This window comes from Vitis riparia, unplaced genomic scaffold (assembly GCF_004353265.1).
Source record: "Vitis riparia cultivar Riparia Gloire de Montpellier isolate 1030 unplaced genomic scaffold, EGFV_Vit.rip_1.0 scaffold510_pilon_pilon, whole genome shotgun sequence".
Lineage (NCBI taxonomy): Eukaryota > Viridiplantae > Streptophyta > Magnoliopsida > Vitales > Vitaceae > Vitis > Vitis riparia.
Window position 1 is genome coordinate 67,719 of NW_023269693.1, and position 72,089 is coordinate 139,807.

A 72,089-nucleotide genomic window follows, 5' to 3' on the forward strand; every position below is an offset into this window, starting at 1 on the left:
ACAAAAGAAATAGAATTCTAGGAAGAGGTTAAGGTTAGCTAAAAACTAAATAAAAGATAAGCTAAAATAGAGACAAAGAAAAAGAATTAGTAAAAGAAAAATCACCAAACTTGTGATAAAGATCACAAGTTTTCACAAAAAGTAATGTCAATGTACTTTGGCACCATCCCCGGCAACGGCGCCATTTGATTCGTCCCTGGCAACGATGCCATTTGATTCATCCCCTGCAATGACACCATTTGATTCTTGCGCCAGCCAGGTGTTATTAACAAAATTTATAAATCCTAAATCATCTTACACTAAGGTAGCATGGCTACTATAGTATAGTGGCTCAAAGATCGTCCACAGGGATGGGTTTTCGTTGTACAAGTGACTTTAGTGAAGGTAATGAAATGGTGCTTTTCCTTATGAAAATTAGCTTTTATAGAAAATGGAATTATGGTTGAAAATTTTGATTTTTAAGTTAAGCAAAAATAGCAATTGAAGTTAACTACAAAGAGAATGTCTCTTCGAGTTTTAGGTCACTAGGATTGGTTTTCTTAGGCAAAGAGGGAAATTCCAAATCTTTTCCTCACATTGGGGACAATAACATAAAGGATGGTTATCTCCTAAACCGATTTTGTATTTAGAAATTAAGATTTGATCCAAAGGGTTCATGAAAAATGGTAGTTGCTTCCCATTAATGGCTTCAAACCCTAAAGACCCTCACCTTGAACCACCTTCCAATGGCTCATACTTGATAACTAATGAAAATCCATGGATCTAGCAATAAGCATCCATAGAATCTGGAAAGCTTACCAAGTATTGGCCATTCAAGGTGATTCTCACCTTGAACCACATTTTTAATGGCTCGTACTTGATAACTAATGGACATCCATGGATATAGCAATAAACATCCATAGAATCCAAAAAGCTTACCAAGTATTGGTCATTCAAGGTGATTCTAAGGGATTTAAAGCTAAACCTTGAAATAAAAACATTAATGGTTAACAACTACCTTCATTTAAAGTAAGGAAAACTCCCACCTTTGCATCCGGGTCCTTCACCTAGTCTCCATCACTCCAAGAAGCGTAAAACTTAGCCACTCATTCCATGAGAAATCATCCTTAGAAGTTGTTTGGCTAGAAAGAAAAATGAAAACAAAATGAGAAGGAAAGGTAGAGCAAGGGCTCTATATATTTCTTCCTCTGGGAATTATAAGTATCGTGTCCCCTCCTTTAAAAGATTATACAAAAAGATCTTATATAGAGAGGGCTTTACAACCCCCTTTATAGTTCCTAACCAAGAAATCCTATCATTGGTTGATTACAAGGAGAAAATAGTAATTTACACAAAAATCTAGAGATAAAAAATCTAACGGAGTCGGTGCACAGGAAGATTTCGTAGACCATGCGAAATTTCGCATGGTATGCGAAATTGTCCTTCACTCAGTCCTACAGCTACTCCTCTTCTCAATTTCGCATGCTATGAGAAATTGCTACATGTTGGATTTTTTTATCTGGTTTTCTTCCTTGCATCTCTGATTGGCTTGGCAACCTATTTCCAATCTTGGCAAAGGGCTATGAAGTGCTCCAAAACTTGGATTCTTCATGTATTTGAGCTTCAACTTGCATTGCCATGGTTTGCACAAAATTCTCACTCATTCTTTGCTTGTTTCAATGATAAAAAAGCTACCAAAAACACCAAAACTAGCCAAAAACTGATTAGTAACCCTTGCTAGGTTCCTTCATGTGCCAATTGAGTTAAAAAAGTATTAACTACTACTCAAAAGTGTTTAAAATAGTTAATTTCAAGCTATAAAAGAGCACTTTTTGAGTAGTAATTGATTTCTACTCAAAAAGTGCTATTTTATAGCTTGTAATTAACTCTTTTAAACACTTTTGAGTAATAGTTATTACCTTTTAACTCAATTGGCATGTTAAGGACCCTTGCAATCGTTTCTAATCAAATTGTGTTAAGTTTTGGTGTTTTTGATAGCTTTTTTATCACCAAAGCAATCTAATATAAGGGAGAGCTTTATATAATCCATGGAAAAGCAAATGAAAGCTCATTTAAATGAAGAATTCAAGCTTTGGAGCTTCATAGTTCTTTGCCAAAGCCAATCAAGAATGCAAGAAGGAAAAAGAGAGAAATCTAACATGAAGAATTCAAGAGGACAGCAACTGTTGGACACATTTTGAGTAATTTATGGAGTCCATTTCATGCATACTATATTTCATTTCGAATCTTGGGAAGTCAGAAGTCCAGCACCTCAAACGGTGCATGAATCGGAGCTGAAACGAAGAAGTTATGGCCGTTTGAAGACAACCACATCAAGCTGCGAAATTTCGCAGCCCAAAGCCCATTTCGCAGCTGCGAAATGAGCTGCGAAACCCACCTTTGACACATGAGTGCCATTTCGCAGCCCATGCCTCCATCTTCGCAGCTGTGAACTACATTGCAAAATCACCTCCAAGCTACGAATAAAGTTGCAGAATCATCTCCAAGTTGTGAAATCACCTCCAAGTTGCAAAACCAAAATTCAAACTTGCAAAATGGATAATTCAACACGTGAATCACCTTGCAAAATCCACATGTGCAATCTCAGATATTTGCAACCGACTCAGTTAGATTTTTTCTCAAGATATTTTGTGTAAATTTCTATTTTCTCCTTGTAATCAGTCAAAGATATTATTGGCATATTTCTTAGAAAATATCTTCTCTATATATATATATCTTTGAACCAATGTAAAGAAATCAATCTTGTAATATATCATATATCTTGTAATATATGTAATCCGATGAGAGGAGAATCATATTAAGAAATATATTTTACAGAGCATTTGCTCTGTTTTTCCTTCATATTTTTGTTTTCTCGTTATTTTTATTTCTAGCCAAACAAACTCTGAGGATGTTTCCTCAGAGGATGAGTGGCTAGGCTCTTTATCTCTTGGAGTGAAGAAAGCCGGGTAAGTTTCTGAATGCAAAATTGGAAGTTTTGTTGTTTCAGTTTTTAATGAAGAGAAAGTGTGACCCGTTAATGGTTTTTATCTTTTTAGTTAACTTACAATGCTTTTAAATCACTTGGGCCAACACTTGGTAAGGCAAGTGATCTCCATCCATTGAGATGCACTAGTTTACCTCTTGCGAGCCTTTGAGAGGTGGTTTAAAGGTAGGATTTTCTAGAATAGCCAACACTTGGTAAGCTTTTGGACTCCAAGGAGACATCCATTAGTTATCTCTTGCGAGCTTTTGACGGGTAATCCAAGGTTAAGGATCACCTTGAATGGCAAATGCTAGGTGAGAGGCACAAGCCATTGCAAGATGAATTAGTGAGAGGGATTTAGTGTTTGAACCCATTAAGGGGAAGCATCTATACCACACCGATTCAGGAAATAACTATATGTTAAATCCCCAATGCGAGGAAAAGAAACAAGTGACCGGAACTCCCTTTTTATATAAGGAATCTGAGCCTAATGATCTGAAACTCCAAGAAACACTTTTCTTTGTAGTTAAAATCAGTTACTATTTTTGGTTAGCTTAAAACCAAACTTTTCAACCAAAGATTATGTTTTCTTTTAAAGCTAACCTTGAAATGAAAAAGCACCAATTCATCTTTGAATTAATATCAATTGTGAAGTGAAAACCCATCCCAGTGAACGACCTTAGAGCCACTATGCTATGCTAGCTGAGGCTATCCTAGTACATGGTGTAATAGGTTATAAATTTTGTTGATTACTCCCGTCTAACGACCAAAATCAAGGGACACTAGCTGTACACGAATCAAATGGCACCATTGTTGGGGACCATTGAGAGGACATGAATCAGCTGATACACCAATTGGGAACGAATCAGTAATCAGCCACTATAGGTCTTGAGCTCAGGGCTTTAAATGCAATGAATAGCTTTAGGTTGTGGTTGACATGAATGACTCTGAGTCATGAGCTCTAGGCTCTAGATGCTATTAATAGCTTAGGGTTGTGGAAGACATGAGGTACTCTAGGTCGTGAGCTCAGGGCTCTTGATGCTATGAATAATTTAGAGTTGTCAATGACATGAAGAACTATGGGTTATGGGGCAAGCATTGTAGATACTATGAGAAACACAGGGTTATGGCTAACATGAACGACTCTCGATTGTCAGCTCAAGGCTCTAGTTGCTATGAACAACTAAGGGTTGTGGATAACATGAGAAACTCTTGGTTGTGAGCTCACGACTCTAATTAATATGAACAACGTTAGGCTGTGGTTGACATGAATGAATCTGTGTTATGAGATCAAGGCTCTAGATGCTATAAACAACTCAGAGTTGTTGATGACATGAACGACTTTGGGTCTGGGCATAGGGCCTTAGATGCAATAAAAAACTCTAGGCTATGGTTGGCATGAAGGACTCCGAGTTGTGAGCTCATGGCTCTATATGCTATGAATAACTTAGGGCTATGGATGACATTAGCCACTCTAGGTCTTAAGCTAAGGGCTTTAAATGCTATGAACAACTCTAGGTTGTGATTGAAATGAACGACTCTGAGTTACGAGCTCTATGCTCTACATACTATTAATAGCACAGGGTTGTGGAAGACATAAGGTACTCTAAGTCATGAGCTTAGGGCTCTAGATGGTATACACATATTTAGGCTATGATTGAGATGAACGACTCTGGGTCATGAACTCAAGGCTCAAGAATCTATGAATAACTCAGAGTTGTGGATGACATGAATGACTCTAAGTCGTGAGCTTAGGGCCCTAGATGCAATGAATAGATGTAGACTATGGTTGGCATGAAAGACTCCGAGTTGTGAGCTCATGGCTCTAGATGCTATGAACAACTCAGGGCTATAGATGACATTAGCCACTCTGGGTCTTAAGCTCAAGGCTCTCAATGCTATAAATAGCTTTGGGTTGTGGTTGACATGAATGACTTTGAGTCATGAGCTCCAAGCTCTAGATGCTATTAATAGCTCAGGGTTGTGAAAGATATGAGATTCTCTAGGTCGTGAGCTCAAGGCTCTAGATGCTATGAACATATTTGGGCTATGGTTGACATGAACGACTCTAGGTCATGAGCTCAAGGCTCTTGATGCTACGAACAACTTAAAGTTTTCAATGACATGAAAGACTATGGGTTATGAGCTCAACATTGTAGATACTATGAACAACTCAGGATTGTGGTTGACATGAATGACTCTTGATCATGAGCTCAAGGCTCTAGTTGCTATGAACAACTAAGGGCTATGGATAACGTGGAATACTCTTGGTTGTGAGCTTAAGGCTCTGGATGCTATGAACAATGTTGGGTTATGGTTGACATGAATGACTCTATGTCATGAGCTTAGGGCTCTAGATGCTATGAAGAGCTCAGAGTTGTAGATGACTTGAACGAATCTAGATCGTGAGCTCAGAGCCCTAGATGCAATGAACAACTCTAGGTTGTGGTTAGTATGAAAGACTCTAAGTTATGAGCTCATGGATCTGGATGCTTTGAACAACTCAAAGATATGGATGACATTAACCACTCTAGGTCTTGAGCCCAGGGCTCTAAATGCTATGAACAACTCTGGGTTATGGTTGACATGAACGACTCTAAGTCATGAGCTCTAGGCTCTAGATGCTATTAATAGCTCAGGGTTGTGGAAGACATGAGGTACTTTAGGTTATGAGCTTAGGGCTCTAAAGGCTATGAACAAATTTGGGCTATGGTTGACACGAACGAGTCTAGTTCGTGAGCTTAGGGCTCTTGAATGCTATGAACAACTTAAAGTTGTCAATGACATGAAAGACTATGGATTGTGAGCTTAGTGCTATAGATAATATGAACAACTCAGGGTTATGGTTGACATGAACGACTCTCGATCATGAGCTCAGGGCTCTAGTTGCTATGAATAGCTAAGGGTTGTGGATAACATGGGATACTCTTGGTTGTTAGCTAAGGGATTTAAATCCTATGAACAACATTGGGTTGTAGTACACATGAATGACTTCATGTTGTGAGGTTAAGGATCTAGATTCTATGAATAGCTTTACACTGTGGTTAAAATGAACGACTACGGGTCGTGAGCTCATGGCTCTAAATGCTACGAACAACATTGGATTGTGAGCTTAGGGTTCTAGATGCTATTAACAACTTAAGGATGTGGATCACATGAGCTACTCTAGTTCATGATCTCAAGGCACAAGATGATATGAATAGCTTTGGGTTGTGGTAGGCATAAACGACTCTTAGCCTTGAGCTCATGGCTTTAAATGCTATGAACAACTCAAGGTTGTCGATGACATGAGCTAATTTGGATCATAAGCTCAAGGCTTTAAATGTTATGAATAGATTTAAGTTGTGGTTGACATGAATGACTCGGGGTCGTGAACTTAGAGCTCTAGTTGTTGTGAACAGCTTAGGGTTGTCAATCACATAAAAGATTCTAGGTCATCAGCTCATAGCTTTAGATGCTATGAGCACTCAGGGTTATTGATGACATCAGTCATTCTGGGTCTTGTGTTCAAGGCTCTAGATGCTATGAGTGGCTCTAGGTTTTGGTTGACATGAATGACTCTAGGTCATGAGCTCAGTGATCTATATGCTATTAACAGCTCAAGGCTAAGGATGAAATGAGATTCTCTTGCTTGTGAGCTCAAGGCTCAAAATGCTATGAACAACTCTAGGTTATGGTTGACATGAACGACTCCGGGTCATGAGCTCAGGACTCTTGATGCTATGAAGAACTTAGGGTTGTCGATGACATGAAAGATTATGGGTCATGAGCTCAAGGCTCTAGATACTATGAATAACTCAAAGTTATAGTTCACATGAACAACTCTTGGTCATGAGCTCAAGGGACTTGTTGTTATAAATAGTTGAGGGCTATGGATAACACGGGTTACTCTGGGTCGTGAGCTTAGGACTCTAGATGCAATGAATAACATTAGGTTGTGGTTGACATGAACGACTCTATGTCATGAACTTAAGTCTCTAAATGTTATGAACAACTCAAGGCTATTGATGGATCGAAAGACTTTAGGTCATGAGGTCAGGGCTCTAGCTGCTATGAATAGCTATGGGTTGTGGTTGACATGAACGACTCCAGGTCATGAGATGAGGACTCCAGATTCAAGGAATGACTCAGAGATGTGGATAACATCAGCTACTCTGATTTATGAGCTTAAGACTCAAAATGTTATGAACAGTGATCGGTTGTGGTTGACATTTATGACTCCTGGTTGTGAGCTTAGGGCTCTAAATGCTATTAACAGCTTAAGATTGTCAATAACATAAAAGACTATAGGTTGTGAGCTTAAGGCTCTAGATACTATGAATAGCTCAGGGTCGTGTTTGACATGAATGACTCTGGATCATGAGCTCAAGGCTTTAGATGCCATGAATTGCTCAGGGTTGTGCATAACATGGGCTACTCTAGGTCGTGAGGTCATGACTCTAAATGCTATAAATAATGTTGGGTTGTGGTTGACATGAACGACTCTGTTTCATGAGTTTAGGGCCCTAGATTTTGTGAACAACTTTGGGTGGTGGTTTACATGACCGACTCTAACTCGTCAGGTCAGGGCTCTATCTGCTATAAGCAGCTCTTAGCAATGGTTGACATGAATGAGTTTGAGTCGTGAGATTTAGACCATAGATGTTAACAACTCAGGGCTGTTAATGACATGAAAGACTCTGAATCATGAGCTTAGGGTTATGGATGACATGAATGACTTAGGGTTTTGAGCTAAGGGCTACAGATACTATAACACATTAAGGTTGTGGTTGATATGAACGAGTTTATGATTCGTGCCCAGCTGGTGTATGTCCTGTTGATTGGTGTTCAATCAAGTGGTGTACCTTGATTTCGGTCCTCAGACGGGAGTAATCAACAAAATTTATAAACCTATTTCACCATGTACTAGGATAGCCTCAGCTAGCATAGCATAGTGGCTCTAGGATCGTTCACTGGGATGGGTCTTCAAATTACAACTGATATTAATTCAAAGCTAAATTGGTGCTTTTTCCTTTCAAGGTTAGCTTTAAAAGAAAACATAAAGATGTTTGAAAAGGTTGGTTTTTAAGTGAAACCAATAATAAAGTAACGGAAATTACTTACAAAGAAAAGTGCTTCTTGGAGCTTTAGATCACTAGGTTCAGGTTCCTTATACAAAAAGGGAGTTCCGGTCACTTGAATCTTTTCCTCGCATTGGGGATTTAACATATAGTTATTTCCTGAATCGGTGTGGTACAGATGCTTCCCTTTTATGGATTCAAACACTAATTCCCTATCATGAAATCATCTTGCAATGGTTCATACCTCTCACCTAGTATTGGCCTTTCAAGGTGATTCTTAACCTTGGATTATCCGTCAAAAGCTCACAAGAGATAACTTATGGATGTCTCCTTGGAGTCTAAAAGCTTACCAAGTGTTGGCTGTTCTAGAAAATCTTACCTTTAAACCACCTCCCAAAGGCTCGCAAGAGATAAACTAGTGTATCTCAATGGACGGAGACCACTTGCCTTGCCAAGTGTTGACCCAAGTGATTTTAAGGCGTTTTAAGTTAACCAAAAACATAGAAACCATTAACGGGTCACACTTTCTCTTCATTAAAAGTCGAAACAATAGAACTTCCAATTTTTGCATTCGACACCTTACCCAGCTTCCTTAACTCTAAGAGACAAAAAGTCTAGCCACTCATTCTCTGAGGAAACATCCTCAGAGCTTGTTTGGCTAATGAGAAAAAAATACAATCAATATCAGTAGGTAAGGCAAAGCAAAGCTCTGTGTATTACTTTCTTCAAAACTATACAAAAGTTGGTTTATGAGAACAAACTCTTGAGATATCTATTACAATAGATTATATAGAAAGGTTTTTCACCCTTTATTCTTGCTTCCTAACTAAGGAATCCTATGATTGGTGGATTACAAGGAGAAAATAGGGATTTAAACAACAAATATCTAAAGAAAAAAATCTAAAAGAGTCGGTCGCAAATATCTGAGAGCACACATGTGGATTTTGCAAGTTGCATCATGACCTGTGAAAATTTTGCAAGCTGAAAGTGTCCATTTCGCAAGAAAAGGTTGATTCTGCAACTTGAATTTTGTGATTTTGTAGCTTGCGAAATTGTCTTTTATCTTGGTGCGGTTTTCTTCCAATGGCTATAACGTCTTCATTTCAGCTCTGATTTACACACCGTTTGAAGTGTTGGACTCTTGACTTCCCAAGCTTTGAAACGACATATCGTATTCATAATATGAACTCTAAGAAGTGCTCAAAATGTGTCCTATAGTTTCTATCCTCTTGGATTTCTTCATGTTAGATTCCTCTCTCTGTTTTTCCTCCTTTCATTCTTGATTTGCTTTTGGAAAAGGACTACAAAGCTCCAAAGCTTGGATTCTTCATGTAAATAAGATTCCATTTGCTTTTCCATGGATTTTATAGAGCTCTCACTCAATCTTGGATTGCTTTGGTGATCAAAAAGTTATCAAAAACACCAAAACTTAACATATTTTGATTAGAAACAATTGCAATAATTGATTAAAAGGTAATAACTACTACTCAAAAGTGTTTAAAAGAGTTAATTACCAACTATAAAATAGCACTTTTTGAGTAGTAATCAGTTTAGGTCGTGCATTCAGGGCTTTAGATGTTATGAACGACTCAAGGCTATTAATGACATGAGCCACTCTGGGTCTTGAGCTTAGGGCTCTAGATGTTATGAATAACACTAGGTTGTGGTTGATATAAACAACTCTAAGTTGTAAGCTCATGACTTTGGATGCTATCAAAAGCTTAGGGCTATGGATGACATGAGCTACTCTTATTCGTGAGCTCAAGGCACTAGATGTTATCAAAAGCTCTTGGCTATGGTTGACATGAACGACTTCGGGTCGTGAGCCGAGGGCTCTTGATGCTATGAAGAGCTCAGGGCTGTCAATGAAATAAATGACTATAGGTCATGAGCTCAGGGATCTTGGTGCTATGAACAACTTAGGGCTATGGATGACATGAGCTACTATAGGTCGTGAACTTAAGGCTTAAAATGCTATGAATAGCTTAGGCCTATGGATGACATGAGCTCCTTTTGGTCTTGAATTGAGGTCCCTAAATGCTATGAACAAGTCAGGATTGTGGATGACATGAATGACTTTGGGTCATGAACTAAAGGCTATATATACTATGAACATCTCAGGGTTGTGGTTGACACGAACAACTCCGGATCATGAGCTTAAGGCTTGAGATGGTATGAACAGCTCAGGGTCATCGATGACATGTGCCACTTTGGGTCGTGGGCTTAGGGCTTTAGTTTCTATGAACTACTTTGGGATGTGGTTGACATGAACGACTCCAGGGGATGAGCTTAGGATTTTAGGTGCTATGAGCAACTCAAGGTTCTTGATGACACAAAAGACTCTAGGTCGTGAGCTCAGGGCTTTAGATTATATTAGCTACATAAGGTTATGGATGACATGAACGACTCTAGGTCAGGAGCTTAGGGCCCTAATGTTATTAACAACTCTAAGTTTTGGTTGACATTAACGACTCCGGGTTTTGAGCTGAGGGCTTTAGATGCTATGAACAGCTCAGGGTTGTCAATGACATAAACCACTCTAGATCGTGAGCTCAGGGCTTTATAGGCTATGAAAAACTTTTGGCTGTGGTTGACATGAATGACTATGGATCATAAGCTCAAGGCTCTAGATGCTTTGAACAACTCAAGGTTGTCAATGACATGAAAGACTATGGGTTGTGAGCTTAAGGCTCTAGATTCTATGAACAGGTTAGGGTTGTGGATGACATGAATGACTCTCGGTTGTCAGCTCTAGGCCTTAGATTTAGTGAACACCTCTAGGTTGTGGTTGACATGAAAGACTCTAAGTCATGAGCTCATGGCTCTAGATGCTATGAATAGCTTAGGGATATCAATGATATGAACCACTTTGGGTGGTGAGCTTAAGGCTTTAGATGCTATGAAAAGCTCTAGGCTATGGTTAACATGAACGACTCCCAGTCATGAGTTCATAGCTCTAGATGCTATGAACAACTCAAGGTTTTATGACATGAAAGACTTAGGGTTGTGAGCACAGGGCTCTAGATTGTATAAACAAGTCAAGGTTGTGAAAGACATAAACAACTCTTAGTCCTAAGCTCTAGGCTCTAGATGCAATGAATAACTCTGGGTTGTGGTTGACATGAAAGACTCTGAGTCATGAGTTCATTGCTTTAAATGTTATGAATAGCTCTAGGCTATGGTTGACATGAATGACTCAGGGTCATGAGCTTAGGGCTTTAGATGCTATTAATAGCTCAAGGTTGTGGATGACATGAGGTACTCTAGGCTGTGAGCTCAAGGCTCTAGATATTATGAACAACTTTGGGCTTTGGTTGACAAGAACTACTCCAGGTTGTGAGCTCAGGTCTTCTGATGCTATGTACAACTCAGAGTTGTCAATGTCATGAAAACTATAGGTCATGAGCTCAGGACTGTAGATACTATGAACTACTTAAGGTTGTGGTTGACACGAACTACTCTAGGTCATGAGCTCAAGGCTCTAGTTGCTATAAACAACTAAGGGCTATGAATAACATGGGATACTCTAGGTCATGAGCTAAGGACTCTAGATGCTATGAACAACACTGGGTTGTGGTTGACATGAGCGACTTCATGTCATGAGGTCAAGGTTCTAGATGCTATGAACAAGTTAGGGCTATGGATGACATGAACGACTTTGGGTCATGAGGTAAGTGCTCTAGATTTAATGAATAGCTATGGGTTATGGTTGAGATGAATGACTTCGGGTTATGAGCTCAAGGCTCTATATGCTTAGAATGGCTCAGAGATATGGATAACATGGGATACTTTGGATCATTAGCTCAAGGCTCTAAATGCTATGAACATCGTTGGGATGTGGTTTACATGAACAATTTCGAGTTATGAGCTTAAAGCTCTAGACGATATGAACAGTTCAGGGATGTCCATGACATGAAAGACTCTAGGTTATGAGCTCAAGCTCTAGATTATATGAATAGGTCACGGGTCTTAAGGACACGTATGACACTGGGTCGTGAGCTTAAAGCCCTAGATGCAATGAACAACTCTAGGTTATGGTTGACATGAAAGACTCCGGATTGGGAGCTCAAAGCTCCAGATCCTATGAATAGCTTAAGGTTGTGGATGACATCAGTCGCTCTAAGTCTTAAACTCAAGGCTATAGGTGCTATGAATAACTCTAGGTTGTGATTAACATAAATGACTCTAGGTCGTGGGCTTAGGGCTCTAGATGCTATTAATAGCTCAAGGCTATCGCTAACATGAGCTACTCTAGGTCGTGAGCTCAGGGCTCTAGATGCTATGAAGAACTTTGGGCGGTGATTGACATGAAAGACTCTAAGTCGTGAGCTTAAGGCTCCTAATGTTAGAAATAAATCAAGGTTATCAATGACATGAAAGACTATGGGATGAGATTAAGGCTCCAGATATTATGAACAACTTAGAGCTATGGTTGACATGAACAACCCTAGGTCATGAGATTAGGGCACTAGTTGCTATGAACAGTTGAGGATTATGGATAACATGGGCTACTTTAGGTCATGAGCTTAGGGCTCTAGATGCCATGAACAACATTGGGTTTTGGTTGACATGAACAACTTTATGTCATGAGCTCTGAGCTCTAGATGCTACGAATAGCTCAGGGATATGGGTGACATGAAAGACTTTAGGTCGTGAGGTCAGGGCTTTAGATGATATGAACAAAACTGGATTGTGGTTGATATGAATGACTCTAGGTCATGAGTTGAGGACTCTATATGCAAAAAATGGCTAAAGGATGTGGATAACATGGGCTACACTGGGTCATGAGCTCAAGGCTCTAAATGCAATGAACAATGCTAGGTTGTGGTTGACATGAACGACTCTGGGTTGTGAGCTTAAGGCTCTAGATACTATGAACAACTCAAGGTTATGGTTGACATGAACAACTCTTGGTCGTGAGCTCAAGGCTCTAGATGCTATGAATAGCTCAGGGCTATCGATGACATAAAATACTATAGGTCGTAAGCTTAGGGTTCTTGATGCTATAAACAGCTTAGGGTTGTGAATGACATGAGCTACTCTAGGTTATGAGCTTAGGGGTTTAAATGTTATGAAAAAATCAATGTTGTGGATGACATGAGCTCCTCCAGTGGTGAGCCCAAGGCTCTAAATGTTCTGAACATGTTATGGTTTTGGATGACATGAATGACTTAAGGTCATGAGCTAAGGGCTATAGATGCTGTAAACATCTTAGGGTTGTGGTTGACATGAACGACTCTAAGTCCTGAGGTCAAGACTTTAGATGCTATGAATAACTTAGGATTGTCAATGAACAGTTCGGTCATGAGCTCAAGGTTTTAGATGCCATGAACAACTCTAGGCTATAGTTGACATGAATGACTCTGAGGTATGAGCTCTTAGCTCCAAGTGCTACAAACAACTTAGGGTTATCGATGACATGAAAGACTCCAGGTCGTGAGCACAGGGCTCTATAATCTATGAGCAGCTCAGGGTTGTGGATGACATGGATGACTCTAGGTCATGAGCTCAAGGCCCTAGATGCAATGAACAACTCTAGGCTATGGTTTACATGAATGACTCTAGGTCATGAGCTTAGTGCTCTAAATGCTATAGACTACTCTGGGTTGTGGTTGATATGAATGACTCTAGGTCATAAGCTCAAGGCTCTAGATGCTATGAATAGCTTTAGGATGTGGTTATTATGAACAACTCCACGTCATGAGCTCATGGCTCTAGATACTATTAATAGCTCAGGGTTGTGGATGACATGAGTTACTTTGGTTTGTTAGATTAGGGCACTAGTTAGTATCAACAGCTTTGGGTTGTGGTTTACATGAACGACTTTGGGTTGTTAGCTTAGGGTTCTTAATGCTAAGAATAACTCAGGGTTGTTGATGACATAAAAGACTACGGGTTCTGAGCTCAAGGCTCTTGATGCTATGAATAGCTTAGGGTTATGGATGACATAAACTACTCTAGATCGTGAGCTCACAATTCTAAATGCTATGAACAACCTAGGGTTATGGATTACATACACTCCTCTGGGTCGTGAGTTCAAGGCTCTATATGTTATATACAGCTTTGGGTTGTAGTGACATCAATGAATTTGGGTCGTGATCTTAAGGCTTTAAATGCTATGAATAACTCAAGGCTATTGATGACATGAAAGTCTCCAAGTTATGAGATCAGGGCTCTAAATGCTTTGAACAACTCAAGGTTGTTGATGACATGAATGACTGTTGGTTGTGAGCTAAAGGCTCCAGATGTTATAAACAGCTCTAGGCTATGGTTCACATGAACGACTCCGATACATGAGTTGAGGGCTCTAGATGCTATAAATAGCTTTGGGTTGGGGTTGACATGAATGACTCCGGGTGGTGAGCTTAGGGCTTTAGATGTTATTAGTAACTCAATGTTATGAATGACATGAGCTACTTTAGATTGTGAGCTCAAGGCACTAGATGCTATGAATAGCTCTAGGTTGTGGTTGACATGAACAACTCCGGGTCATGAGGTTAGGGATCTTAATGCTATGAACAACTCAAGGTTGTGTATGACATGATCTACTCTGAGTCATGAGCTCAAGGCTCTAGATGCTATCTCAGGGTTGTGGATGACATGAGCTCCTCTAGGTTGTGAGCTCAGGGCTTTAGATGTTATGAACAACTTTGAGTTGTGGTTGACATTAACGACTCTGGGTTGTGAGCTCAAGGCCTTAGATGCTATGAACAGATCATGCTTATTGATGATGTGAAAGTCTTTCGGTCATGAGCTTAGGGCTCTAGATGCAATGAATCGATCAAGGTTGTGGATGACATGAAAGATTCTATGTCATAAGCTCAAGCCTCTATATGTTATGAACCACTTAGGTCTGTGGATGACATGAACTACACCGGGTTATGAGCTCAGTGCTCTAGATACTACAAACAATTCAGGGTTTTGGTTGACATGAAAGACTCAGGTTATGAGTTGAAGCTTCTAAATGTTATGAACAACTCAGGGCTCTAGATGACATGAACGACATCGCGTCACGAGCTTAAGGATCTAGATATTACGAATAGCTAAAAGTCATGGTTAACATGAATGACTCTGAGTTGTAAGCTTAGGGCTTTAAATACCATCAAATTATTAGGGGTGTAGATTGGATGAGCTACTCTAGGTCATGAGCTCTGGGCTTTGGATGTCACAAAAAGAGCAATGCTTCGGATTCTATGAACACCTTAGGGTTGTGGATGACATACGCTACTCCAAGTCATCAGCTCGGGCCTCTAGATGCTATGAATAATTTACAGTTTTGAATGATATGAACGACTTATCATCCCATAAGCTTAGGGCCTTAGATTTTATGAACAACTAAGAGTTGTGGATGATAAGAATGACTCAAAATCCCATAAGCTTGGGCCTTTAACTGCTATGAATCCCTCAGGGGGGTAGATGATATTCAAGATTTTGCATCATGAGCTCAAGCCATTGTATGCTATGAGAAACTCAGGGTTGTGGATGACATGAACGACACTAGGAAGTGAGCTTAGGCCTCAAGATAGTTTGAACACCTCAAGGTTATCGTTGACATGTAAGACTCTAGGTCGTGAGCTCACCACTCTAGAAGTTATGAACAACTCAGAGTTGTACATGAATAAATGATTTAGGATCTCATGAGCTCAAGCCTCTAGATGCTATGAACTGCTTTGGGATATAGATGACATGAACAATTCTAAGTCATGAGCTCAACCCACTGGTGCTATGAATAGCTTAAGGTCATGGATGACATGAACGACTCTAGGTCGCGAACATAGGGCTTTAGATTCTATGAACTACTCAGGGGTGTGGATGTGATGAGCTACTCCGGGTTGTGAGCTTAGGGCTTTGGATGCTACGAAGTGCTTAGAGCTCTTAATGCTATGAAAAACTTAGGGTTGTGGATGATATGAACGACTCGGAGAAGTGAACTTAAGGCTCAAAATGCTATGAATAGCTCTAGGTTGTGGTTGGCATGAATGATTGTCGATCATGAGCTAAGGGCTCTAGATCCTATGAAAAACTCAAGGCTCCAAATGACATCAACAACATCGGGTCATGAGATCAGGCCTCTAGATACTATAAACATCTCAACGCTGTGGTTGACATGAAAGACTCCTCATCATGAGTTCAGTGCTCTACAAGCTATGAAAAACTCAGATTTGTAAATGATATGAACAAATCAGGATCCCATGAGCTTAAGCCTTTAAATGTAATGAACCATTCTAGGATGTGGATGATATGAATGATTCTGCATCATAAGCTAAAGCCTCTAGATGCTATGAATAGGTCAGGGTTGTGGATGATTACTACTCAAAAAGTGCTCTTTTATAGCTTGTTATAAACTCTTTTAAACACTTTTTAGTAGTAATTAATACCTTTTAACTCAATTTCCATGTTAAGGACCCTTACAAATGTTTCTAATCAATTTCTGGCTAATTTTGGTGTTTTTTGATAGCTTTTTTATCATTGAAGCAAGCCAAGAATGAGGGAGAAATTTGTGCAACCCTTGGAAATAGGTTTCCAAGACAATCAAGAGGTGCAAGGAAGAAAATCAGAGAGAGAAATCCAACATGAAGCAATTTCGCATGGCATTGCGAAATCTTCGCATGCTATGCGAAATTCAAAAGGACAGCAGCTGCAAGGAAACTTTAGAGCACTTCCTGGAGTCCATTGTATACATACTATATATCATTTCTAAGCTTAGGAAATCAGGAGTCCAATGCTTCAAATGGTGTGCAAATCAGAGCTAAAATGAAGAAGTTATGGCCATTTGAAGGCAACTGCACCAAGCTGAAAATGAATTTCGCATCACCTTTCTGTGATGCGAAAATTTTCGCACCAGCAATTCCAAATGCGAAAATTTTCGCACCAGCCAAATCCACATGCGAAATTTTCGTAACTCCTTATCTGACTTGCAAAATCTTCATGTAATCTTTAGATATTTGCGCACCGACTCAGTTAGATTTTTTCTCAAGATATTTTGTGTAATTACCTATTTCCTCCTTGTAATCAGCTAAAGATATTTATGGGATATTTTGGATATCTAAAGGGAGGATAAAAATATCTCTCTGGATATTTCTTAGAAAATATCTTCTATATATATCTCTGATATCATGTAAAAAAAATGGAATGTAATCGACGGAAGAGGATAGTAAGAAATATATCTACAGAGCACTTGCTCTGCTTTTCCTTCATATTTTTGTTTTCATTTTCGTTTTATCCAAACATCCTCGGAGGCCTCGAGGATGAGTGGCTAGGCTCTTTTTGTTTCTTGGATTAAAGGAAGCTAGGTAAGGGACCCAGATACAAAGGTAGGATTTTTCCTTGTTTCAGTTTTTAATGAAGAGAAGGTTGTGATCCGGTAATGGTTTTTATATTTTTAGTTAACTTAAAATCCCTTATAATCACCTGGGCTAACACTTGGTAAGCTTTTTAGACTCAATCCATAGAGATCCATTAGTTATCTCTTGCGAGCCTCTGGGAGGTGGTTTAAAGGTAGGATTACTTAGAATAACCAACACTTGGTAAGCTTTTGGACTCCCCGGAGACATCCATTAGTTATCTCCTACAAGCTTTTGAAGGGTAATCCAAGGTTAAGGATCACCTTGAATGGTAAATGCTAGGTGAGAGGTACGAGCCATTGCAAGATGTATCAGTGAGAGGGATTTAGTGTTGAAACCATTAATGGGAAGCAACTGTAACACACTGGTTGGGAGGATAACTATAGGTTAAATCCCCACTGCGAGGAAAAAATCTAGAATCTCCTCTTTTGTATAAGGGGCTTGAACCTAGTGACCTGAAACTCCAAGAAACCTTTCCTTTGTAATTAATCTTAGTTACTATTTTTGGTTAGCTTAAAACCAAACCTTTTTCAACCATCATTATGTTTTCTTTTCAGGCTAACTTATAAAAGAAAAAACACCAATCCAATTCTTTAAACTAATATCATGTGTGAAATGAAAACCCATCATAGTGAACGATCCTATAACCACTATGCTCTGCTAGCTATGCTACCCTAGTATATGGTGAAATAGGTTTATAAATTTTGTTGATAACTCCCATCTGACGACTGAATCAAAGGAACACTGATTGGGGATGAATTAAATGGCACCATTGTCAGGGATGGTGCCACTTCATAGTGATATAACTTTTCCAGAACACTTGTGATCTTCATCACAAGTTTGGTGATTTTTATTTTCTTTTACTAACTCTTTTTATTTGTTTCTATTTTTAGTTTATCTTTTATTTAGTTTTTAGTTAACCTTAATTTTTTCTTTCTAGAATTTTTTTTTCTTTTTTTTTCTTTGTTTTTGTTTTAGTTATTACTAGTTGTGCATGCCCTGTTGGATATGAGATAGTAAGGAAAGCCATGAATTTCTTGAGTTATGTAGCTGAAGTTTCAAGAGAATGGGATGAGCCGAATGCCAGAGAAGTGGGCAGAATGAAGTCTCAACCTAATGCTAAGGTTGGGATGTATACTTTGAACGAAGACTTCGATATGAAAGCAGAACCTGCAGCTATGGAAAGAAGGTTAGAGAAGCTAGAAATGAGGGAGATACAAAAAGTGCATGCCATTTTTGAGAAACCAGTGCAAGCTATCCCTTGTTCCATTTGTCTATCTTTTGAGCACTTGGTGGAGGAGTGTCTTATCATTCCAACAACGAGGGAGATGTTTGGTATGCTGTGTGCCATTTGTCTATCTTTTGAGCACTTGGTAGAAGAGTGCCCTATATTTTCAACAACAAGAGAGATATTTGGTGATCACAACACCTACAATTCAAATTGTAGGAATCATCCAAATTTCTCTTGGAAACCACAGCTATATTAGTACATGTAACCTGGCCAAGCACCCCTGCAAGCCTCAAGTCTTGAACAAGCCATTATGAATCTTAACAAGGTCGTGGGAGACTTTGTAGCAGACCAAAAATCCATCAATGATCAATTCATGCAAGAAAATGTTCATATCAAGCAAGAAAATGCTCAGATCAGGCAAGAAATGGCGAATCGAGACAGAAGGATGGATGGGAAGCACAATGATCTATCTCAAAAGACGGCTTATCAACCTCAACACGAAGCAAGAAAAAGGAAACTTTCCTTCTCAACCTTATCAAAATCCCAAGGGTATCCATAAACTGGAGGCTAAAAAGGGAGAAACTTCAATGGTGAGGAAAGTTAAAGTAGTTATGGTTGATCAGCCCACATTCAAGCCAAAGCATGATGAAGGGTTACCTGAACCCTTAGAGAATCTTGCTACTCTGTCCTCTTGGATGAGAAGAAAAGAAATGCAGCCCTTACTCAATGAGGTAGAGATACTGAGACATGATAAGGAGGAGCCCCCAAAGCTTATTCTTAACCTGCTACCTCCAAAGATGAAATATGCATACCGGGTAGAAGACAAGCTGAAACAGGACCAATTTTTTTATGGACTTACTCTTTCTAAAGACTAGCTAGTCCATATCTTTTTGTTTTATTTTTGAATTGCTTTGATTTTGATTTCTTACTTTAATTTCATTTTGGTTTGATTTAACTTAGTTTTTTTTTTATGATCAAATGCAGGGGAATTCCAAAACAGAGGAAAAACAGAGCAATTTGCGGCTTGTGAAAATTTTGCAAAGGTTGCCAAAAATTCACAAACCCGTTTTGCCTTGCAGAATTTGAAAGAGGTTGCGAACTCAGTTCGCAACTCAAAATCCATTTTGCAACCTTGTGAAACCTAAAAGTCATTGTGTGCAAACCCATCTGCTTCTTGAAAATCCCTCTGCCACCTTGCGACGCTCCACCTAAGGGTGCATCATCTCCACCAGAGGCCCCCGCTACTTGATCATAGCTCTTTATCCTATTGTATTTCCATATTATATTATTAGACATTTGTCCTTATTTTGATACTTTATATTCTAGGATTCAATGCATCACCTGATCATATTTCATATTATACTTTCTCATAGTAATATATAGACATCATTTTTAGTTATACTTAGCATTTATCTATTTCCTCTTCTCATGATTGTTTTTTTTTTTTTTTTTTGTAGACTCATGTGGTTTCTCCTATACGACTCATACTCCATGTCACTCAAGAGGTACCACTTCCTCCCTATATTTTCAATCGATCTTGACACATTGAGGACCATGTTGATCTTGGTTGGGGGGAGAATTGAGGAAGTAAGTATTGTTAATAATGCTAAGTTATTTTGTTAATTTAGTACTTTTTGCTTAATTTGAAAAATTTTTACTCTACTTTCCATGGTTATTAAGGAAATTTTCTCAAAATGAAATGTGAGAAATTGAGTTCTTATCTTTTTAATTGAATATTAGAGTCATATTATGCTTATTGAAACTCCTATTGAATTCAACCTTATTTCTTCCACTTTAATCTTACCACACACTGTGCATATTAGATTCCGTTTATAAGATGAAAAACTATCTCACCCCCTGAACTTAGGAAAATTTAGACTTGGTACCTTCGACCTCGTTTTAATAGTGTCGGGACACCTAATAAAAGGCCAATGAGCCTTTGAAAAAAACAAAGGAGAAAAATAACAAAGTGTTGCACTTACCTTAAAACCCGATCAAGGTCCGAGGGGTATATAGTGAAAATCTTTAAAACCCGGTGCCCTAAGCCTTTATTAGTTGGGAGTCACATACCTCAATGCTCGTTACAAGGGTGAATAGGTGGAGAGTAACATATTGTAGGTGCTTGGGTATTAAATTTCAATTTCAAAATTTCGAGGTAAAATCTGAGTTAGTGGTCAAAAGATCCTTAAAGCATGATGCCCTAAACCTTGATTGGTTGGGAGTCATCGATGGATCCCCGCTACATGGACACTTTAGAAAACAATACCTTTAGCATTGCACTCCTACAATGAAAAAAATTGTGAAATAAAATAGGTGCATTCTTAGCCCATTGGAGGTTGATTAGTTTGCTAAGATTTGAGAAAGAACTAGGTTGGGGGGAGTGTATACTTCGACATACTATCTTCGGAAACTAATAAATAACACTTAGATTTTTGTGGAAGAGTAAAGTTTGGCCCTTTGGGAGTGGAAATTCCTTTGATCCTTAAATTTGCATAATGCCTACTCTTTATACATTGTAATTAGGCAAGAGATTTGATGACTATTGTTGAAGGTTGGGTTTTGCTTCTTTGATGTTCCATAAGAGAGTATGCTCTATATCATGCCACTTGAAAATTTTTTGGAGTGATCAACATGATTTTGTAAATTATATTACTGTTTATTTTTCTTTTTCTCTCTTTCATTGCTAAGGGACTAGCAATATGTCGATTGGGGGGAGTGATTACTACTTAAAAAGTGCTCTTTTATAGCTTGTTATAAACTCTTTTAAACAATTTTGAGTGGTAATTAATACTTTTTAGCTCAATTGGCATGTTAAGGACCCTTACAAATGTTTCTAATCAATTTTTAGCTAGTTTTGGTGCTTTTGGTAGCTTTTTGATCATTGAAGCAAGCTAAGAATGAGGGAGAAATTTGTGCAACCCTTGGAAATAGGTTTCCAAGACAATCAAGAGATGCAAGGAAGAAAATCAGAGAGAGAAATCCAACATGAAGCAATTTCGCATGGCATTGCGAATTCTTCGCATGCTGTGCGAAATTCAAAAGGATAGTAGCTGTAAGGAAAATTTAGAGCACTTCCTAGAGTCCATTGTATACATACTATATATCATTTCGAAGGTTGGGAAGTCAGGAGTCCAACACTTCAAACAGTGTGCAAATTAGAGTTGAAATGAAGAAGTTATGGCCATTTGAAGGCAATTGCACCAAGCTGAAAATGAATTTCGCATCACCTTTCTCTGATGCAAAAATTTTCACACCAGTAATTCCAAATGAGAAAATTTTCGCACCAGCAATTCCAAATGGGAAAATTTTCGCATCAGCCAAATCCTCATGTGAAATTTTCACAACTCCATATCTAACTTGCGAAATCTTCATGTAATCTTTAGATATTTGCGCACCGAGTCAGTTAGATTTTTTCTCAAGATATTTTGTGTAATTACCTATTTCCTCCTTGTAACCAGCTAAAGATATTTATGGGATATTTAGGATATCTAAAGGGAGGATAAAAATATCTCTCTGGATATTTCTTAGAAAATATCTTCTATACATATCTCTGATATCATGTAAAGAAAAATGGAATGTAATCGACGGAAGAGGATAGTAAGAAATATATCTACAAAGCACTTGCTCTACTTTTCCTTCACATTTTTGTTTTCATTTTATTTTTATCCAAACATCCTTGGAGGCCTCGAGGATGAGTGGCTAGGCTCTTTTTTTTTCTTGGATTGAAGGAAGCTAGGTAAGGGACCCGAATACAAAGGTAGGAGTTTTCCTTGTTTCAGTTTTTAATGAAGAGAAGGTTGTGACCCGGTAATGGTTTTTATATTTTTAGTTAACTTAAAATCCCTTATAATCACCTGGGCCAACACTTGGTAAGCTTTTTGGACTCAATCCATAAAGATCCATTAGTTATCTCTTGCGAGCCTCTGGGAGGTGGTTTAAAGGTAGGATTACTTAGAATAGCCAACACTTGGTAAGCTTTTGGACTCCCTAGAGACATCCAGTAGTTATCTCCTGCGAGCTTTTGAAGGGTAATCCAAGGTTAAGGATCACCTTGAATGGTAAATGCTAGGTGAGAGGTACGAGCCATTGCAAGATGTATCAGTGAGAGGGATTTAGCATTGAAACCATTAATGAGAAGCAACTATAACACATCGATTGGGAGGATAACTATAGGTTAAATCCTCAATGCGAGGAAAAAATCCGGAATCTCCTCTTTTGTATAAGGGGCCTGAACCTAGTGATCTGAAACTCTAAGAAACCTTTTCTTTATAACTAATAATTCATTATTATTTTTTGTTAGCTTAAAACCAAACCTTTTTTAACCGTCATTATGTTTTCTTTTAAAGCTAACTCATAAAAGAAAAACCACCATTTCAGTGTTGTAACTAATATCATGTGTGAAATGAAAACCCATCACAGTGAACGATCTTAGAACCACTATGCTATGGTAGATATGCTACCCTAGTATATGGTGAAATAAGTTTATAAATTTTGTTGATAACTCCCGTCTGAGGACTGAATCAACGGAACACCAATTGGGGACGAATCAGTGGATGACATGAATAACTTTGAGTCGTAAGCTAATGGCTCTAAAAAATCACATGAAGGACTCTAGGTCGTAAGCTTAGGGCTCTAGATGTTGTGAACAACTCAGAGTGTGGATGAGATGAGCTACTCTAGGTCATGAGCTCATGGCTCTCGATGTTATGAACAACACAGAGCTCTGGACAATATGAACAACTCAAGGCTCTAGATGACATGAGCTACTTTGGGTTGGGAGCTTAAGGCTCTAGATGCTATGAACAACCTAGAGTTATGAATGACATGAAAGACTCGAGATCACGTGAGCTCAGGCCTTTAGATGTTATGAATGGCTCAGGGATTTAGTTGACATGAATGACTATGGGCCATGAGCACAAGGCTCTAGATGGTAAAAAAATGCTCAGAGTTGCAGATGATAAGAATGATTGATGATCCTATAAGCTTAGGCCTTTAGATTTTATGAATTTCTTAGGGCGATGGATGATATTAACGATTCTGCGTCATGAGCTCAAGCCTCTAAATGCTATGAATAGCTCAGGGTTGTAGATGACATGAACTCCAGGTCATGACCTCAAGGCTCTAGATGCCATGAATAGTTCCAGGTTATGGTTGATCTGAATGAATTGGGTCATGAGCCTAGAGCTCTAAATGCTATGAACAACCCAAGGCTGTTGATGGCATTAACAACTCTAGGTCATGTGCTCAAGCCATTGGATATGAAAGACTTTAGGTTGTGAACTCAAGCCTCTAGATGCTATGCAGAACTTAAGGTTATCGAATATATAAGAGACTCTGAGTGAGCTTAGGGTTTTAGATACTATAAGCAGCTCTAGGCTATAGTTGACATGAATGACTACTAGTCGTGAGCTCAAGGCTCTAGATGTTAGGAACAACTCAGAGCTATAATTAACATGAACAACTCTAAGTCATGAGTTGAAGGCTCTGATTTGTGCCCAGTCGGGTCTTTTAATCAAAAACATTTATAAATCCTATGACCTCATACTAGCATAGCAAAGCTACTATAGCATAGTGGCTCTAGGGTCTAACTCTGGGATGGGTTTTCATTCTACCAGTGATATTAATTCAAGAGTTGAATTGGTGCCTTTTCATTTCAAGGTTAGCTTTAAAAGAAGACATAAGTTTGAATGAAAACGGATGGTATTAAGCTAACCTAACATAAAGTAACTAAAATTAACTAGAAAGAAATTAGAAAGAAAGGTGTTTCTTAGGATTTCAGGTTACTAGGATTAGGTGCCAACTGTAAAGTGGGAAATTCCGGATTTTTCTCCTCGCATTGGGGATTTAACCTATAGTTATTTCCCGAACCGGTGTAGGTTTAACAATGAAGATTTAATCCATAAAAAGTCAATAGAAATAGTAGTCAAGTTCCATTAATGGCTTTAGACACTGTGGGTCTTCACCTTGAACCACTTTCCAATGGTTCGTATATGATAACTAATGGACTGATATGGATCTAGCAATAAGCATCCACAGAGACCTGAAGCTTACCATGTATTGGCCATTCAAAGTGATTCTAAGGGATTTAAAGCAAAACTTTAGATTTAGAAGCCATTTATGAACTCCAACTACCTGTATTTAACGCACGAGAGTTTTCCACTTTTGCATCTAAACTTTTCACCTAGCTTCCTTTACTCCAAGAAACCAAAAGTTTAGCCTCCCATCCTCTGGGAAAATATCCTCAGAGGATGTTTGGCTAGCAAGAAAATGAAAATGAAAATGAAAGAGAAGGAAAAACAGAGCAAGGCTCTGTACGTCGATTCTATATAATTATATATCTATATATTTCTGTATATTTTACAATGGATGCACGGGAATATATATAGAGAAGTTTTTCCAACCTTCCTAGCTAAGAAATCTTATGGTTGGTGGATTACAAGGAGAAGAATGGAAATTTATACAAAAATATCTAAAAGAAAAGATCTAAAGTGGAGTCGGCAGAACAGAGGAGAATTCGCACCACGCATGGGCTGGTGTGCGAAATTTCACACAAGGAGATGTGTTGTGCGAATTTCGCACAAGCTCGCACAAGCTGAAGGTGTTGTGCGAATTTCAAGGTGTTGTGCGAATTTCACACAAGCCTGGAGCAGTTGTCTTCCGAAGGCCATATCTTCCTCATTTCAGCTCCAAATCATACACAGTTTGAAGCATTGGATTCTTGACTTCCTGAGCTTTGAAATGGTATATAGAATGTAAAAAAATGGACTTCGTAAAGTACTCCAAAAGTGCGAAGGAAGACTGCAGCTGTTGTCCTTTGTTTTCTTCACTTTGCTTGTTTTTCCTTTTTGCTTCTCTCCTTTACTTGGCTTGTCTTAATGATCCAAAAAGCTGTCAAAACACTAAAACTAGCCACAAATATGATTAGAAGTCATTGCTAGGTCCTTAACATGCCAGTTGGAATAAAAATGGAGAACTACTGATGCGACTTATGGTAGCTTAGCTTTAAAGGTGTATCAACAAAATTTATACCTTAAATACTATTACTAAAGTAGCCAAGCTACTATAGCATAGTGGTTCTAGGATCGTTCACTAGGAAGGGTTTTCGCAAACACAAGTGATATTCAAATTAGGAAAATAGGTGATTTTCTTATGGATGTTAGCTTTAAAAGAAGATGTAAATGTTTTAGAGAGATTTAAACTAATTTAAGCTAACATTAAAGACTAAAATGAAAGGGTGTAAAAACAAGTTTCTCAAAGATAGGATAGCTATGCTCTGGCTCTTATGCAAATTGGAAATCTCAGGATAGGCTCCTCGCATTGGGGTTGCAATTATGGTGATGCTTGCTTCCCGAACCAGTATGGATTTAGCAAATCAAGTTTTAATCCTTTAAAATGGCAAAACAGATGGTAGTGAATTTCATCAATGGTTATTCACCTTAGACTTCCTTTGAATGGCTCATAAAAGATAACTAATGGTCTAAAGCTAAAAGCTTACCAAATATTGGCAACTCAAAGTCATTCTAGGTGATAAACTCACCTTTCAATGGCCATTGAAATTGGTTCTAACGGATTAATGCAAAACTTGGAATTGAAAACCTCACCTTCCAATAGCTCATAGGAGATAACTAATGGATAGAAATCCAAAAGCTTATCAAGTATTGGCCGTTGGAAGTTGTCCAGAGGAAATAAAAACCAAACTTTGCATTAATGAACCATTAATGAAAAACGACTACCTTACCTTCCAGGTGCGAGAAATTTCCATGGGATTGCATCCAAGCCATCACATAACATCCATACTTTGAGAAACTTAAAAGTTTTAGCCAATCATCCTTGGGGATTTCATCCTCCAAGGATGTTTGGCTACTAAGAAAATGAGAAAGAAAAGAGAAAAGAAGCGTATGAACAAAAGTGCTCTTATAACTTATAAGGTTACAGGTTACAAGATTTTTTTGTCTGAGGCTCTTCACCTCTATTTAAAGACAATAACAAGCTAAATTACAAGAGCTATTACAAAATCAACCTTTTCATTGGTTGATTACAAGGGTAAAATAGGTATTTACAAAGCTAAAAATCAAGCAAAATATCTTGGAGAACCGGCAGTGGAATATCATCAACAGCGTCTCAAAACAGGGGATTTCAAAGGCATTTTCGCAAGGTGCCTAAATCCACCTTGCGAAATTTCGCAAGGTGGTTCTTCATGGTGCAAAATGGCCAAATTTCGTACCATGAAGAAAATCTCCTTGTGAAATTTTCGCAAGGTGAAATTCACCTTGCGAAATGGTGTTCCCATGGCTTGATGCAGTTGTCTTCCAAAGGCCATATCTTCCTCATTTCAGCTCCAAATCGTACACGGTTTGAAGAGTTGGATTCTTGACTTCCTGAGATTTGAAATGATATATAGCATATAGAAAATGGACTTTGGGAAGTGCTCCAAAAGTGCAAAAGAAGACTGCAGCTGTTGTCCTCTATTTTCTTCACTCTGTTTTCCTCTTCTCCATTGTTCTTTCCTTGCATACTTTGAACGACTTTGGCAAAGGGATATGGAGCTCCAAAGCTTGGTTCTTCATGAATTTGAGCTTCCAAAAGCTTTGCCATGAACTATATACAGCTCTCCCTCATTCTTGGATTGCTTTGGTGTAGCTAAAAGCTATCAAAAACACCAAAACTTAACACAAAATGGTTAAAACCAATTACTAAGGACCTTAATGAATTAATTGAGTTAAATGAATATGATTACTACTCAAAGGTGCTTAAAACCATTATAATTAGGTCTACAAAATAGCACTTTTTGGTAGTAATCAACTACTACACAAAAGTGCTTAAAACATAATGAATTAAAGGCGCAAAATAACACTTTTTGGGTAGTAATCACTCCCCCCAACTAACACATTGCTAGTCCCTGAGCAATGAAGGAGAGAAAAAGAAAGAAAAATAGATAATATAATAATTTACAAAATCATGCTGATCACTCCAAAAAATAATCAAGTGGCACGATTGGATTAAACTCTCACATGGCAAGTCAAGGATATAAAACTCAATCATCAACAAGAGTCATCAAATAGCTTACCTATCGCAACATACAAAGAGCGGGCATTATGAAAATTTGAGTATCAAAATAATTTCCACTTCCAAAGGACCAACCCTTACTCTTCCACAAAAATCTATGTGTTATTTATTAGTTTCCGGATATAGTATGTCAAACTAATCTCTCCCCCAAACCTAGTTCTTTTTCAAAGGTTAGCAAACTAATCAACCTCCAATAGGCTAAGAACGCACCTCTTTTCTTTCACAATTTTTTCTTGTAGGAGTGCAAAGCTTAAAGGCATTCTTTTCTAAATTGTCCATGTAATGGGGGTCCATCGATGACTCCCAACCAATCAAGGTTTAGGGCATCAAGCTTTAAGGATCTTTCAACCACTAACTCCTCGGATTTTACCCCAGACTTTTGAGAATGAATTTTAATACCCAAGCACCTACAGTATGTTAAACTCTACCTATCCACCCTTGTAACGAGCATTGAGGTCGGTGACTCCCAACCAATTAAGGCTTAGGGCACCAGGTTTTAAAGATTTTCACCATATACCCCTCAGACTTTGCTCAGGTTTCAAGGCAAGCAAACATTTTTCTTTCTTTCTTTATTTTCTTCAAAGACTCATTGGCTTTTTACAAGGTGTCCCAACACTATTAAATGAGGTCGAAGGTACCAAGTCTAAAATTTTCCTAAGTCAAGAGGGAAATAGTTTTTCATCTTATAATCAGAATCTAATGTGTTTAGTGTGTGAAAAGATTAGAGTGGAAGAACTAAGCTTGAATTCAATAGAAGTTTCAACAATTCATCAACTTTAGTAAGCATAATACAAACTTTAAGACTATGGCAATAAGATAAGAATTTAATTTCTCCCATTTACCTTTGAAATTTTTTCCTTAATAACCATGGAGAGTAGAATAAAAACTAAAAAAATTTTAAAATAAGCAAAAAGCAACTAAATTGCCAAAATAACTTAGCATTATTAACAATACTTACTTCCTCAACTCTCCCCCCAACCAAGTTGAACATTGTCCTCAATGTGACAAAAGCAATTGAAAAATAGGGAGGAAGTGGTACCTCCTGAGTGACATGGAGTCTAAGTCGTATTGGAGAAACCACATGTTTCAAAGAAAACATAAGAGTTAGTGAGTAGAGGAAATAGAAAAATGCCAAGTTTAAACAAAAATGATGTCTATATATGATGTATCATCAGTAATACATCCAATCTCAGAATATAAGACATCAAAACATGGAATATAATAAGTAGAGACAAAAATTAAAGAGATGATCAAGTAATGGAAGGGTCCTGTGGAGCTGATGCATTTGTGGTGGCCTCTTGAGTAGGTTGGATCAAGACTTTGGCCTCTATTCTGATAGTCTTCTTAGATGGCATAGTCTCCTCAACTAGATCTCTCAGTTGGATCCATGGGCTTTGATGGTTTAAGGAGGTAAAAAATGGAGTGAGAGGCTTCATGTGTGTGATCCCAGGGTGCGCGGGGCTCTTTGACTGCTCTGGGGAGCTGAGGCATAGCCTCCTCGGGTCTTAGGCATAATGGAGCAAAGAAATGAGGCTCAGAGGCTTAGGATCGGGGACGGTAGGGATGAAGAAGCTGAAAAATTCGCACAAGGGGGGTGTTGTGCGAAAATTTCGCACAAGGGAGGGTGTTGTGCGAAAATTTCGCACAAGACACTATTCACCCGCCCAAATGCAAAATTGTGGTGCTTTGCGCGATCGTCTTCAAACTGCCATAACTTCTTCGTTTCAACTCCAAATCATGCACCGTTTGAAGTATTGGACTCCTGACTTCCCAAGATTTGAAACGAAATATGATATGCATGAAATGGACTTCAGGAAGTGCTCCAAAATTGGCTGAAATGACTATCATCAAGAATGCTTCATGGTAGATTTCTTTTTGCTTCCCCTCCTTGCTTTTTGAGCTCCTCTTGATTTTGATCATCCAAAAACTTGAGACTTGGTTTGTATGATTTTGCCATACAAAGCTTGGGGGAAAGGCGGATGCATGTATTTCTTCATCAATTCTTCCTTGATGACTATCCTCTATGGTTCTTCATCTATATAGTCATCTTTCTCTATGCTTTTCCCCTTTCTCTTTCCTTTGATCTCCTCCCTATTTTCTTTCTCTACTTCACTCTCTTCATCATGCTTTAGCTTGGATGTGGGCAGATCAACCCCTTTATCTCTCTCCTTAGCCTCTATTTCATGGATACCCTTTTGATTTTGATGAGGTTGAGAAGGAGAGTTGTCTTTCTCTTGCACTGTGTTAAGGTTGGCAAACCTTGAGATTGAATCTTGGAGATTATCTATCTTTTGAGATAGATCACTTTGCATTCCATCCATCTTTTTGTTCAGTGAACTCTCTACACTGTCAATTCTTTGACTGAGTTGAGCATTGATGGATTTTTGAGCTCCAACAAAGTCTTCCATGACCTTGCTAAGATTCACCATAGCTGGTTCAAGGTTCGAGGCTTGCGGAAGTGCTTGAACATGTTGCCTGTATTGAGGCGGTTGTGGTTTCCAAGAGAATTTTGGATGGTCCCTCCAATTGGAATTGTAGGTGTTGCAATCACCAAACATTTCCCTCACGGCTGGAATGGTAGGACACTCTTCCCCCAAGTGCTCATAAGATAGACAAATGGCATAAGGCATAGCTTGCAATGGTGTTTGAAAGATGGCTTGCACTTCTTGCATGTTCTTCATTTCTAGCTCATCCAATCTCCTTTCCATAGTTTCAATCTTTGCCTTCATGTCCATGCCTTCATTCAAAATATACATCTCACCCTTAGCATTAGGTTGAGACATCATTCTTCCCATATCTCTAGCATTTGGTTCATCCCATCCTCTTGAAACTTTAGCCACATAACTCATGAAGTTCATGGCTTCCTCTACTATCTCGTATTCAACATGGCATGCACAACTAGCAATTTGTGAATTAAAAAATAGAGAAAACAAAAGAAAATAAAAGAAAAAAAATTCTAAAAAAAATTATTAAGATTAACAAAAAACTAGATAAAAGATATACTAAAACATGAACAAAGGAAAATAAACAAATAAAAAGAGTTAGTAAAAGGAAAAGAAAAGTCACCAAACTTGTGATGAAGATCACAAGTACTCTAAAAATGTCATATCATTGTAAAGTGGCACCATCCCCGGCAACGACGCCATTTGATTCGTGCCCAGTCGGGCCTTTTAATAAAAAACATTTATAAATCCTATGACCTCATACTAGCGTAGCAAAGCTACTATAGCATAGTGGCTCTAGTGTCGAACTCTAGGATGGGTTTTCATTCTACCAGTGATATTAATTCAAGAGTTGAATTGGTGCCTTTTCATTTCAAGGTTAGCTTTAAAAGAAGACATAAGTTTGAATGAAAACGGATGGTATTAAGCTAACCTAACATAAAGTAACTAGAAAGAAATTAGAAAGAAAGGTGTTTCTTAGGATTTCAGGTTACTAGGATCAGGTGCCAACTGTAAAGTGGGAAATTCCGGATTTTTCTCCTCGCATTGGGGATTTAACCTATAGTTATTTCCCGAACCGGTGTAGGTTTAACAATGAAGATTTAATCCATAAAAAGTCAATAGAAATAGTAGTCAAGTTCCATTAATGGCTTTAGACACTGTGGGTCTTCACCTTGAACCACTTTCCAATGGTTCGTATATGATAACTAATGGACTGATATGGATCTAGCAATAAGCATCCACAGAGACCTGAAGCTTACCATGTATTGGCCATTCAAAGTGATTCTAAGGGATTTAAAGCAAACTTTAGATTTAGAAGCCATTTATGAACTCCAACTACCTGTATTTAACGCACGAGAGTTTTCCACTTTTGCATCTGAACTTTTCACCTAGCTTCCTTTACTCCAAGAAACCAAAAGTTTAGCCTCCCATCCTCTGGGAAAATATCCTCAGAGGATGTTTGGCTAGCAAGAAAATGAAATGAAAATGAAGAGAAGGAAAAACAGAGCAAGGCTTTGTACGTCGATTCTATATAATTATATATCTATATATTTCTATATATTTTACAATGGATGCACGGGAATATATATAGAGAAGTTTTTCCAACCTTCCTAGCTAAGAAATCTTATGGTTGGTGGATTACAAGGAGAAGAATGGAAATTTATACAAAAATATCTAAAAGAAAAGATCTAAAGTGGAGTCGGCAGAACAGAGGAGAATTCGCACCACGCATGGGCTGGTGTGTGAAATTTCGCACAAGGAGATGTGTTGTGCGAATTTCGCACAAGCTCGCACAAGCTGAAGGTGTTGTGCGAATTTCAAGGTGTTGTGCGAATTTCACACAAGCCTGGAGCAGTTTTCTTACAAAGGCCATATCTTCCTCATTTCAACTCCAAATCATACACGGTTTGAAGCGTTGGATTCTTGACTTCCTGAGCTTTGAAATGGTATATAGCATGTAAAAAATGGACTTCGGAAAGTACTCCAAAAGTGCGAAGGAAGACTGCAGCTGCTGTCCTCTGTTTTCTTCACTTTGCTTGTTTTTCCTCTTTGCTTCTCTCCTTTACTTGGCTTGTCTTAATGATCCAAAAAACTGTCAAAACACTAAAACTAGCCACAAATATGATTAGAAATCATTGCTAGGTCCTTAACATGCCAATTGGAATAAAAATGGAGAACTACTACACAAAAGTGCTTAAAACATAATGAATTAAAGGCGCAAAATAGCACTTTTTGGGTAGTAATCAGGCTCTAGATGTTATGAACAACTTAGGGCTATGGATGATGTGAAAGACTCCAAATGATGAGCTCAGGCCTCTATATACTATAAATAGATCAAGGCTGATGTTGACTTGAAAGACTCTAAGTCTTGAGCTTAAGGCTCTAAATGTTTTGAGTAGCTTAGGGTTGTGATTGACATGAATGGCTCTTGGTTTTGAGCTCAAGGCTCTAGATCCTATGAATAATTAAGGGTTATAGATGACATGAATGACTCGACATCATGAGCTTAGGCCTCTAGATACTATGAACAACTCAGGGTTGTGGTTGACATGAAAAACTCCAGCCCATTATCTTAAGGCTGTAAATGCTATGAATAACTGTTGATGAAATGAATGACTCTAACTCTTGAGCTCAGGCCTCTCGATACTATTCCTAGCTCAAGGTTGTTATTTATTTGAAAGACTCTGGATCATCAGCTCAAGGCTCTAGATGCTATGAACAACTCAGGGTTAAGGGTTGAAATGAACTACTCGGGGTCATGAGCTAAGGGCTCTAGATTCTATGAAAAATTTTGGGTTGTGGATGACATGAATGACACTGGGTCATGAGCTCAGGCCTTTAGAGACTATGAATAGCTCAAGCCTATGGTTGACATGAAACACTCTAGTCATGAACTTAGGGATTTAGATGCTATGCATAACTCAGGACTATGGTTGATATGATCGGCTCTAGATCCTAAACTCAAGGTTCTAGATGCTATGAGTAACTTTGGGATGTGGTTGACATGAACGACTATAGGTTATGAGCTCAAGGATCTAGATGCATAACTTAGGCCTATGGTTGACATGAACAACTCCTGGTCATGAACTCAAGGCTCTGGATGCTACAACTAACTCAGGGTTGTGGATGACATGAATGACTTTGGCTCAAGAGCTCAGGCCTCTAGATACTATGAACTTAAGGTTGTTATTGACTTGAAAGGCTCGGAGTCGTGATCTAATGGCTCTAGATGATATGAACAACTTAGGGTTGTCGTTGAAATGAATGACTCGGGGTCATGAGCTCAAGGCTCTAGATCTATGATTAATTCAGGGATGTGGATATCATGAACTACTGTGGGTCATGAGCTTAGGCCTCTAGATACTATGAACAACTCAGTGTTGTGATTGACATGAACGACACTAGGATGTGAACTCAAGGCTTTAGATTCTATGAACAACTTTAGGTTGTGGATTACATGAATGACTCTGGCTCATGAGCTTAGACCTCTAGATACTAGGAACAGCTCAGGGCTATTATTTACTTAAAAGAATCTGGGTTGTAAGCTCAAGGCTCTAAATGCTTTGAATAGCTCAAAGCTGTCATTAACATGAAGAATTTTGGGTCGTGAGCTCAAGAATCTTGATGGTACGAATAATTCAGGGTTCTAAGTGACATGAACGACTTTGGGACATGACCTCAGGCCTCTAAATACTATGAAAAGCTTAGGGTTGTGGTTAACATGAACAAATCCCAGCCGTGAGCTCAGAGTCCTATATCCTATAAATAGCTCTAGGTTGTGGTTGACATGAACAACTATAGGTGATGAGCTCAAGACTCTAGATGTTATCGACAACTCAGAGTTATGGTTGACATGAATAACTCTAAGACATGAGCTCAGGTCTTTAGATGGTATGAATAGCTTTGGGGTACGGTTGACATGAATGACTATGGGTGATGAGCTCAAGGCACTAGATGGTATGAACAATTGAAGGCTATAATTGACATAAAAAACTCTAACCCATTATCTCAAGGGTCTAAATGTTGTGAACAACTCAAGGTAGTGGATGACATGAATGACTTTGGCTCATGAACTCAAGCCTCTAGATACTATGACCAACTTAGGGCTATTATTGACTTAAATGACTTTGGGTCATGAGCTCAAGGCTTTAGATGCTATGAATAGGTCAAGGCTACAGTTGACATGAATGACTCCTATTCGTGAGCTCGGGGTTCTAGATGATATGGGCAGCTCTGGGTTGTGGTTGACATGAATGACCACGGGTCATGAGCTTAGGGCTCTAGAGGCTATGACCAGCTTAGAGCTATGGTTGACATCAACAACTCTAGGTCATGAGCTCTGGGGTCTAGATACTATGAACAACTCAAGGTTGTGGATGACATGAATGACATTAGCTTAAGAGCTCAGGTCTTTAGATACTATGAAATGCTCCAAGCCTTTATTGACTTGAAAGACTTTGAGTCATGATCTAATGGCTCTAGATGAAATGAACAATTTAGTGTTTTCATTGAAATGAATGACTCAAGGTCGCGAGCTTAGGGCTCTAGCTCTTATGATTAATTCAAGGATGTGGATAACATGAACTACTCCAGGTCATAAGCTCAAGCCTATAGATATCCTGAACACCTCAAGGTTGTGGTTGACATGAACAACACCAAGTCATGAGCTTAAGGCTCTAGATTCTATGAACAACTCTGGGTTGTGGATAGCATGAAAGACTCTGGCTCATGAGCTAAGGTCTTTAGACACTATGAACAACTTAGTGTTATTGTTTACTTGAAAGACTTTGGGTCATGAGCTCAAGGCTCTAGATGCTTTGAATAGCTCAAGGCTATGGTTGACATGAACAACTCCAAGTCATGATCTCAAGGATCTTAATTCTATGAATAATTCAGGGTTACAGATGACATGAACGACTCTGGGTCATGAGCTCAGGCCTTTAGATACTATGAAGAGCTTAGGGTTGTGGTTGACATCAACGAATCTAGGTCGTTAGCTCAGAGTTCTAAATGTCATGAACAACTCTGAGCTATGGTTGACATGAACAACTATAGGTCGTGAGCTCAAAACTCTAAATGCTATGAACAACTCAAAGTTGTGGTTGATTGATTCATGCCCAGCTGGTGTATGTCCTATTGATTGGTGCTCAATCAATTGGTGTACCTTGATTTCAGTCCTCAGATGGGAGTAATCAACAAAATTTATAACCTATTTCACCATATACTAGGATAGCCTCAACTAGCATAGCATAGTGGCTTTAGGATTGTTCACTGGGAAGGGTTTTCAACTTACTACTGATATTAAGTCAAAGTTGAATTGGTGCTTTATCATTTCAAGGTTAGCTTTAAGAGAAAACATAATCTTTGGTTGAAAAAGGATTGTTTTTAAGCTAACCAAAAATAATAGTAACTGAAATTACTAATAAAGAAAAATGTTTCTTGGAGTTTTAGGATCAATGGGGTCAGGCTCTTAATACAAAAATAGAGTTCTGGTCAGTTGAATCTTTTCCTCGCATTGGAGAATTAACATATAGTTATTTCTCTAACCGATGTGGTACAGGTGCTTCCTTTTTATGGATTCAAACACTAACTCCCTCTCACTGATTCATCTTGCAATGGCTCGTGCCTCTCACCTAACATTTGCCATTCAAGGTGATCCTTAACCTTGGATTTCCTTTCACAAGCTCGCAAGAGATAACTAATGGATGTCTCCTTAGAGTCCAAAAGCTTACCAAGTGTTGGCTATTCTAGAAAATCCTACCTTCAAACCACCTCCCAAAGGCTCGCAAGAGATAAACTAGTGCATCTCAATGGACGGAGATCACTTGCCTTACCAAGTGTTGGCCTAGGTGATTTAAAGGCGTTTTAAGTTAACTAAAAACATAAAAACCGTTAACGGGTCATACTTTCTCTTCATTAAAAGCTTAAACAACAAAACTTCCAATTTTTGCATTCGGCACCTTACCCAACTTCCTTAGCTCTAAGAGAGAAAAAGTGTAGCCACTCATTCTCTGAGGAAACATCCTCAGAGCTTATTTGGTTAGTAAGAAAAATACAATCAAAGTTAGTAGGTAAGGTAGAGCAAAGCTCTGTATATTACTTCCTTCAAAACTATACAAAAAGTTGTCTATGAGAACAAGCTCCCGACATGTCTCTGTAAAGAAAATTACAGACTATATATATGAGGTTATTCACCCCTTTGTTCTTACTTATTGACTAAGGAATCCTATGATTGGTGGATTACAAGGAGATAATGAGGATTTAAACAACAAATATCTAAAGAAAAAAATATAAAAGAGTAGATCACAAATATCTAAAAGCACTCAAGTGGATTTTACAGGCATACAAGATGGGCTGTGAAATTTCGCAAGCTAAAAGTCTCCATTTCGTAACCAGAGGCTGATTTCGCAACTACGAAATTGGCCTTCAACTTAGTGTGATTTCCTTCTGATGGCTATAACTTCTTTATTTCAACTCCAATTTGCACATCGTTTAAAGCATTAGATTCTTGACTTCCCAAGCTTCGAAACGACATATAGTATGCATGAAATAGACTCCAAAAAGTGCTCTAAATGTGTCCAACAGTTTCTTTCCTCTTGAATTCTTCATGTTAGAATTCTCTCTTTGCTTTCCCTCCTTGCATTCATGATTTTGTTTTGGCAAAGGACTATAAAGCTTCAAAGGTTGGGTTCTTCATATAAATGAGCTTCCAATTGCTTTGCCATGGATTCTATATAACTCTCCTCAATCTTGGATTGTTTTAGTGATAAAAAAGCTATCAAAAGCACCAAAACTTACACAATTTGATTAGAAACGATTGCAAGGGTCCTTAACATGTTAATTGAGTTAAAAGGTAATAACTACTACTCAAAAGTGTTTAAAAGAGTTAATTAAAAACTATAAAATAGCACTTTTAGAGTAGTAATCACTCCCCCCAACCGACATATTGCTAGTCCCTTAGCAATGAAGGAGAAAAAAAAAGAAAAAAAAACAGTAATATAATTTACAAAATCATGCTGATCACTTCAAAAAATTTTAAGTGACATGATGATTAAACTCTCACATGGGACATTAAAGATATAAAATTCAAAATTTCAATAAGAGTTATCAAATACCTTGCCTAATCACAATTCATAAAGAGAAGGCATTATGCAAATTGAAGCTTTAAAATCGTTTCCACTTCCAAAGAGCCAAACCTTTCTCTTCCACAAAAATCTAAGTGTTACTTGATAGTTTTCGAATATAGTATGCTAAACTAATCTCTCCCCCTAACCTCTTCCCCCAACCTAGTTCTTTTTCAACACTTAGCAAATTGACAAAATTTAATAGGCTAAGAACGCACCCTTTTGTTTCACATTTTTTTTTCATTGTAGGAGTACGAGGCTTAAAGGTATTCTTTTCTAAATTGTCCATGTAATGGGGGTCCATCGATGACTCCCAACCAATTAAGGTTTAGGGCATCAAGCTTTAAGGATTTTTCAACCACTAACTCCTCAGATTTTATCCCAGACTTTTGAGAATGAATTTAATACCCAAGCACCTACAATATGTTAAACTCCACCTATTCATCCTTGTAACGAGCATTGAGGTCGGTGACTCCCAACCAATGAAGGCTTAGGGCACCAAGTTTTAAAGATTTTCACCATATACCCCTCAAACCTTGCTCGAGTTTCAAGGCAAGTAAAACATTTTTTTTCTTTCTTTCTTTCTTTTCCAAAGGCTCATTGGCCTTTTATAAGGTGTCCCAACACTATTAAAACAAGGTCAAAGGTACCAAGTCTAAATTTTCCTAAGTTCAGGGGGTGAAATAGTTTTTCATCTTATAATCGGAACCTATTGTGCACAGTGTGTGAATAGCTTAAAGTGGAAGACATAAGGTTGAATTCAATAGAAGTTTCAACAATTCATCAACTTTAGTAAGCATAATACAAAATATAAGTGAAATAAAAAGACAAAAATTCAAATTTTCCCATTTCATTTTGAAAATTTTTCCTTAATAACCATGGAGAGTAGAATAAAAACTTAAATTTTTTTAAAAAATTAAGCAAAAATTGACTAAATTACCAAAATAACTTAGCATTAATAATTAAAACTTCCTTCCTCAACTCTCTTCCCCCCAACCAAGCTAAACATTGTCCTCAATGTGGCAAGGGCAATTGAAATTATAGGGGAGGAAGTGGTACCTCCTGAGTGACATGGAGTTTGAGTAGAATAGGAGAAACCGCATGTTTCAAAAACAACAAAAGATATGAGTAGAGGAATTAAAATAAAATTATGCTAAGAATACTAAAAAAATGATAGATATGTATTACTTTAAGAAAGTACACTATGGAGCAAAACAAATAATACATCCAATCCCAATATATAAAACATAAAAAACATAGGATTATGAGGTCTACTACAGTAAAGAAATACATAAAAAAAAAGTTAAGTAAATGATCAGATGATGAAGGGAGGATCATGTGGAGATGATGGCTCGGCTGTAGAGGTCGAAATGCTCGGGACGGATGTCTCTATCTCTTCTGTAGTCGTCTCCTTAGGGGGCATAGTCTACTCTGCTAGAGGAGGGTCATGTGATGAATTTATAGGCTCTGATGGGATAGGAATAGCATGCTCAGGAGGCGATGGAATACCCAGATGCTGCTGTATCTACCTAAGGATGGCAGTATGCTGGGTCTAGGTGGTGATAACCTGATCCTGATGGGCACGTATGGCCGCTATCTGTTGGGTTAGGATGCCCTATGAAGTGGTCAATGTCTGCAAAGTATGACATAGGCTCTGAACTCTGAAATGAATATGACAATCCTAAACTCAGATGGAAGAGGAGGCTTGGACGTAGCTGGTACAACAAGCGAAGTCCCTGGTGTGGCGGGAGGAGCAGAAGGTGCAACCTCAGGCATAGGTCCTGTAGAGGGCACTGTAGGGGCAGGTACTCTCATGTCTACAAGTATATCAACCGGCTGTGGCTCCTCTGGATGCTCTGGCTGTGGAATCTCTGGAAGCTCTGGTCCAGTTGGGGCTCCTGGCTTTGCATCATAAGTTGTCATACTCGTCCATTTGTCGAGAGTGAATATCTCTCGGCAAATGCGTCTGCACTCAAGCTGAGGCTCAGATGGATATCCCAAGTGCTCCAAAATCTGATAGAGCAATCTCGGGAATAAAAGTGGTATGGCATCCGCTCTCAACAGCTTCTTCCTATGGATCTTCTCTTCAAAGTAAAGAAGAGCGGCCATGGTGAGATGATGAAGGCCAAAGAAGAATCCCTCTGATATTTAGAATAATGTCTCTAGCAAAGCTCCTCTCCTCTGCACCATATGCTGAAGTGGATAGATGTTGTGGCGCAGAAGTGCATCTATAAAGAACATGCTAGGAGGGAGCTCCTTCCTCAACAGATATGGGCGTGTGGATCTCCCTCTGGATAGTATATGAGCCATGTCACTCTGAGAAGGATAAGCCCACACTCGATAATCCTCAGGACGTGCTGGCTCATAGGCAATGCGTAGGGCCTCTGCTATATGTCTGGCTCTTAGAATACCATGGCGTCCATCAATGGTGAAGTGGATGACAGTAGGATCCCGGACGCGATGTGTAATCATAGACTGATAAAAGTCTAATGCTACACGAGGATAGAAGAAATCCCTAGGAGTCATCAAGTGCTCCAAATGATACCTCTGCAGCAGATGGAATGAATCTCTAAGCTCTGGATGAAGCCTGAAGGTAGCTCTGTTAAAACAAAGCTCGGAGTGGAATGTCCTAGCCTAGTAATCCAAGTTACCCTCTATGGGTGGCTGAGTGACCATGGGCCGCCTGATAATTACCTCATGGGTCATCCCAGAGGGAATCTGAGACTCTGCGGCTGAGGCTCTGATGGCTCTGATGGCTCAACTGGAGCTGATATCCTTGCTTTCTTCTTAGGAGGGCGGCTAACTGATTTCTTAGCATGAGAGGAGCTTGCCCCAGGTGCAGTGGGTGGTCTCCTCGTCTCATATTGTCTCAGAGAAGGACTCAAGAGGGAGGGAGGGGGGGGGGGGGGGGGGGGGGGCGCCCTCTATTGAAGGTGGGATGACAAGTGGCTGTGAAGGCTCAGTCGTGGGGTCTTGCACAGGGGCCACTCTCGGTGCTCTATGGCGACCTGAGGGAGATGAGGTCTTAGCTTTTCGGGTTTTGGCCATGGCTGACTCAGAGAAGCTTGAGAGAGGGTGGTCGGAGGTGGGTGTGGGACTTCTTTTCAGATGGAGGTCCTCTAGAAATGGTGCTCTGGCTTGGCTCCTATTTCGCACCAAAGGAAGGATTTCGCAGGGCAAATGACCGGTGTAAAATGGAAAATTGGAATTTAAAAGGTTAAATTAGAAGCTATGTGACGATTGAAATTTTTCGTAGGAAATGGGTCATTTCGCAGCCAAGGGCCATTTTCGCAGCCAAGGGCCACTTTTGCAGCCCATTTCGCAACTGCGAAATGAGAAGGTGGGGATGCAAAATGGCACTTGTTTGCTAAGGGTGCGTTTCGCAGCTGTAAAATAGAGCTTTTGGGGGCCTTGGATGGTTTCGTAGAGGGTTTCGCAACTGCGAAATGGAGGCTTAGGCTGCGAAATGCCATTGTTAGAAATGCCATTGGAATTCAATAATTCCACTACTCCATGATTAAGTACTTGATGGATAATGAATGGACCAATCCACCTAGACTTGAGCTTTCCAGGAAAGATATGGAGTCTTGTGTCATAGAGTAAAACTCTTTGTCCTTTTTGGAATTCCTTGTTAGAAATCAGTTGATCATGCCACTTCTTCATCCTCTGTTTTGCAACTTTGGAGTTGATATAAGCATCATTTCTCAATTCCTCCATCTCATTAAGGTCTAAGCACCTTTTTGCCCCGGCCCTAATCAAGTCCATATTCAGCTTTTTGATTGCCCACCAAGCTTTGTATTCAACTTCCACAGGGAGATGACATGCTTTACCATAGACAAGACGATAGGGGACATGCCAAGAATAGTCTTATAAGCTGTTCTGTATGCCCATAATGAGTCGTGAAGCTTAACAGACCAATCTTTCCTGCTTGTACTCACCACTTTCATCAGTATGTTCTTTATCTCCCTGTTTGCTAGCTCAACTTGCCCGGAAGTCTGTGGATGATAAGGTGTAGCTACCTTATTCTTTACTCCATACTTGGCTAACAAACTTTCAAAAGGCTTGTTGCAAAAATGAGAACCTCCATCACTGATTATAGCTTTGGGCACCCCAAATCTTGCAAAAATGTTCTCTTTCAGAAACTTGAGAACCACTCTATGATCATTTTGTTTACAGGGGACTGCCTCAACCCATTTAGAAACATAATCTACCCCCACCAAGATGTAAGAATTACCAAAAGACATAGGAAAAGGTCCCATAAAGTCAATGCCTCATACATCAAATAGCTCAACTATTAGTATAGGGTTCATGGGCATTTGATTTCTTTTTGTCAGCTTGCCAAGCCTTTGGCATCTATCACAACTTCTACACATGATGTGGGCATCTTTGAAAAGAGATGGCCAAGTAAACCCTGATTGCAACACCTTCATAGCTGTTTTCTGAGAGGCAAAGTGGCCTCCACATGTATTCTCATGACAATGGTTTAGAATTCCCTGTTGCTCTTCCTCAGGCACACACTTCCTTATGATCTGATCTGCACAATACTTAAAAAGGAAAGGTTCTTCCCATAATAAGCATGGATTTTTGCAAAGAAATGCTTCCTGTCCTGTGCATTCCACTCACTTGGAATTTCACCAGTGACTAAATAATTAGCAATATGAGCATACCAAGGAGTTTTGACTAGGAACATAAGTGATTCCTCAGGAAAATCGTCATTAATAGGCAAGACATGAGAATTATGTGCTATAGCTAACCTTGAGAGGTGGTCAGCTACCACATTCTCCACTCCTCTCTTATCTCTGATTTGGAGATTGAATTCTTGTAACAAAAGAATCCATCTTATCAACCTTGGTTTAGCATCTTGCTTTGTCAATAAATACTTCAAGGCTGAATGGTCAGTAAAAACAATAATGAAAGACCCTACCAAATAAGCACGAAATTTGTCCAAGGCAAATACCACAACTAGCAATTCTTTCTCTATAGTTGTGTAGTTCCTTTGGGCTTCGTTCAATGTTTCGCTTGCATAATAGATCACATAGGGCTTCCCATCTTCTCTTTGACCAAGCATAGCTCCTATAGCAAAGTCACTGGCATCACACATTAGTTCAAAAGGTAATTGCCAGTTAGGGGCCCTCACTATTGGAGTTGTTGTTAAAAATTTCTTCAATTGATCAAAGCTATTTTGACGTCTTTCATCCCATACAAACTTAGCATCCTTAGCTAACAGCTCACAAAGAGGTTTTGAAAGCTTTGAAAAGTCTTTGATCAACCTCCTATAGAAACCAGCATGGCCAAGGAACTGCCTTACTCCTTTTACAGTTGTTGGGGATGGCAATTTGGAAATGAGCTCCACCTTTGCTTTATCAACTTCAATGCCCTTTTCGGAGATGATATGACCAAGGACAATTCCTTGACGTACCATAAAATGGCACTTCTCTCAATTGAGCACCAAGTCTTTTTCAATGCATCTGTGAAAAACCGCTTCCAAATTGACTAAACATTCCTCAAATGTACCTCCATATACGGTGATGTCATCCATGAAAACCTCCATAATTCGCTCCACCATATCACTGAAGATACTCAACATACACCTTTGAAATGTTACAGGTGCATTGCATAAACCAAAAGGCATTCTTCTATAAGCATATGTTCCAAATGGACATGTAAAAGTGGTATTTTCCTGATCTTCCACAACAATCTCAATCTGAAAATACCCTGAATACCCATCCAAAAAATAGTAGAACGGATGGCCAGAGACTCTCTCCAACACTTGATCGATAAATGGCAATGGAAAATGATCTTTCCTGGTTACTGCATTCAACTTTCTATAATCAATACACACCCTCCACCCTGAAGTGAGACGCGTAGTGATTTCTTCTCCATCATTCTGAACTACAGTGATCCCTAATTTCTTTGGTACCACTTGAGTAGGACTCACCCAAGAGCTGTCAGATATAGGGTAGATAATACCTGCTTGAAGTAGCTTCAGCACCTCAGCTCGCACAACCTCTTGTAAATGAGGATTCAATCTCCTTTGAAATTGATGAATTGGCTTAGCTTCCTCCTCCATATATATATGATGCGTGCAAACTAAAGGACTAATGCCTTTTAAATCAGATATTTGCCATCCTATAGCTTTCTTACACCTCTGAAGAACTTCCAGTAAACACTTCTCTTGATGATTGGTCAGAGATGAAGATATTACAACAGGACATTGATTATTTTCTTCAAGGTATGTGTATTTCAGCTCTGCAGGTAGAGGCTTCAAATTGAGTTTTGGGATCTCTTTTTCAGCATCTGCTCCTCCTTCTTTATTGAACAAAGGTAGAATCTCTTCTATCCTCCTCCAACTTTGTAAAATAGCAAGCTCATTAGGAGGTTCAGACAAACCTTCCTCACAATCCACAAAACTTTCATTCAGCTTGTCTTGCACATTCTGATTACAGTGCTCCTCTACCAGAGTATCAATAATACACACTTCTTCTGGACCCTCTTCTTATTCTGGAATGATTTGCTTTTTAGACATATAAAAAATGTTGAGATCAAGTGTCATATTGCCAAAAGTGAGTTGCATGAGCCCATTCCTACAGTTGATGATTGCATTTGAGGTAGCTAGGAATGGCCTTCCCAGGATGATAGGAACTAAATTAGCTTCATTAACATTAGGATCCGTGTCAAGAACAATAAAATCCACTGGATAGTAGAAATTATCAACTTGAACCAAGACATCCTCAATTACTCCTCTGGGAATTTTTACTGATCTATCTGCTAGAGATAGAGTGATTGCTGTTGGCTTCAACTCACCAAGCCCCAATTGCTTATAGACAGTATATGGAAGCAAATTCACACTTGCTCCCAAGTCCAATAAAGCTTTCTCTACTACCTTTCCTCCAATCATGACTGAAATGGTAGGACTTCCCGGATCTTTGTACTTCAAAGGAGATTTACACTGTAAGATTGCACTTACTTGCTCAGTCAAGAAGGCTTTCTTATTTACAGTCAACCCTCTTTTGATTGTACACAAGTCCTTTAGGAATTTTGCATATGTTGGAACTTGCTTAATCATATCCAACAGTGGGATATTGACTTTAACTTGTCTCAATACTTCAAGAATTTCAGCTGCATTTCTAATCCCCTTCTTCCCATGCAATGCTTGAGGAAAAGGTGGAGAAGTTGATTTCTTCAGTCTTTCTTCCTTCAGAAGTTCCTTCTCTGGATTTGCATTCATTGTTGATTCAGAGTCCTCTTTCTTCTCACTGATCTCTCCTTCTTTGTCTTTCATTTCCTCCTCTTTCATTGCCTCTTCTTCTTCAACAGGTGGCTTAGGTGGTGGCTGCTCAATTTTCTTACCACTCCTTAGAGTGATCAAGGCTTTGACATCTTTCATCTGTGATGATTCCCCCTCATGGCTTTCCACTTCTTGGACACCCTTGGGATTTTGGTGGGGTTGGGAAGGAAATCTTCCCTTTTCTTGTAGTGTATTCAAATTTGTGAGCCTTGATATTGAGTACTGGAGATTATCTATCCTTTGGGTTATATCATTTTGCATTCCATCCATCCTTTTGTTCAGAGTATTTTCTACTCTGTCAATTCTTTGATTAAGTTGAGTATTGATGGCTTTTTGTTCTCCAACAAAATCTCCCACTACCTTGCTGAGATTCAAAATGGCTTGTTCAAGACTTGAAGATTGCTGAGATGGTTGATCTGGCTGTTGGTACTGAGGTGCTCTAGGCTTCCATGAAAAAATTGGATGATTCCTCCAACTTGAGTTGTAAGTATTTCCATAGGGCGCATTGTTATTGGGCTTGAATTGTCCAACAACTTTTGCTTGCTCTCCAAACATTTCCCTTTCAGCTGAAACTGTAGGGCATTCCTCCACCAAGTGTTCATAGGATTGACAATTAGGACAAAGCTTCACTTGCACTGGTGATTCAGCAACAGCTTGCACTTCATGCATTTTTTTCAGTTCCAGCTCCTCCAATCTTCTTGTCACAGCTGCAAACTTTGCTTTCGTATCATCCTCTTCTTTCAAGGTATACATCCCAGCCTTAGCATTGTAAGCATTCAGTTGAGACTTCATCCTTCCCACTTCTCCTTTGGTTAGTTTATCCCATCCCCTTGAAACTTCAGCTACATAATTCAAGAAATCCATAGCTTCCTCCGGATTTTTGCTCATGAAATCTCCTCCACACATTGTCTCCAGGAGTTGCTTCATTGGGGATGACATCCCATCATAAAAATAGCTCACCAATAGCCAAGTATCAAAACCATGGTGAGGACAAGCATTTATAGCTTCCATATATCTTTCCCAACACTCATAGAATTTCTCATTCTCTTTAGCTGAGAAGTTTGAAATTTGCCTTTTCAAGCCATTTGTTCTATGAGTGGGAAAAAAATTCTTAAGGAATTCAGCTTGTAAGTCAGTCCAAGTACGGATACTCCTTGGCCTTAAAGAATTAAGCCAAATTTTGGCTTTATCCTTTAAAGTAAAAGGAAATAGCTTAAGCCTCATCAAATCAATTGAAGCTCCTCCCTCTTGGAATGTATTACAAACATCTTCAAATTCCTTAATATGTGCATAGGGATTCTCACTTTCCATTCCATGGAAAGTTGGTAGAAGTGGAACAATATATGGTCTGATCACTAGCTGCTCTATAGGAGGTATTATACATGATGGTGCACTCATACGAGGTGGATGCATACGGTCCCTCATTGATCTAAATTCATTAAGATTGTCTTGACGAACTTGGTGACTATGCTGATCTTCAGGTGTAGTTTCCATGATATTCAAGCTCAACCTTAGTATGAGGTGAATCACTTCTAACAAGCCTTCCTCTACTGCCTCATATCCACTTTGGCATATACAACTAGTAACTATCTGAAACTAAAATGAAAATACAGGACAACAAAAGAAAACAAGGCTATAAAAACAAAATAAAACTAAGCTGAATTTAAAAGCTAACTTAGATTATGAATAAGTAGAAAAGAAAGAAAAAGAATTAATAAATCAAAAGAAACGTTACCAAACTTGTGATGAAAATCACAAGTACACTGAAATAGTATCACTAGTTCTTGACACCTTCCTCGGCAACGGCGCCATTTGATTCATGCCTAATTAGTGTCTCAGCTGATTCATGTCCAGCTGGTGCTCCTTGATTGAGGGAGTAATCAACAAAATTTATAACCTAAAACACCATGAACTAGGGTAGCAAATAAAAAGCTACTATAGCATAGTGGCTCTAGGATCGTTCCACTGGGAAGGGTACTCAAGTTGAAAATGATACCAATTCAAAGTGAATTGGTGTTGTTTCATTTCAAGATTAGCTTAAGAAATAAAACACAAACTTTGGTTGAAAAAGGGTTAAGCTTAGGTTAACAACACAACAAGTGATGAAAATTACTTAAGAAGAAAAGCATTCCTTGGAGATTCAGGTTTACAGGGGAGGTTCCTCATGCAAAAGCATAGCTCCGGTCAGTTGGTTCATTTCCTCACATTAGAGAATTAACATAAAGTCAATTCTCTAACAGGTGCTGCACAAATGCATCCCTCAATTGGATTTCAGCTTTAATTCTCTCACTGATGCAACTTGCAATGGTTCGAGCCTCTCAATTAGCCTTTACCATTCAAGGTGATCTTTAACCTTGGATTACCCGTCAAAAGCTCGCAAGAGGTAACTAATGGATGTCTCCTTAGAGTCCAAAAGCTTACCAAGTGTTGGCTATTCTAGAAAATCCTACCTTCAAGTCACCTACCAAAGGCTCGCAAGGGGTAAACTAGTGCATCTCCATGGTTAGAGACCACTTGCCTTACCAAGTGTTGGCCCAGGTGACTCCAAGGTGTTTTAAGTTAACTAAAAACATTAGAAACCATTCATGGAACACACTTTCTCTTCATTCTTAGCTGAAACCACAAAGCTTTTGATTCTTGCACTTGGAACCTTTCCTGGCAACCTTAACTCCAAGAAACTAAAAGGTTTAGTTACTCATTCTCTGGGGAAAGCTCCTCCGAGAGTGCATAACTTAGTAAAATAAATAAAAAACACAATCAAAGTGAGAAGGTAAAGCAGAGCTCAAGCTCTGTTTATTTCTTCCTTTGAAATTTTTACAAAAGGTTCCTCTCCCTCAGAACAGGCTCCTCGGGCTCTATAAATACCAAAATTACATTTACAGCTATTACAAGGATATTTTAGCCAAATTCCTAACTTAAAAGCTAAGGAATTCTATAACTGGTGGCTTACAAGGAGAATTTGGGCATTTAGGCAACAAAAATCTAATGAAAAATATCTCCAAGTGTCGGTTACAAATATCGGGAAGTACTAAGGACCATTTCGCAGGTGCATAAGAAGGGCTGCGAAATTTCTTTGCAGTAAAAGGCTGATTCAACACCTCTGCGAAGTTGACTTCCATCTGGTGGTGTTTGGCTTCCATCGCGGCGTGAAGCTTCAGGGGAAATCTATAGCACTATACAAAAGTGTTGCGAAATCATTCCGCAACAAAAGGCTGATTCCGCAGCACTTTTCTGAATCCTTCCTTCAGCTTGGAGCAATCATCTTCCAAAGGCTGTAACTTCCTCATTTCAACTCCGAATTGTACACGGTTTGAAGCATTGGATTGTTGACTTCCTAAGATTTCAAATGACATATAGCATGCATAATTTGGACTTCAGGAAGTGCTCCAAAAGTGGCTGCAGTGACTGTCATCAAGAGTGCTTCATGGCTGGATTCTCTTTGCTTTGCCTCCTTGCATTTCCACTTTGCTATGGCAAAAGTGCTTCAAAGCTTTGATTCTTCATGCCTTTAAGCTTCCCATTCTTTTCCAAGGATTCCATATAACTCTCCTCAATCTCATAATGCTTTGGTGATCAAAATACTAACAAAAACATCAAAACTTACACAATTTGATTAGAATTGATTGAAAGGGGCCTTAACATGCTAATTGGGTTAAAAGGCACTAACTACTACTCAAAAGTGTTTAAAAGGATTATTTAAAAGCTATCAAATAGCACTTTTTGAGTAGTAATCACCTTCATGGCTATTTTCTGGGAGGCAAAGTAGCCTCCACATGCACTCTCATGGCAATGACTGAGGATTCCTTATTGCTCTTCTTTAGGGACACACTTTCTTATTATTTGATTTGTACAATACTTGAAAAGGAAAGGTTCTTCCCAATAATAAGCATGAATCTTTGCAAAGAAGTGCTTCCTGTCTTGTGCTTTCCACTCACTTGGAACTTCACCAATAACTAGATAGTTAGCAATATGAGCATACCAAGGAGTTTTTTCTAGCAACATAAGTGATTCATCTGGAAAGTCATCATTAATAGGTAAGACATGGGAATTGTGTGCTATAGCCAACGTTGAAAGGTGGTCAGCTACCACATTCTCCACTCCTTTCTTATCTCTGATTTGGAGATCGAACTCTCGTAGTAAGAGAATCCATCTAATCAACCTTGCTTTTGCATCTTGCTTTGTCAATAAATACTTCAAGGCTAAATGGTCAGTGAAAACAATGATGAAAGACCCTACTAGATAAGCACGAAACTTGTTTAAGGCAAACACTACAGCTAACAATTCTTTCTCTGTAGTTGTGTAATTCCTTGGAGCAGTTGTTAAGAATTGCTTCAGTTGATCGAAACTCCTTTGACATCTTTCATCCCATACAAATTTAGCATCCTTAGCTAAAAGTTCACAAAGAGGCACTACTACAAAAATAGTTTATGGTGTCACTATTTACGTGTCACTTTTAAAATAATGACACCATAGGATTTATAATTAATAAAGGTGACACATCATATAAAAAATCTTCAATTGAGGTAGTTAGATGATATTAATTTTATATTTATAGTGTCATTTTTTGGGAAGTGACATCATATAAAATAATTTTTTTTAAGTATTATAACCCATTTTTAGAATTAATAATGATGGATACTATATAAAAATCTCATTGTTACCATATCTCACCCACAATCCAAAAAATCTCAATATATAAATCCTATATATAAAATCGTGATCTTCTTCAACCTTTTCTCTCACCCATAGTCAACACGCTCACAACCGACATTCTTCACTTTGTGGACTCCCAAGTAACCCAAAATCTCTTGGATCTATCATTTTTTTTTCTTTTATTAATGTCATTATATTAATTGTTTCAACATCTTTGTATTATGGTTTTTGTGAATTGTGTATTCTTGAGTTGTAGGGAAGAAAAATTTAGGTTTAATCTTCTAGCATAGAAGAAAAAACTGTAGATTAATTGATTTTTTAATCTAAACCAAACACATGATCAAATCCTTAAAAAAAGTGAAAAAATAGGAAAAAAAATGAATAATTTTTAATATCTATTTGTGTGAGAATGACAGGTACAAAATTTTTTTGAGATATACTATCACATAATCTTCATCCTTTCTAAAAAACGAGAAAGGAAAAAAAAATGATTTTTCTGTTTGTATCTAAGTGAGAATGAGATATAGAATTTCATTGAGAGTATCCAACCCCAAAAGGACCAATTCGGGAAGGCATGTGTGGTATTGATGGGAGATGATAAGATGGAAATCATAACCATAGCCATGTTCGATCTCTCTATGTCTTTCTATCCTCTTCAATTAATTCATGGGCATAGACATTTTATTTAGTTTTTATATTTAGTTTATTTATAGTTTATTTAGTTTCTAATATCCAATTAGCTAGATATTTTATTTGATTTTATTTTTATATTTAAGTAGTTGAGTTTTGGAAAGTTTTTATATTTTGTTAATAAAAATAGATATGAGGACTTAAAGGGTTTATATTCAGGTAGTGCTTGAGCCAAGGAAAATGATAGTCCACTATCTTGACCCTATGCATCACAAACCATGTGAGGACTTAAAGGATATCGTAAACATGTAAGTTCTTCCTATTATTTTTCATAGTATTATTTTTAAATAAAAAAAATACATTCACCTCAAACACATTTTTTTATTATTTATATATATTAAAACATATAACATTTACTTATTTTTAAAATGTACCCATTGAACTTATTTACATAGGACTCTTCGAATATCTACAAAGAAAACATCTAAGAGGGAGTCATCTTAGCAACTAGTGCAAGTGACATCCAAAAATTTTTCTTTACACATTAGCTTATGCATTTGCACCATTTATATATGTGAGTACTAATGTTATTTTATAATTGATCGATTAGTGTCCAAGACAAGAAGGAGGGTTCGAATGTGGCTACTTTGTTATGAGATTCATTAAAGAGATAATTTTTTATCCTACAATTATTGCTTCAAAGGTATTACTTATTTAATGAATTGTACATAGTTTTAGGCTTCCAAATGTTATGCATTTTAATGTTATTTTCTTATTTGATTTCAGTTTTGTGATAAAAAAAAACATATTCTCAAGTAGAATTATATTTCCATTTATTCATCAGAAGAAGCGCCCTTCGATGAAATTAGAGGAGAATGGGCTACTTTTGTGCTACAACTAATCATGAATCATGTTAATGCATCATGATCACCATGCATGGTGAGTCCCTTAGCTACTACATGAATTTTTCCATAGGTATTGTATAGTAATGCTTATTCTTTGAATAATGTTTCTATTTGAAAAAAAAAATAGTTCTTAGATTTGTTCATTTATGATAACATCGATCCATGTTTATTTTCTTCAATAAAAATCTCTAAAACTCATTAAATTTTGAAATGCAGGTATACACTCTTGGGATGGTGAAATGGAGAATAAAAAGAAAGAAGAAGGCAACAAGATTTTGGGTTTTTAAATGCAACTCTTATGTTATACGTCGTAGGACATAAACGTTACTTTAATTGCAACTGAGAAATTTAGATTTTTAGATGGGACTTTTATGTCATTTTATGGTTGGCCGGTTTTATGCTTAGGAAATGGAGGTATACATGAATCTTGGGATCTTTAACATTTCTAAATCATGTTTTGGTATGTATTCACTCTTCTTTTTTAGTTTTGATGGGTTTGATATGTTGGACGTACTATCCTTTTGTGAACATTTGATATACAAATATTATTAGATGATCAATGTATTATGAGTTATTCCAGAAACATTACAGAAAAATGAGTTAAATATAATATGATTGTTATATTTATGGACAAAATATAAATAGGTTAATCTTATTAATTCATAAGCATTACAAAAATCAACAACTAAAACCAATCATATCTTCCACAATAATTTACAATGATGTGATACCATAACTTAAAGGTGATGCATTTAATGTGACATCATTACTCAAAGATGATGTATTTAATGTGACACCCTATCATCACTAGAAATATATGGTGTCACTTCCGAATGGGTCACCATTTATCTACTTTGGTGTCACTTCCAAATACGTCACCAATTGGTACCCTCTATGGTGTCAGTGGAGAAGGTGACGCTATGTTGTAGTGACATCCTATGTTTATGGTGACTCGTTATAAATGTCACCATATACCTTTTTCCTTGTAGTGAGGCTTTGAAAGCTTAGAGAAATCTTTTATAAACCTCCTGTAGAACCCTACATGGCCAAGAAATTGCCTTACTCCTTTTATAGTTGTTGGGGATGCCAATTTCACAATAAGTTCCACCTTTGCTTTATCAACTTCAATGCCTCTCTCTGAGATGATATGGCCAAGGACAATTCCTTGTTGTACCAAAAAATGGCATTTCTCCCAATTAAGCACCAAGTCCTTTTCAATGCAATTGTTCAGAACCGTTTCCAAGTTGACTAAGAATTCTTCAAATGTAATTCCGTATATGGTGATGTCATCCATGAAAACCTCCATAATTCGCTCCACCATATCATTGAAGATACTTAGCATACATCGTTGGAATGTTGCAGGTGCATTACATAAACCAAAAGGCATTCTTCCATAGGCATATGTTCCCAATGGACATGTGAAAGTGGTATTCTCCTGGTCTTCAACATCAATTTCAATTTGAAAATACCCGGAGTAGCCGTCCAAGAAACAATAGAAAGGATGGCCAGAGACTCTCTCTAACCCTTGATCAATAAATGGCAATGGAAAATGATCCTTCCTTGTCACAACATTCAATTTTCTATAATCAATACACACCCTCCAACCTAAAGTGAGGCGTGTAGTAACTTCTTCTCCCTTTTCATTTTGGACCACCGTAATCCCTGAATTATTTGGTACCACTTGAGTAGGACTTACCCAAGGGTTATCGGATATGGGGTAGATAATACCTGGTTGAAGTAGCTTCAGAACCTCAGCTAGCGCCACCTCTTGTAAATGAGGATTCAATCTTCTTTGAGGTTGACGAATTGGTTTAGCTTCTTCTTCCATGTATATATAATGTGTACAAACCAAAGGACTGATGCCTTTCAAGTCATATATTTGCCATCCTATTACTTTCTTACACCTCTTGAGAACTTCAAGTAAACACATCTCCTAAGAAGTAGTAAGAGATGAAGATATAACAATAGGGCATTGTTTATTCTCTTCTAAGTATGTATATTTCAACTCCATGGGCAGAGGCTTTAGATTGAGCTTTGGGGTCTCTTCTTTAGCAGCTTCTTGTGCCTCCTCTTTATTGAACAAAGGTAGAATCTCTTCTCTCCTCCTCCAACCTTGTAGAGTAGTAAGCACATTTGAGGGTTTAGGCAACCCTTCTTCAAGATCCCCAAGACTTTCATTCAACTTGTCTTGCATCTTCTGATTATAGTGCTCCTCCACTAGAGTATCAATAATGCACACCTCTTCTGGACTTCTTCTTCTTCTTTCGAAGTGATTGGCTTTTTGGACATATAGAAGATATTGAGCTCCAATGTCATGTTGCCAAACGTGAGTTGCATGAGTCCATTCCTACAATTTATGATTGCATTTGATGTAGCAAGGAATGGCCTTCCAAGGATGATAGGAACATAATTAGTTTCCTTGACAATTGGGTCTATGTCAAGAACAACAAAGTCTAATGGATAGTAGAAATTATCAACTTGAACTAAGACATCTTCAATTACCCTCCTTGGAATTTTCACTAATCTATCTGCTAGAGATAGGGTGATTGATATTGGCTTCAATTCACCAAGTCCCAATTGCTTGTAGACAGAGTATGGTAGCAAATTCACACTTTCTCCCAAGTCTAACAAAGCTTTCTCCACTACTGTTCCTCCAATCATGACTAAAATGGTAAGGCAACCCAGATCTTTGTACTTCAAAGGAGACTTGCATTGTATGATAGCACTTACTTGCTCAGTCAAGAAGACTTTCTTATTCACATTCAACCCTCTTTTGATAGTACACAAGTCCTTTAGGAATTTTGCATAAGTTGGAACCTGTTTAATCATATCTAGCAATAGGATATTGACTTTCACTTGTCTCAATACTTCAAGAATTTCTGATGCATTTCTGATTCCCTTTTTCCCATGCAAAGGTTGAGGAAAAGGTGGAGGCGTGTGTTTCTTCATCACATCTCCCTTAATATGTACTTTCTTCAGATTTGCATTCATTTTTGAATCATGGTCCTTTTTCCCTTCACTGGTATCTTTCTTCTTTCCTTTTATTTCCTCCCTCTTCTCTGTCTTTTCTTCTTCTTCTTTAACATGTGGCTTGGGTGTTGGCAGCTCAACCTTTTTACCACTCCTTAGAGTGATCAAGGCTTTAACATCTCTCACCTGTGAAGACTCTCCTTCATGAGTTTCCACTTCATGGATACCCTTGGGGTTTTGGTGAGGTTGAGAAGGAAACCTACCCTTCTCTTGCACTGTGTTCAGGTTAGTGAGCCTTGAGATTGAGTATTGGAGATTATCTATCTTCTGAGATAAATCATTTTGCATCCCATCCATCCTTTTATTCAATGTATTCTCTAAACTGTCAATTCTTTGATTGAGTTAAGGATTGATGGATTTTTTATCTCCAACAAAATCTCCCACAACCTTGCTTATATTCACTATTGCTTGTTCAAGTTTTGAAGCTTGTTGAGATGGTTGAGCTAGCTGTGTATACAGAGGTGCTCTTGGTTTCTAGGAGAAATTTGGATGGTTCCTCCAATTTGAGTTGTAAGTATTTCCATACGAAGCATTGTTGTTGGGCTTGAATTGTCCAATGACATTTGCTTGATCTCCAAACATTTACCTAGTAGCTGGAATTGTAGGGTGATTACTACTCAAAAAGTGCTATTTCATAGCTTGTAATTAACTCTTTTAAACACTTTTGAGTAGTAATTATTACCTTTTAACTCAATTGACATGTTAAGGACCCTTGCAATCGTTTCTAATCAAATTGTGTTAAGTTTTGGTGTTTTTGATAGCTTTTAGCTACACCAAAGCAATCCAAGAATGAGGGAGATCTGTATATAGTTCATGGCAAAGCTTTTGGAAGCTCAAATTCATGAAGAACCAAGCGTTGGAGCTCCATAGCCTTTTGCCAAAGTCGTTCAAAGTATGCAAAGAGGAGAAAATGAGAGAGGAAAAACAGAGTGAGGAAAACAGAGGACAGCATCTGCAGTCTTCTTTCGCACTTTTGAAGCACTTCTCGAAGTCCATTTTCTACATTCTATATACCATTTCAAATCTTGGGAAGTCAATAATCCAATGCTTCAAAAGGTGTGCAATTCGGAGTTGAAATGAAGGAGTTACAGCCATTGGAAGCCAATCACTCCAAGCTGAAGGAAGAATTTTGCACAGCTGCGAAATCACCCTTTTGCTGCGAAATGATTTCGCAGCCATTTTGCACAGTGCTGTGGAATTCCTCCTGAAGTTTCCCGATATTTGTGCACCGACTCTTTTAGATCTTTTCTTCAGATATTTTTGTATAAATTTCCATTTTCTCTTTGTATTCAGCCACTCATGTAATTCCTTAGCTAGGAAGTATCCAAGGAAGGGTAAATTACCTTCCTATATAAACTCTCTTGTAAACACTAGAAAGAGGACTTTTGGAGGAGCTTGTTCCAGGGGGACTCTCGGGGAGCTTTTTCCAGGAGATCCATCATATATAGATATATAATATATGTGAAATCGACGAACAGAGCACTTACTCTGTTTCTTCTTTATGTTTATGTTTTATCGTTATTTTTCTTTCTAGCCAATCAAACTCTGAGGATTTTTCCTCAGAGGATGAGAGGCTAGGCTCTTCGTCTCTTGGAGTGAAGAAAGCCGGGTAAGTTTCCTCATGCATAAATTGGAAGTTTTGTTGTTTTAGTTTTTAATGAAGAGAAAGTGTGACCCGTTAAAGGTTTTTATCTTTTTAGTTAACTTAAAACGCCTTTAAATCACCTAGGCTAACACTTGGTAAGGCAAGTGATCTCCGTCCATGGAGATTCACTAGTTTACCCCTTGCGAGCCTCTGGGAGGTGACTTGAAGGTAGGATTTTCTAGAATTGCCAACACTTGGTAAGCTTTTGGACTCCAAGGAGACATCAATTAGTTATCTCCTGCGAGCTTTTAACGAGTAATCCAAGGTTAAAGATCACCTTGAATGGCAAATGCTCGGTGAGAGGCACGAGCCATTGCAAGTTGCATCAGTGAGAGGGATTAGTGTTTGAACCCATTTAAGGGAAGCATCTGTACAACACCGGTTGGAGAAGGAACTATATGTTAATTCTCTAATGAGAGGAAAAGAAACAAGTGATCAGAACTCCCTTTTTGTATGAGGAATCTGAGCCTAGTGATCTAAACTCCAAGAAACACTTTTCTTTGTAAGTAAAATCAGTTACTATTTTTGGTTAGCTTAAAACCAATCCTTTTTCCACCAAAGTTTATGTTTTCTTTTAAAGTTAACCTTGAAATGAAAAGGCACCAATTCATCTTTGAATTAATATCATTTGTGAAGTGAAAACCCATCCCAGTGAACGATCCTAAAGCCACTATACTATAGTAGCTTTGTCTTTGCTACCCTAGTTCATGGTGTAATAGGTTATAAATTTTGTTGATTACTCCCTCAATCAAGGAGCACCAGCTGGACACGAATCAGCTGAGACACCAATTAGGCATGAATCATAGGGCACTCCTCCACCTAGCGCTCATAAGATTGACAAATAGGACATGGCTTGACTTGCACTGGTGTTTCAGCAACAACTTGCACTTCATGTATTTTTTTCAGTTCTAGCTCCTCCAATCTTCTCATTATAGCTGCAACCTTTGCTTTCATATCAACATATTCATTCAAGGTGTACATCCCAGCCTTAGCATTAAAGGCATTTGGTTGAGACTTCATCTTCCCCACTTCTCCTTTGTTCGGTTCATCCCATCATCTTGAAACTTCAGCCACATAACTCAAGAAATCCATGGCTTCCTCTAGATTCTTACTCATGAAATCTCCTCCACACATTGTCTCGAGGAGTTGTTTCATTGTGGAAGACATCCCATCATAAAAGTAACTCACCAATAGCCATGTATAAAAACCACGATGAGGACAAGCATTGATGGCTTCCATGTATCTTTCCCAACACTCATAGAATTTCTCATTCTCTTTAGCTGAGAAGTTTGAAATTTGCCTTTTCAATCCATTTGTTTTATGAGTAGGAAAAAAAATCTTGACGAATTCAGCTTGCAAATATGTCCAAGTGCAAATACTCATTGGCCTTAAAGAATTAAGCCAAATCTTGGCCTTATCCTTTAAAGTAAAAGGAAATAGCTTCAGCCTCATCAAGTCGATTGAAGCTCCTCCTTCTTGAAATGTATTACAAACATCTTCAAATTCCTTGATATGGGCATAGGGATTCTCACTTTCCATCCCATGGAAAGTTGGTAGAAGTGGAATAATATGCGGTCTAATTACTAGCTGCTCTGTAGGGCGCACTATACATGATGTGCACTCATACGAGGTGGATGCATGCGGTCCCTCATTGATCTGAATGTATTGGGATTGTCCTGGTGACTATGATGACTATGCTGATCTTCAGGTGTAGCTTCCAAGATGTTCAAGCTCAATTCCAATTCCTTGTTATGAGGTGTTTCAAGTTTCACAAGCCTTCCTCCACTATCTCATATCCAATTTGGCATACACAACTATTATCAACTGTATCAAAAACAAAGAAACAAAAGAAAACAAGACTACAAAAAGACTAAGATTAACTAAAACTAAATTAAAAGATATGTTAGAATATGAACAAGTAAAAGAAACGATTAAAAGAGTTAGTAAAATGAAAAGAAAAATCACCAAACTTGTGATAAAGATCACAAGTACTCTGAAAAGATAATATAATTGTGAAGTTGGCACCTTCCCCGGCAACGACGCCATTTGATTTGTGCCTAACTGGTGTATGTCCTGTTGATTGGCACTCAATCAACTGGTGTACCTTGATTTCGGTCCTTAGAAGGGAGTAATCAACAAAATTTATAACCTATTTCACCATATACTAGGATAGCCTCAGCTAGCATAGCAAAGTGGCTCTAGGATCATTCACTGGGAAGGGTTTTCAACTTACTACTGATATTAATTCAAAGTTGAATTGGTGTTTTTTCATTTCAAGGTTAGCTTTAAGAGAAAACATAATCTTTGGTTGAAAAAGGATTGGTTTTAAGCTAATGAAAAATAATAGTAATTGAAATTACTAATAAAGAAAAGCATTTTTTGGAGTTTTAGGATCACTGGGGTCAAGCTCATAATACAAAAACAAAGTTATGGTCACTTGAATCTTTTCCTCGTATTAGAGAATTAACATATAGTTATTTCTCTAACTGGTGTGGTACAGGTGTTTCCCTTTTATGGATTCAAACACTAACTCTCTCTCACTAATTCATCTTGCAATGGCTCGTGCCTCTCACCTAACATTTGCCATTCAAGGTGATCCTTAACCTTGGATTTCCCTTCACAAGCTCGCAAGAGATAACAGATGGATGTCTCCTTAGAGTCCAAAAGCTTACCAAGTGTTGGCTATTCTAAAAAATCCTACCTTCAAACCACCTCCCAAAGGCTCGCAAGAGATAAACTAGTGCATCTCAATGGACGGAGATAACTTGCCTTACCAAGTGTTGGCCCAGGTGATTTAAAGGCATTTTAAGTTAATTAAAAACATAGAAGCCATTAACGGGTCACACTTTCTCTTCATTAAAAGCTGAAACACAAAACTTCTAATTTTTGCATTCGGCACCTTACCCAGCTTCCTTAGCTCCAATAGATAAAAATTCTAGCCACTCATTCTCTGAGGAAACATCATCAGAGCTTGTTTGACTAGTAAGAAAAATACAATCAAAGTGAGTAGGTAAGGCAGAGCAAAGCTCTGTATATTACTTCCTTCAAAACTGTACAAAAACTAGTCTTTGAGAACAAGCTCCCGAGATGTATGTGTAAAGAAAATTACAAACTATATATATGAGGTTATTCACCCTTTGTTCTTACTTATTAACTAAGGAATCCTATGATTGGTGGATTACAAGGAGAGAATGAGGATTTAAACAACAAATATCTGAAGAAAAAAATTTAAAAGAGTCAGTCGCAAATATCTAAAAGCACTCAGGTGGATTTCATAGGCATCCAAGATGGGCTGCGAAATTTCGCATGCTGAAAGTCTCCATTTCACAGCCAAAGGCTAATTTTGCAGCTAGCACCTTGTGATTTCGCAGCTGCGAAATTGGCCTTCAGCTTGGTGTGATTGGCTTCCTATGGCTATAACTTCTTCATTTCAACTCTGATTTGTGCACCATTTAAAGCGTTGGATTTCTGATTTCCCAAGCTTCGAAATGAAAAATAGTATGCATGAAATGGACTCTAGAAAGTGCTCTAAATGTGTCCAACAGTTGCTGTCCTTTTGAATTCTTCATGTTAGATTTCTCTCTTTGCTTTCCTTCCTTGCATTCATGATTTGCTTTTGGTAAAGGACTATAGAGCTTCAAAGCTTGGGTTCTTTATATAAATGAGCTTCCAATTGCTTTGCCATGGATTCTATAGAAATATCCTCAATCTTGGATTGTTTTGGTGATAAAAAAACTATCAAAAACACCAAAACTTAACACAATTTGATTAGAATTGATTGCAAAGGTACTTAATATGCTAATTGAGTTAAAACGTAATAAGTACTACTCAAAAGTGTTTCAAAAAGTTAATTACAAGCTACAAAATAACACTTTTTGAGTAGTAATCATTGATATGAATGACTTCAGGTCATGAGCTTAGGTCTCTAGATGGTATGAATAGCTCTAGAGTGTGGTTGACATGAATAACGATGGGTCGTGAGCTTAGGGCACTAGATGCTATGAATAATTAAGGGCTTTGGTTAAAATGAACAACTCCAACTCGTTATCTCAAGGCTCTTGATGTTGTGAACAACTTAGGATTATGGATGGAATAAATAACTATGACTCATGAGCTCAGGCCTATTGTTGACTTGAATGAATTTAGGTCATGGGCTCAAGTCTCTAGATGCAATGAACGGGTCAGGGTTGTGGTTGACATGAATGACTCTAGCTTGTGAGTCAAGGGTTCTAGATGCAATGAATAACTCTAGGTTGTGGTTGACATGAATGACTATGGGTCATGAACTTAGGCTCTAGATGCTCTGAACAACTTAGAACTATGGTTGACATGAACAACTTTAGGTCGTGAGCTAAGGACTCTAGATTAGTATGAACAACTTAGGGTTATAGATGATGTGAACGATTTCGACTCATGAGCTAAGGCCTCTACATACTATGAGTAGCTTAATTTTGATATTGACTTGAAGGACTCTGGGTCGTGAGCTTAAGGCTTTAGATGTTATGAGTAGCTCAAGGCTAGGGTTGACATAAATGACTATGGGTTGTGAGCTAAAGGCTCTAAATCCTATTAATAATTCAAGGTTGTGAATGACATAAACAACTCTAGGTCATGAGCACAAGCATCTTGATAGTATGAACAACTTAAGGTTGTGGTTGAGATGAACGACTCCAGGTCGTGAGCTCAAGGATCTAGATGCTATTAACAACTCTGATTTTTGGATCACATGAACGGCTATGGCTCATGAGCTCAAGCCTCTAGATACTATGAACAACTCAGGGTTGTTATTAACTTGAGAGACTCCAGGTCATGAGCTTAAGGCTCCAGATGTTAGGAATAACTTGGGGCTATGGTTGACATGAACGACTTTGAGTCGTGATCTCAAGGCTTTAGATCCTAAGAATAATTTAGGCTTGTAGATGACTTGAACAACTCCAGTTCTTGAGCTCATGCAGTTAGATACTAGGAAGAGCTTGGGGTTGTGGTTGACAAGAACGACTACATGTCATGAAGTCAGGGCTTTTGATGTTATAAACCACTAAGGGTTGTGGTTGACATGAATGACTCTAGGTCATGACCTCAGGGCTCTAGATGCTATAAACCGCTTTAGGCTGTGATTGACATGAGTGACTACAAGTCATGAGCTCAAGGCTTTAGATACTATGAATAACTAAGGGTTGTGGTTCACATGAACGACTCTAAGTCATGAGCTTAGGGCTTTAAATGTTATGAATAACTCTGAGCTGTGCTTGACATGAACTGCTACGGGTCTTGAGCTCTAAGCTTGAGATACTATGCATAGCTCAAGGCTATAATTGACATGAACGACTCCAAGTTATGAGGATAGGTCTGTAGATGCTATGAATAACTCTAGGCTACGATTGACATGAACGAATATGGGTCATGAGCTAAAGGCTCTAGATGCTATGAAAAGCTCAGGGCTAAGATTGACATGAACAACTCCAGCTCATAATCTCAAGGCTTTAGATGTTGTGAACAACTCAGGGTTGTGGATGACATGAATGACTCAAGCTCTTGAGCTCAAGCCTCTAGATACTATGACCAACTCTAGGTTGTTGTTGACTTGAAAGTCTTTGGGTCTTGAGGTTAAGGATCTAGATGCTATGAACAACTTAGAGTTGGGATTGAAATGAACGACTCAAGGTTGTGAGGTATAGGCTCTAGATCCTATGAACAATTCAGGGTTATGGATGACATGAATGACTCTAGGTCATGAGATAAGGCCATTAGATACTTTCAATAACATAAGGCTATTATTGACTTGAAAGACTACGGGTTTGGAGCTCTAGGCTCTACATCTATGAACAACTCAGGGTTATTATTAATATGAATGGCTCCAGGTCATGAGCTTAGGGCTTTAGATGCTATGAACAAATCAGGGCTATTAATGACATGAACAACTTCAGGTCATGAGCTCAAGGCTCTAGATGCAATGGATAGAGTTGTGGTCAACATGAAAGACTCTGGGTCTTAAGCTCAGTGCTTTAAAAATAATGAATAACATAGAGTTGTGGATGATATGAATGACTCAGTATCCTATAAGCTCACACTTCAAGATGCTATGAACCACTAAAGGTTATGGATGATATGAACGATTCTTCATTACGAGCTCAAACCTTTAGATACTATGAATAACTTAGGGCTATGGATGACATGAACAATTCCTAGTCATGAGCTCAAAGCTCAAAATATTAAGAATAGCTCAAGACTGTGGTTGACTAAATAACTCTGAGTCATGAGCTCAGGGCTTTTGATGTTATGAACTGCTCAAATTTGTGGTTGAGATGGGCCATTTTGGGTCATGAGCTTAGGGCTTTGGATGCTACAAACCGCTCAGGGCAGTGGATGACATGAGTTACTCCAGATCATGAGGTAAAGGTTATGGATGCTATGAACAACCTAGAGTTGTGAATGATATGAACGACTCATAATCCATAAGCTCGAGCCTATAGATGCTATGAATTGCTAAGGGCTTTGGTTAACATGAACGACTCTGGGTTGTAAGCTCAAGGCTTTAGATAATGTGAATAGCTTAGAGGTATGGATGATATGAACGACTTTGGATTCTGTCAGCTTAGGCCTCTAAATACTATGAACCGCTTAGGGCTGTGGATGATATAAATGATTCTACATCATTAGCTCACACCTTTAAGTGCTATGAATACCTTAGTGTTATGGATGACTTGAACAACTTTTGGTCATGAGCTTAAAGCTCTAGATATAATCAATAACTCTTTGCTTTAGTTGAGATGAACAACTCTGAGTTATGAGCTTAAGGCTCTAGATGCTATGAATAGCTCAAGGTTGTCGTTGACAGCTTAGGGCTATGAGCTCAGGGCTTTAGATGTTATGAATAGCTCAGGCCTATGGTTGACATGAATGACTCTAAGTTGTGATCTCAGGGCTCTAAATGCTATGAACAACTCAAGGTTATGGAAGACAAGAATGACTCCAGGTGATGAGCTTTGGCCTCTAGATACTATGAACAACTCAGGGTTGTGATTGACATGACAGACTCTAGGACATGAGCTCAGGTCTCTAGATGCTATGACCAACTTAGGGTTTTCGATGACATGAAAGACTCTAGGTCATGAGCTCAGAGGTCTAAATGTTATGCACAACTTAGGTTTGTTGATGTCATGAAAGACTCTAGGTGAGGAGCTCAGGGATTTAGATGCTATGCACAGCTCAGGGTTGTGAGTGACATGAACGACTATGGAGAAGCTTAGGGCTCTAGATTCTATGGACAACTGAGTGTTGTGGTTGACGTGACTGACTCCTGGTCATGAGCTTAGGGCTCAAGATGTTATGAATAGCTCAAGACTATGGATGATAAGAGATACTTCAGGTTGGGAGCTCAAGGCTCTGGATGCTATAAACAACTCAGAATTATGGATGAAATGAAGGACTCGGGATCCCATGAGCGTAGGTGTAGACCCTCAATTTTGTCCCTCGACACTGGCATTTATCCTTTGGGTGTCACATCCACCCATCGTTCGCATATGGCACCACTAGGGCCCCTTTTGGGCTTAGTCGGTGTCCGAGCCTCGTGTGGGTTTGTCTGTGGTCCATTGTGGTGCATATGTGGTTCATTTTGGAGGGTCACCATGGCCATTTTCCTAGTCATTCACATCACGCTATAGGAAGGAAGTGGGGTCATCCCAATGTTTTAGCTTAGTTGGAGTTTATAGGGGCATGTTGAGGTTCGGAGCACTTGGGCTTGTTTTGATCGTATCTCCCTCATCCAAACTCGGAATCAAGAACCATTTCTTTTTATGGATTCCTTATTCTTCCAGAAACATTCTGTAAAATTTTCAAATTTTTTTGCAACCGGTCAGCTGGTTGGCAGCCGGTTCAGCCGGTTCAGCCAGTTCATCGAGTCAGTCGGTGTAGAACACTGATTTTTGGTAATTGTTTTGATCATATCTCCCTCTTCCGAACTCGGAATCATGCACCGTTTTTTTTCATGGATTCCTTACTCTTCTAGAAACATTCTGTCAAATTTTCAAAAATTTTTTCCATCGGTTCGACCGGTGGGCATCCGGTTCGTCCGGTTCAGCTGGTTCATTGAGTCAGCTGAGGTAAAACACTAATTCTAGTAATTTTGGGGCCCAAATCCTACATGGCTCAGGCCCGTAACCTCCAGATTGGTTTTGGGCAATGTTGTGGGTCCATTTTGGGCCTTGGTTTGGGTTCCTTGCAGCCCACCACGAATCCATATGGATTCTTGGTGGTGAAGCAAGTTGAAAGCTGAAGGGAGTGAGCTGGCCTTGTAAGTTTAAGAGAGGTAATGAGGGGTGTGGTTCCCATGCTGATGAAGGGGATTTTGGTGCTGAAGGGGAAGGAACCCAGGAGGCTCAAATGCTGAGAGGGGTATGAGTATAAAAGGTGGGAAGAGAGGAGAGCAAAGGACCTTTTGGCATTTTCTGAGAGAGGGGAAATTTTGCTGGTGAGAGAAACAAAAAGGTCAGGAGCATCTTCTGAGTTGAGGGTGTGGGGAAAGCTTCAGCATTGTGGTTTCTTTGAAGAGGAGAATGACAACATCTTAGTTTTGGGAGTCATCATTGGCATACACGGATCATATTTGGTGGAGATTCTGAGGTAAGCATGCTGAATTTTCTTTGCTGACAGTTTATCTTCCTCGTCTTCATATGTTTTTCTCCTTCCTCATCATCTTTTCTTCCCTTTGATATGAATATTGTATTTGCTTGGGTGTGGATAACAAAGGCCACACATAATTTTTGTTGATTGGTTATGAATCACTTAGGAACTTTTTGACCAAATTTGGGATTTTTTATCAACCGGATGAACCAGTTGGGAACCGGTTCAACCGGTTCAGCCCCATAACTGGCTGCCTCTATCAGCCATGGGGAACACCTGCCTTTCTTGGTCTGGTTCTCACTCATCCGGGCTCGGAATTGAGAACCATTTCTTTTTTTTACTTCCTTAATCCCTTAGGAACTTTCTGACCGAATTTGGGATTTTTTATCAACCAGCTGAACCAATTGGGAACAGGTTCAACCGGTTCAGCCCCATAAGTGGCTGCCTCTGTCAGCCATGAGGAACACCTGCCTTTCTTGGTCTGGTTCTCACTCATCCGGGCTCGGAATTGAGAACCATTTCTTTCTTTTGCTTCCTTAATCACTTAGGAACTTTCTGACCAAATTTGAGATTTTTTATCAACCGCATGAACCAGTTGGGAACCGGTTCAACACCATAATTGGCTGCCTCTATCAGCCATGAGGAACACCTACCTTTCTTGGTCCAGTTCTCACTCATCCGGGCTCGGAATTGAGAACCGTTTCTTTTGTTTGAATCCTCACTCATTTAGGAGTTTTCTAGAAAAATTTTGGGAATTTTTCTCAATAGGTTGTACCAAATGAGAACTAGTTCAACCTGTTCTGCTGAAGGACTTTAGGTAGCCCTCGATTTTGGCATTTTTCGAGCCCTTATCCATTGGGGCTCGAACCCATTTTCTATAGGGCGCTTGTGAGCCATCTTGAAGGTTTAATTCAGTGTTTGATTTCAGTTAGTATGGGCAATTTTGAAGTTATGGTTGGTGTGGTCTAGGTAAGTCTAGTTTGATTTGTATGACATTTGGGGAGTCCATTACCTGATCTCAACTAGCCTTCTTCCTGTTTGGCATAAAATTTGATGCTTGATTCTGAATACATGTTGCATGGCTGACTCACCCTCTGCTGTAGCACATGGCTAGGGACCACAGGTACGCATCGTTGGTTTTGATTGTTGAATCATATGCATGCATGGTGCCAAATCCTGAATTTTTGTTACATGTTTATCTGTGTTTGGCTGACCTTTTATGCAGCGTATGGCTGGGGACCACAGGTACGCACCCATTGTTTTAGGTTCGTTGAATTCATATGCATGCCAAATACCAATTAGGATTGTGTGATTCATGACATCTATTTAGCCTAGGGTTTCATCTTTGACCCATATGCTCCCACATACCCCAATTCATTAGTAGAGACCGAGTTTCGGGCCTAGAGGGGTGCTACCTCACATGAGGTACCTTCCCAATGGGTAACCTGATCCCCGGACCCAGAATCTAGTTTTCCCAGACCGCTTTTTTTCCATACTAGGGTCATTAGGGGTTTTGGTTCTTACTTAATTTTCCCCATTTTAAAAATAAAAATAAAAAGTAAGTGGCGACTCCATACAACACTGTTCCTCACCGGGGGCGGGTTTTTCAAAACTGGAGAACTCAACTTTTTCATTCCTTCTTGTCTTTTTATAGCGAGTCGCGCCGGTCCAATGGATCGGGTGAGGGTCCACAGTAGGCCTCTAGATCCTATGAACCACTTAAGGTTGCGGATTCTATGAAATATTCTACATCATGAGCTCAAGCCTCTAAATGCTATGAACTGGCCAGAGCTATGGATGACATGAAAGACTTTGGGTTGTGAGCTCAAGGCTCTAAAAGCAATGAATAACTCAAATTTATAGATTATATGAATGACTCAAGATCCTGTCGATTCAGGCCTTTAGATGCTGTGAATTGCTTAGGGTTGTGGATGACATTAACAACTCCAAGTCATGAGCTTAGAACTCTAGATACTATGAACACCTCAAGGCAGTGGTTTATATGAATGACTCTAGGTCTTAAGCTCAGGGCTCTAGATGCTATGAAAAACTTAGGGATGTGGATGACATGAACTACTTTGGGTCATGAGCTCAAGGCCTGGATGCTATGAATATATTAGGCTATTGATGACATGAGCTACTTCGGGTTGTGATCTCAAGCCTTTAGATGTTATGAACAAATTAGAGTTATGAATGATATCAACAACTTAAGATCCCGTAAGTGCAGGTCTTTATATGATATGAACTACTCAAGACTTTTGTTAAGGTGAACAACTTCAAGTCATGAGCTTAGGGATCTAGATGTCATGAATAGGTCAGAGTTATGGATGATATGAATGACTTGGGATCCCATGAGCTCAGGCCTCTAGATGCTTTGAACCACTCAGGGCAATGGATGATATGAACGATTCTACGTCATTAGCTCAAGCCTCTAAATGCTATGAATGGATAAGAGTTGTGGATGAAATAAACGACTCTGGGTTCTAAGCTTAGGGTTTTAGATGCAATGAACGGTTTTAGGGTTGTGGTTGACACGAACAACTATGGGTTATAAGCTTTGGGCTCTAGATGGTGGGAACAACTCAGGGTTGTGGATGACATTAATGACACTAGATCATGAGCTCAAGGCTCCAGATACTATGAACAGCACAGGGCTATGGTTGACCTGAAGAACCCTGGGTCATCAACTGAGGGCTTTAGATGTTATGAACAAGTAAGAGTTATGGATGATATGAACAACTTAGGATCTTGTGAGCTTAGGCCCCTAGATACTGATTATTAATCAAAAAGTACTATTTCATAGCTTGTAATTAACTCTTTTAAACACTTTTGAGTAGTATTTATTGCCTTTTAACTCAATTGGCATGTTAAGGACCCTTGTAATCAATTCTAATCAAATTGTGTTAAGTTTTGGTGTTTTGATAGCTTTTTTATCACCAAAGCAATCTGAGATTGAGGAGAGTTATTTGGAATCCATGGCAAAGCAATGGAAAGCTCAGAAACATGAAGAACCGAAGCTTTGAAGTCCTTTGCCATAAGCAAATCCGGAATGCAAAAAGGAGAGAAGCAAGGAGAGAGGAAAAACAGAGTGAAGAAAACAGAGGACAACAGCTGCAGTATTCTTTCGCACTTTTGGAGCACTTTCCAAAGTTCATTTTCTACATGCTATATACCATTTCAAAGCTCAGGAAGTCAAAAATCCAACGCTTCAAACCGTGTATGATTTGGAGTTGAAATGAAGGAGTTACAGCCATTGGAAGCTGATCACTCCAAGCTGAAGGAAGAATTTTGCACAGCGTTGCGAAATCACCCTTTTGTTGCGGAATGATTTCGCAACCTTTTTGCACAGTGCTATGGATTTCCCTTGAAGTTTCACGCCGCGATGGAAGCCAAACACCACAAGATGTAAGCCAACTTTGCAGCGGTGCGGAATTAGCCATTTGCTGCGAAGTAATTTCGCAGCCCTTCTTGTTCATCTGCGAAATCTCGCAGACCTCATTTTCACCTGCGAAATGGTCCTTAGTGCTTCCCGATATTTGCACCAAATCTTTTAGATATTTTCTTCAGATATTTTTGTATAAATTTCCATTTTCTCTTTGTATTCAGCCACTCATGTAATTCCTTAGCTAGGAAGTATCCAAGGAAGGGTAAATTACCTTCCTATATAAACTCTCAGAGACTCTCGGGGGAGCTTGTTCCAGGGAATCCATCATATAATATATCATATATAGAATCAACGAACAGAGCACTTGCTCTACTTTTCATATATATTTTTGTTTTCTCATTCTTTTTCTTTCTAGCCAATCAAACTCTGAGGATTTTTCTCAGAGGATGAGAGGCTAGGCTCTTTGTCTCTTGGAGTGAGGAAATCCGGGTAAGTTCCCTCATGCATAAATTGGAAGTTTTTTTGTTTTAGTTTTTAATGAAGAGAAAGTGTGACCCGTTAATGGTTTTTATCTTTTTAGTTAACTTAAAACGCCTTTAAATCACCTAAGCCAACACTTGGTAAGGCAAGTGATCTCCGTCCATGGAGATGCACTAGTTTACCTCTTGCGAGCTTTTGGGAGGTGACTTGAAGGTAGGATTTTCTAGAATTGCCAACACTTGGTAAGCTTTTGGACTCCAAGGAGACATCCATTAGTTATCTCTTGCGAGCTTTTGACGGGTAATCCAAGGTTAAAGATCACCTTGAATGGCAAGTGCTAGGTGAGAGGTATGAGCCATTGCAAGTTGCATCAGTGAGAGGGATTTAGTGTTTGAACCCATTAAAGGGAAGCATCTGTACCACACTGGTTAGAGAATTAACTATATGTTAATTCTCTAATGCAAGGAAAAGAAACAAGTGACCGGAACTCTCCTTTTTGTATGATGAATCTGAGCCTAGTGATCTAAACTCCAAGAAACACTTTCCTTTGTAAGTAAAATCAGTTACTATTTTTGGTTAGCTTAAAACCAATCCTTTTTCATTCAAACATCTTTATGTTTTCTTTTAAAGCTAACATTGAAATGAAAAGGCACCAATTCAGCTTTGAATTGATATCATTTGTGAAGTGAAAACCCATCCCAATGAACGATCCTAGAGCCACTATGCTATAGTAGCTTTGTCTTTGCTACCCTAGTATATGGTATAATAGGTTATAAATTTTGTTGATTACTCCCTCAATCAAGGAGCACCAGCTGGACACGAATCAGCTGAGACACCAATTAGGCATGAATCAGATACTATGAACCGCTTAAGGTTATGGATGATATGAATGATTCTACATCATGAACTCAAGCCTTTAGATGCTAGGAATAACTCAAGGTTATGGATGATATGGATGACTCTGGGTCATAAAATTAGGGCTCTAAATATTACGAACAACTTAGAGGTGCGGATGAGATAAGCTACTCCGAGTCATGAGCTTAAGGCTCTAGATGCTATGAACAACTTAGGGCTACGGATGACATGAGCTACTCAGGGTCATGAGCTCAGGACCTTGGATTCAATGAATAATCTAGAGTTGTTAATGATATGAACAACTTCGAATCCTATAAGCAAAGTCCTCTAGAAGCTATGAACTACTCGAGCCTTTTGTTCACATAAATTGCTCCACGTCATGAGCTTAGGGCTCCAGATGCTATGAACAACCCAAAGTGTTGGATGAAATCAATAAGTTGCGATTTCATGCGCCTAGGCCTCTAAATTCTATGAACAACTCAAGGTTGTGGATGACATGAACGACTTTGGGTCGTGAGCTCAAGGCTCAAGATGCTATTAAAAGCTCAAGGTTATGGTTGACATGAATGACTTGGGGTCATGAGCTCAAGGCTCTAAATTCTATGAATAGCTCTAGGCTATTGATTACATGAGCTACTACAGGTCATGAGCCTAGGTCTCTAGATGCTATGAACAACTCGAATTTGTGGATGATATGGATGACTCGAGATCCCATGAGCTTAAGCCTCTAAATGCTATAAACTGCTAAGGGTTATGGGTGATATGAATGATGCTATGTAATGAGCTAAAGCCTCTAGATTCTATGAACCTCTTAAGGTTGTGGATGATATGAACAAATCTGGGTCGTGTGCTTAAGGCTCTAGATGTTATTAACAACTTAGGCTTGAGGATGACATGAATGACTCCGAGTCATGAGCTCAGGCCTTTAGATTTTATGAACAACTATGGGTTGTGGTTGACATGAAAGACTCCAATTTGTGAACTCAAGGCTCTAGATGTTATGCACAACTTAAGTTTGTTGATGAAATGAAAGACTCTAACTTGTGAGCTCAAGACTCTAGATGCTATGAACGACTTAGGGCTCTTGTTGACATGAACTACTCTAAGTCATGAGCTAAGGCCTCTTGATGCTATTAACAACTCAAGGCTATGGATACATGAAAAACTCTAAGTTATAAGATCGGGTCTCTAGATTCTATGAACTCAAGGTTGTTGTTGACAAGAAAGACTCTGGGACGTGAGTGAAATGCTCTACTTGCAACAAACAGCTCAGGGTTGTGATTGACAAGAACAACTATGGGTTGTGAGCTCAGGGCTTAAGATGCTATGAAAAATTAAAGGTTGTGGATGACATGAATAACTCTGAGTTGTGAGCTCTAGGCATTACATGCTATTAACAACTCAAGGTTGTGGATGACATGAACAACTTTGGGTTATGAGCTTAGGCCTCTAGATTCTATTAACATCTAAGGGATGTGGTTGACATGAATGACTTTGATTTATGAGCTTAGGGTTCTAAATGATATACATAACTTAACGTTGTTGATGAAATGAAAAACTCCGGGTTGTGAGCTTAAGGCTCTATATGTTATACTCAAGTCTGGGCTATCAATCACATGAAAGAGTGTAGGTCATGAGTTTAGCACTCTTGATACTATGAACAACTCAAGGTTGTGGATGACATGAATGACTCTGGGTCGTGAACTTAGGGCTTTAGATGCTATGAATAGCTCAGGACTGTGGATGACATGCACTACTCTAAGTCATGATCCTAGGGCTTTGGATGCTATGAATAGCTTCGAGTTGTGGATTATATGAATGACTCGAGATCCCGTGAGCTTTGTCAACTAGATGCTATAAACCGCTTAAGCTGTGGATGATATGAATGATTCTATGTCATGAGCTCAAGCCTATGGATGCTATGAACTGCTCAGGGCTATGAATGACATAAACAACTTTCAGTCATGAGCTCAAGGTTTTAGATATTATGAACAGCTCAAGGTTATAATTGATATGAACGACTCTAGGTTGTGAGCTTAGGGATGTAGATGTTATTAACAACATAGAGTTGTGGATGACATGATCGAATCTGGGTCATGTGCTTAGGCCTCTTGATTCTCTGAAAAGTTGAGGATTCTAGTTGACATGAAAGACTCTAAGTTGTGAGCTCAAGGCTTCAGATGTTATGCACAGCTTAAGGCTATTAGTTACATGAAAGACTCTCAATCATGAGTTGAAGGCTATAGATTCTATACATAGGTATCGGATTTCGATGAAATGAAAGAGTCTAAGTCGAGAGCTTAAAGCTCTATATGGTATGAACAAATCAGGATTGTGGTTGACATAAATGACTTTGGGTTGTGAGCTTAAAGCTGCAAATGCTATGAACAATTGAGAGTTGTGGATGATATGATCGAGTTAGGATCCCATGAGCTCAAGCCTTTAGATGCTATGAACTACTAAGGTTTATGGATGATTTGAATGATTCTGCATCATGAGCTTAAGCCCTTAGATTTTATGAACTCTTCACTATTATGGATGATATGAACAACTAAGGGTCATGTGCTTAGAGCTTTAGATGCTATTGATAACTTGGGGTTGTAGATAACATGAATGACTTCAGGTCATGAGCTCGGGCCTCTAAATTTTATGAACAACTCAGAGCTGTGGTTGACATGAATGAATCTAAGTCATAAGCATAGGACTCTAGATGCTATGCACAACTTAAGGTTATCAATGACATGAAATACTATGTATCGTGAGCTTAGAGCTCTAGATGCTATGAACAACTTAAGGTTGTGCATGACATGAACAACTCTGGGTTGCAAGCTCAAGGCTCTAGATACTATGAACAACTCAGGATTATGGTTGACGTGAATGATTTTGAGTCAAGAGCACAGGGCCCTAAATGCTATGAACAGCTCAAGGCTCTAAATTCTATGAATAACTCTAAGCTATTGATTACATGAGCTATTATAGGTCCTGAGCTCAAGCCTCTAAAAGGTATGAACAACTCAGGGTCGTGAATGATATGAACAACCTGGGATCCCATGAGCTTCGGCCTATAGATGCTATGAATCACTCTAGGCTGTGGATGATTTGAATTATTTAGGTCATGAGCTCAAGCTAGTAGATGCTATGAACAACTTAGGACTATGGATGACATGAGCTACTTTGGGTCATGAGCTTAGGGTTTTGGATGCTATGAACAACTCAGAGTTGTGAAAGATATGAATGGCTTGGGATCCCATGAGCTCAATCCTCTAGATGCTATGAATCACTTAGGGTTATGGATGATATGAACGATTCTACTTTCTGAGCTCACGCCACTAGATGTTATGAACAACTCAAGGTTGTGGAAG